General features: G+C 42.7%; 2 protein-coding genes and 1 long non-coding RNA gene across 3 annotated transcripts; 1 reads left to right on the forward strand and 2 right to left on the reverse strand.

The window, feature by feature from the left end:
• Positions 1 to 12,336: 12,336 nt before the first annotated feature.
• Positions 12,337 to 40,540, reverse strand: LOC116822446 (uncharacterized). Its single transcript, XR_004373155.2, has 3 exons — positions 40,263 to 40,540; positions 38,735 to 38,883; positions 12,337 to 14,402 (listed from the first exon to the last, which is right to left on the reverse strand). It is a non-coding gene; the product is annotated as an uncharacterized LOC116822446 (long non-coding RNA).
• Positions 40,541 to 40,762: 222 nt separating this feature from the next.
• ADO (2-aminoethanethiol dioxygenase) lies at positions 40,763 to 41,796 on the forward strand. The gene is given in 1 exon segment (XM_032776345.2): positions 40,763 to 41,796. A coding segment is annotated over 1 exon segment (708 nt). The 5' UTR covers positions 40,763 to 40,838; the 3' UTR covers positions 41,547 to 41,796.
• A 6,240-nt stretch (positions 41,797 to 48,036) lies between these two features.
• EGR2 (early growth response 2) lies at positions 48,037 to 51,127 on the reverse strand. The gene is made up of 2 exons (XM_032776344.2): positions 50,769 to 51,127; positions 48,037 to 50,207 (listed from the first exon to the last, which is right to left on the reverse strand). Exons 1-2 carry the CDS (start codon positions 50,944 to 50,946, stop codon positions 49,021 to 49,023), a joined length of 1,365 nt encoding a protein of 454 aa, XP_032632235.1. The 5' UTR covers positions 50,947 to 51,127; the 3' UTR covers positions 48,037 to 49,020.
• Positions 51,128 to 72,089: the final 20,962 nt, after the last annotated feature.

Raw genomic sequence — 72,089 nt, forward strand, 5'->3', positions numbered from 1 at the left:
ATGACCCCCAAGTGTGCGTTGCCTCCAGCATGTATTCTGCAATCATCAGCGTGCACTGTGGAAGGGGCATGCTATTCCTATTTGCAGCAGCAGCAAGGAGGACTCAGTTCAGCAAAGCACTTATGCACATGCCTAACTTTGATGAAAACTCCCACTTGCTTCAGTAGAACTTATGAGCCTAAAGTTAAGCACATGCTTAAGTGCTTTGCTAAATTGGGCCTTAACTCCTGTGGAAGGAGTCACCTCAGCCACCTGAGCCATCTTGCTCTGTGTAAAGTGGGCTGCCTCAGAGGCCCACTACACTATCCTCAGCACCACCACCTGCTTCCCCTGTTTTTGTGCCGCTCCGACTCATAAGGACCAGTATTTTACCATTAATATTGTGATTACAGGTAGTATTCTTTTCAGGCAGTCAGTTCAATAACATCTCATGTGTAACTGATTTGTGTTCACCTGAACAATCATGAACTAAAGCAGCCTGGAGTGGCTCTTTAAAGAAATCCTTGACTTTGCAAGGTGGGAAGAGAAACACAGTTATTCTTAGAAATTTCAACCTGGCATGGTAAGGGAAGTAGAGAAGTGTAAAAACGTTTATCCTTGGGTGCAAACAGGTGGGGCCCAGCCACAATGAATCACTATCAAATGCAAACAGTATTCTGCTCTGTCCTTATCTGCTCTGGCAGGTAAAAGAACTGTGAATGGCAGAAAACAGTTTGCTAGCAACTACAGAATGGAAAAAATTATTCAAATTTCAGAGCAGAGATCCTGGCATCAATGACATAAGGCTATTTTATCCTCTATATTTGTGTACTATTCTCATTGACATCAATGAGAGTTCTAGTCACAGAATGAAGATAGAGCATGGTCAAGCATTTAAGAACATAAGAACGGCCACACTAGGTCAGACCAATGGTCCATCAGGGCCAGTATCCTGTCTGCCGACAGTGGCCAGTGCCAGATGCTTCCAAGGGAATGAACAGAATAGGGCATGAGATCCATCCCCCAGCTGTCAAGTCCCAGCATCTGGCAGTCAGAGGCTTAGGAACACCCAGAGCATGGGGCTGCATCCCTGATCATCCTGGCTAATAGCCATTGACGGACCTATCCTCCATGAACTTAACCAATTCTTTTTTTAACCCAATTATACTTTTGGCCTTCATAACATCCTCTGGCAAGAAGTTCCACATGCTGGTTGTGCATTGTGTGAAGAAGGACTTTCTTTTGTTTTACACCTGCTGCCTATTAATTTCAGTGATCCATGATTCTTGTGTTGTGTGATGAGGTAAATAACACTTCCTTATTCACTTTCTACAAGCCAGTCATGATTTTATAGACCTCTAAAATGTCCTCCTTTTGTTATCTCCTTTCCAAGCTGAACAGTCCCAGCCTTTTTAATCACTCCTCATATGGAAGCTGTTTCTTAATTATTTTTGTTGCCTTTCTCTGTACCTTTTCCATTTCTAACATATCTTTTTGGAAATGGAGTGATCAGAACTGCATGCCGTCTTGAAGGTGTGGGCGTACCATGGATTTATGTAGTGGTATTATGATATTTGCTGTCTTATTATGTATCCTTTTCCTAATGGATCTGTGACGAGGGGAGCCGGGGCTCAACCCTCCCTGCGGAGGAGGGGAGCCACACCGGCCTCGTCCTGTCCTCGCGGGGTCCGCGGTCCACTGTCCGGGAGTTCGGTCCCTGTGGAGCGGACTGGGGTACAGCAAAGTCAGTAGGGCCCCACCTTGACTACAGGCGGGCACCAGACGACCGATCCGCTACACTCTGGCCCTTTGGGCGGGACAGAGCAGTGACAGAGTCTATGGGGGCCCAGCCCTTGGTTCGGGCGGGGCACCAAACACAGTACAATAGGCTCTGGCCCTTTGGGGCAGGGCAGAGCAGTAACAGAGTCAATGGGGCCCAGCCCTTGGTTCGGGCGGGGCACCAAACACAGTACAATAGGCTCTGGTTCTCTCTTGGGACAGGCAAGCAGCAGATTAGTTTCAGAGGGCTCGGCACTTTGGGACAGCCGCAACAGCAAACAGTCAATGGAGGGCCCAGCCCTTGGTTCGGGCGGGGCACCAAACACAGTACAACAGGCTCCGGCCCTTTGGGGCAGGGCAGAGCAATAGCCGAGTCAATAGGGGCCCAGCCCTTGGTTCGGGCGGGGCACCAAACGCAGTACAACAGGCTCCAGCCCTTTGGGGCAGGGCGGAGTAGTAGCAGAGTCAATAGGGCCCAGCCCTTGGTTCGGCGGGGCACCAAACGCAGTACAACAAGGCTCCGGCCTTTGGGGCAGGGCAAGAGCAGTAAATAGTTCCGAGGGCTCTGGCCCTTTGGGCAGGGCAGAGCAGCAAATAGTTCAGAGGGTGCTGGCTCTTTGGGGCAGGGCGAGCAGCACGTACACGGTAGCTTTGGGATGAAGGGGATACTGCCACCCGGTTACGGTGGCAGGGGAACGCAGGCCCACCCACTCCTCTGCGTTCAGCCCGGGGCCCAGTAGCGGCTGTCGCCGCTAGTGGCAGTCAGTGGGGATCCAGCCCGAAACGCACTGACAGAGTGATCAGGGGATCTGACCGAAATACACTGACAGCGCGATCAGTGGGACCCTGACCGAACACACCGGTCATAGGCGGCGCTTCTGTGGGTTGACTGTAGTCAGCCCTACTTCCATCCCCCTTCGCTCCTACCTGGTCCGCCGGGTCGTCTACCGTCATGGGCTCCTCCAGTCCGAGCTAGGTAGACCCGGTTCCCCTCTGGGTACCTGGCCAGGTCCGGTCCAAAGGTTATCCAGGCCATAGTTGGGGCTGGGCAGCTTTGGTAGTTCCCGCAGCTCAGGGTCGTGGTTGCTGCGGGTCGGTTCCCGCAAGGCCTGATCCCTGTCCCGGAGCTCGGCAGCCTCCCAGCGATGAGGGTTGCCCGGCACGTCTGCTCTGGCCGGCTGCTGGGCTCCAACTGAAGGCCGGCGCCCGGCTCTTATACTTCCGGGTCACCGCCTGACCCTTTGAGGGGCAGGGCTTCCGCCCAGAAGTTCCGCCCTGGGGGAAGATGGACGGGGCTCAACCCTCCCTGCGGAGGAGGGGAGCCACACCGGCCTCGCTACAGGATCTTAAAGTTCTGTTAGCTTATTTGACTGCTGTTGCACATTGAGCGGATGTTTTCAGAGAACCATCCATGATGATTCTCAGTAACTTTAAAAGCTAAGCAAAACTAAAGCTAAGTAAACAATTTTCTACCTTACATTTTGAATGAATTAGCTTTCGCCATCTTTGTTCCCTTTTCATTTACACTATCTACAAACATTTGTGCAATTGAGATGAAGCAGCATGAATGTTTGCAGAAAGCAAATTTCAAAGTTACACATTTGAGTTTTCAGGAAACTGTAGATTTCCTCATGAGTATTTGTTCTGGAGCGGCTGTATTTTCATACAATCAGGAAACAGAAACAATAGTATATTACATATATGACCATTCAAAACTAACCAAACAGTGTGAGTACTGATTGCTTGCAGAAAATAGTTCACAATCAATCAATTTTAAAAAATTACTTTTTTTGATTACTTTTGAGTAAGTAAATGTTGGGAAATTGTGATCTGTTCACAGATATTCTACAAGCAGAAAGAGAGGCTAGATTCAATGGATAAATTATTCATGTAATGTGAATTATTCACTCAGCTCAAATAATTACTCTTTTCTTTTCGTCTGACCCTATCAGCAAGGACAGAGAAGCTATATATGAAGGAAGAAATCGTGTAGAATTCTGAGGAAGCCGTTTGCTAAGGATGTAGGTTTTGGAGCAAATAAACAATTGATTATTGTTTGTTTAGTCTGAGATAACTGAAAAGTCCCTTAGGAGCTGCTTGGAAAAAGTAAGCCAATCCCATGTAATCTGGCACAGCAGTGAGAATCATATGCCACTATTAGGCGGATTTTTCAGAGAAACTAAATAGATGCCGGTGTTTTATAACTAGTCAAGTTGGGACAAGAGAATGAGAGTGAAGTGTGTACATTTTACAGGAATCTGGATTAAGCTGAACAACTAGGGTCTGATTTTCATTTATAGCAAAACGCCTTTACACCACTTAGACAGTGTAAATGGAAACTTAAAGTGGGTGTAAATGTAATTTCTCCTGCTATGTAAACTTTCAAATCCAATATAATGCACAGTATTTAGTTTACTGAGATGTTGTGACAGTTTGGGGAATATGTCTATGTAAACTGACAATTTCTTTCTTGCTTTATGAATAGCATTTATGTTTGCATCGTTCAGTGTGGATTAGAAGTTCCATATTATGGCAGGAACAGACCATGTCTGTGAATCTGAAACAGCTCCATCAAAGGGACCACCATTTTTCAATGACTCCCCTATGAGAACAATGGGTTTGCTAAAAAGGGGTCAGGCTAAAGGAGGCTGGTTCTACCAGTTTGCCTCCAGAGGACTGAGACTTTAGCCATTTGACAAGAGCTTTGAAGCCGGTTAGCAAATCACTTGACAGAGGGGTGTGAAACCAGAGTCTGCTCTAATGTCTTGCTTTCTCACTGGCTGAACATTGCCAGGAAGCAGAAGAACTGCAGGAAGAAGAGAGATGGAAGGGCCTACCCACTTCACACACGAATTGGGCCTAAGAACTCACAGAAGAGGTGAGCATAGGCTCAAGAGGAGACCAAATAGGTGTTTGTTGGTTTTATATAGATCTGCATATCTCCTCTATTGTCTAAGAATAAAGTGTAAGAGTGTGTGTGTGTTCCTTACTTTATCTGCTACATGTCTCTGAAGAGTTAAACTATACATGGGGTGCGCATGAGAGTAGCTCGAGTATGTGCATAAGCTATAGGAGGAGCCTTGGGAGATCAGCACTGCTCTTGGGGCCTAAGCAGCTAGCGCCCAGGATACTCCATAGAAAGGAGGGTTGCCAGAAAAGGAGAGTGCACCCCAGGAGTGTACCTAAGAGGCCAGACTCAGAGACAGTGTCTGGAAGCTACTCAGATCCAGTGGGCTTGCAAGTATGTAGGATCCAAAGGTTGGGTCCAATACAGCAGGCTGACGACCATCCACAAGGGGGACTTAGCCAAGGCTGGAACAGATGTAAGTTGAACTCTTCTTGTCTTCAATACTATAGTTCTTGTGTGGGGTTTCTGGACTTTTTGATTTCTTATCAAGACTTATTCAGATTCTTATTGCATTTTTGTAACAATGAAACAACAAATAACAAACCTCACCAAACACTGGGGCATTAACAAATTATTAAGCCAACTACAGTGCCCCAATCTACCAAAAGAACATCCAGTCCTGGGTAACCAAGTAATACACAGAATTACTTTTTGATGACCAGCAAGCCAGGAATGAACAAAAAGTTGACTAAAAAGTCAGTATCATTATAACCATTTTCACAGAAGGACTGAATCTCCAATAGATATGATTCAAGACACGGCTCAGCTATGAAAGGAATAATTGTCAGGATGGTCCCTAGAGAGCCCATCTTGAAGAATTCAAGTTCCAAATAAAAAGCGCAGCAAGGCAAATGGCAAAAGGCAAAAAATGTCTTCTTCTGAAATCATAACCAATCTATTTATCTATAGTCAGGTACCGAAAGAAATCTATATAAGCTACTTACGCAGTCACAGGTTTGTTGTCCCACAGAACATTTCAGACAGGGCATATTTCTCAAATAGAAATCAGACTACTCATTAAACCTCAGAGGAAATTCCACATAAAAATACAACTACAGTCTGAAAGCATGCAAACATTCTTTCTTAGCGTCAGTCAAAAATCTGTAATTTGTCCAAGATTCCTCTAAGAGCTTTATTTCATTCTTTAAGAAAATAAGAATGACCATACTGGGTCAGAACAATGGCCCATGTAACCCAGTATCCTGTCTTCCAATAGCGACTGGTGCCAGATGCTTCAGAGGGAGTGAACAGAACAGGGTAATTTAATGAGTGATCCACTAGCTGTCTTCCAGTCCCAGCCTCAGCAATCAGAAGTTTAGGGACATCCGGAGCATGAGGTTGCATCCCTGACCATTGATGGACCTATCCTCCATGAGCTTATCTAACTCCTTTTCTAACCCAGTTATACTTTTGGCCTTCACATCCCCTGCCAATGAGGTTGACCATGCCATTGTGTGAACAAGTACTTTCTTATGTTTCATTGGTTGACCCCTGGTTCTTGTGCTATCTGAATGTAAATAACTCTTTCTTATTCACTTTCTCCACATCATTCATGAACATATAGACCTCCATCGCATCTCTCCTCAATCATCTCTTTTCCAAGCTGAACAGTCGCATTCTTTTTAATCTCTTCTCATATGGAAGCCCTAATCATTTTTGTTCCCCTACTCTATACTTTTTCCTATTCTAAATTTTTTTTTTTTAGATGAGATGACCAGAACTGCACTCAGTATTCACAGCGGTAGGTGTATTATAGATTTATGTAGTGGCATTATGATATTTTCTGTCTTATTATCTATCCCTTTCCTAATGTTTCCTATTAGCTTTTTTTGACTGCTGCTGCACATGATGAGTGGAAGTTTTCAGAAAACTGTCTCTTTCTTGAGTGGTAACAGCTAATTTAGACCCCATCATTTTGTATGTATAGTTGGGTTTATGTTTTTCAGTGTGCATTATTTTGCATTTATCAACACTGAATTTAATTTTGTTGCCCTGTCACCCAGTTTTGTAAGATCCCTTTGGGCTCTTTGCAGTCTACTTTAGACTTAACTATCTTGAGTAATTTTGCATCATCTGCAGACTTTCCACCTCCCTGTTTACCTTGTTTTCCAGATCATTTATTAATATGTTGAACAGCACTGGGCCCTTTACTGATCCTTGGGTGAACCTACTTTTGCTTCTGTCTACTGTGAAAACTAACCAATTATGCCCACCCTTTGTTTTCTGTCTTTTAACCAGTCACTGATCCGTGAGAGGACCTGCCTTCTTATCCCATGACACCTTACTTTGTTTAAAAGCTTTTGGTGTGGGACTCTGTCAAAGGCTTTCTGAAAGTCCAAATACACTATATCCATAGGATCATCCTTCTCCATGTTTGTTGACCCCCCTCAAAGAATTCTAATAGATTGGTGAGGCACGATTTCCCTTAACAAAAGCCATGTTGACTCTTCTCCAACATCTCGTGTTCACCTATGTGTCTGATCATCTTTTTCTTTACTATAGTTTCAACCAATTTGCCTAGGTACTGGAATTAGGCTTCCAGGCTTGTAATTGCCAGAATCACCTCTGGAGCTATTTTTTTTTTAAAAATCAGCGTCACAATAGCTATTCACCAGATACAGAGGCTGATTTAAACAATAGGTTACATACCACAGCAGTAGTTCTGCAATTTCATATTTGAGTTCCTTCAGAACTCTTGGGTGAATATCATCTGGTCCTGGTGACTTACTACTGTTTAATTTATCAGTTTGTTCCAAAACCTCCTTCACTGACACCTCAATCTGAAAATTCCTTAGATTTGTCACCTAAAAAGAATGGCTCAGGTGTGGGAATCTGTGACATTCCCAGAAATGAGAATGTGAGGGAATTTAAGAAACATGGAATATTGTTGTTTGAGACAACTAACCAGTAAAAACAGCACAATTATATTCCTTAAGCTTCTACACATCGAGAAGGCCTATAAACACTTTTTAAAATAATTAAAAAACAAAACCAGAAAACAAGCTTGGATATGATCCACACAGTCCATGCCGGCTGAGTCATCATGGGGTAAAAACCACCATATCTACAGAAGGAGAGCCCAGAACTACCTAGTGTCTAAAAGAAAAAGCATATACCACTAATTTGGTTTTGACTTTTTCTGGTAAATTCCCCAACACATGAAACATGGGCAATATCTATGTATTAATTTTGTGCATCAAATTTTCTCCTGAACTATCTCAAAGCACATCTAGTCTATTTCACTTTCATCATGGCATTTTCTTTCTGGAGGGATCTTCTGAAGTTCTAGTCAGTGAGTCAATATGTTGAGAAAGTTGAGGAGCAGCGATGCTGGCAACTCCCTTCACAAACCTGCACCTTCTCTTACCCCCTCCAGACCATGTACGTTATTTATTCAAAATGCCCAATTTCCATCAAAAGCTTCCTTGAGTAGGCTCTGAGTTGTTTTTTGCTATGTGATTACTTCAGGGGAGCTACACCAGCTGAGAATATGGCCCACTGTTCTTGTATAAACAAGTATAACAAGCAGATCATCCAGCTGTGGCACACAATCATTTCAAAAGAAGCTAGGAATTTGATATTCTTGTTAAGATTTTATCTGAAAAAATGGTAATGAAATTTAGTAAAATACATTTGTATTCTGCTTATGCACTGTATGCTCGTGGCTTGTAGGAAAGGTAATAACTGCTATTGACAAGATCTGATTCTGCATAATTTTTTGCCATGATGATTTTCAAACTACGGTACACACACCCAAGCAAAAAATATTCTAGGAATGTAATCCCCCTTTTTACTGAATTAATCATTTTATATATACACTCATTATTTGATATATTACTGTCAACTATCATAGGAAGATTTCTGCTGACTCTTGCACTCAGCTGATCTCTATGTCTGCTATGGTTCATACTAATGCTTGAAGATACACTCCTTATTAAGGCACTCAGTGGTAACTTTTTTGCAGATACACTGGAGGAAAGGCAGGATGGTCCCATGATTAGAGTGCTAGCATAGGACTCAGGACACCCAGGTTCAGTTCCTTGCTCTGCCATAAATTTCCTGTGTGATCTTAGGCAAGTCATTTAATCTCTCTATGCCTCAGTTTCCTATCTGTAAAATGGAACTTCCCTACCTCACAGGGGTATTCTGAGATTAAAGAATAAATTAGCCAGACACTATGGTGATGGGGGCCATATAAAGACTGTAGATTCTCCCAGCTCCATTGTAAATTACCTATTAGAGGCCACAAATTGTTAATGTTCAATAAATATTTCTGTTCCATATTTGGGAGGGGAGAATGGATGATGTTATATCATAGGACAACACTCATTCCATTCCACTAGTATCTCAGGAGAATGTTAAACAGGAGCTTCTGAAGTTAGACATTTTAAAATCAGCAAGCCCGGATAACTTGCATCCAAGAATTTTAGAATAGCTGGCTGAGGAACTCACTGGACTGCTAATGTTGATTTTCAATAAGCCTTGGAACACAAGGGAAGTTCCAGAAGACTGGAAGAAAGTTCATGTTGTGCCAATATTTTAAAAGAATAAAGATGACGACCTGGGTAATTACAGGCCTCCCAATCTGACATCAATACTCAGCAAGATAATGGAGCTGATAAGGGTTTCAATTAATAAAGAATTAAAGAAGTAATATAATTAATACCAATCAACATGGGCTAATGGAAAATAGATACTGTCATACTAACTTTTTTCATGAGATTGTAAATTGGGTTTATAAAGGTAAAAGTGTTGATGCAGTATACTTAAATTTCTGACAGGCATTTGACTTGGTACCCGCATGACATTTTGATTAAAAAACTTGCAAGCTATAAAATTAACATAGCACATACTAAATGGATTAAAAGCTGGCTAACTAATAGGTCTCAAAATGTAACTGTAAATAGGGATTCATCATTAAATGAGTGTGTTTCTAATGGTATCCTGCAGGAACCAGTAATTGGCCCTACATCATTTGACATTTTTATCAATGTCCTGGAAATCACCAGACGACACAAAGATCAGGGGAACGATACATAAAAAAAGAGGACAGAGCAACCTGGTACAGGGTGACCTGGATCACCTGGTAAGCGGGTGCAAGCAAACAATATGCACTTTAATACATCAATGTATTGTGTTCCTATATGTACACATGAATATAGGTCATACTTACACAATAGGGATGCTGTCCTGGGAAGTAATGACTCTGAAAAAGATTTGGGGGTCGTGATATAATCAGCCGAGCATAAGCTCCCAGTCTGACACTGAGACCAAAAGGCTAATGTCATCCTTGAGTGCATAAACAGAGGAATCTCAAGTAGGAGCAGAGAGGTTATTTTATCTCTGTATTTGGAACCAGTGCAACTGCTGCTGAAATACTGTGTCCAGTTCTGGTGCCCACTATTCAAGAAGGATATTGATAAATGGGAGAGAGTTCAGAGAACAGCATGAGAATGATTAAAGGATCAGAATACGTGCTTTATAGAGACTGAACTCTAGGAGCTCAATCTATTTATCTTAACAAAGAGAAGATTAAGAGTCTATAAATCACAGCCTATACATACCTACATGGAGAACAAACACTTAATAATGAGCTCCTCAGTCTAGCAGAGAAAGGTATAACATGCTCCAATGGTTGGAAGATGAATCTAGACAAATTCAGACTGGAAGTAAGACATAGAAGTCTTATTTCCAGTGAAGTAAGTGAAAGTAATTAACCACTGGAATAACTTACCAAGCAAGGTGGTGGATTCTTCATCACTGACAATTTTTAAATCACAATTGGATGTTTTTCTAAAAAATAAGCTCTAGGAATTATTTTGGGGAAATTTTTTAGCCCGTGTTATGCAGAAGGTCAGACTAGATGACCACAATGATTCTTTCTGGCCTTGGACTCCATAAAACTCAACCTTTGACTCCTAAGATGGATGTTACAGTGAAGACTACTCACAAAGCTCTGAATGAGCAACAGAATTTCTTCATAAATCATATATCTGAATTGAGTTCAGCTTTATAAACATGAACTTTAAAGGCCTCATTTATTACGGAAACCTAATTTTCATGATATTCTTTCAAAACCATAATCAGTTATCTATTGAGTTAACTGACAACTGGCAATAGTGTTCTACCTTAACACTGAGCAGTACGAACTGAGGAGGCTCTTTAAAGTACTGTAACATCTTCCAGTTTTGTCTGATCTCTAAAGAAAAGGCTAGGAAATCACACAGGTTTGTCTTGTGTGCTTCTCAATAACTCTGAGCCTTTGGGCCACCAGCTTCAATGGGATTGCCTGGGCTGCATATCAGGACAGTATCGGGCCTTAAATAGTTAGTTACATTGACTTTTAGCCAGGAACCAACTTTTCGTGGGAGTTTTAATCCTTAGCGGACACTGCAGGTCATTAACTAGCTTAACTGCCATTGTGTCCTTCATTCAAAAAAGTATAAAAATCACATCTCCTTTATGTTCCCTGTTAAGCTAACCTATGTCACCTATAAGACAAAACCATCCCTTAATTGTCCTTATGAAGCTTCCTCCGCCCAAACGTTCTAAATCAGCCCTTGCTACCTCCCTCTTTAGTACTCTGGCTAGGCAAGGTGGCACTGACAAAAGCTACTAAAAAATCCCTGACCAACCATACGAGAAAAACAAAATTACTATATTGTCAGCTCTGCATAACCATCTCCACTTCTTGTAAGTCTTACTTCAACTATCTGCAGACCAGTTAGCTGCCAACAGCTGTTTGTTCCACTGCCACTTCTCAAATCCTCACCCTAAATCTGCCTTTGCTGCTAGAGACAAGGCAGCCAATATGCCAAAGCTATCCTCAGCTCAGTATTAACATTCACTGCTGCATTGTCAAATTTGTAAATTAAAGGGACAATGTCTGGTTACAAATCAGAAATTCTTCTTTTAAAAAAAAATTCCCTTACACAGCCTTGCCGCAAAAACATTAGTTATTCTCCTTCAGCCACAGTCAATGTGATGCTTTCTCTGCACCACTTCTCCTTATGACCTCTTTGCCCATGGCACTCCTTGTGGTTTCCACTTCTCTCAATTCTAAGGCCTGGTCTATGCTTGAAAATTAAGTCAGCTTGAATACGTTGTTCAGGGAGTGAAAAATCCACACCCAGAAGCAGTGTAGTTAACTCAACCTAATCCCAGGGTAGGCAGCAGTATGTCAAGACTGAAGGGCTACAATGGGGCAGCTGTGTAGACATACCCTAAGTGCTGCTTGCATCTAGGACTGAGTAAGACAATCTAGGTGAATTCCTAAATTCTAACCACTTCCCACCCAGGCTTCTTAGAGTCCCAGATGTTCGCTCTCTTAAAAGAAAGCTTACTGAACCCATCTTACTCAGCATTAGAGTCTGAAACCTTGTCTAGGGAGAAGCATTTTACAGGCTGAAAATTGTATATCTGAGATGAAAAAGTCTGTTCTGAGCCTCCTGCTGTCAGCTCCCAATCCAGCCAGAGACATTTATGATGTGAGCAGTATGGGACCCCAGCAAACCTACCATCATCTTCTTTAACAGACATACAAAGAACTTTCATATTCCTAAAGTTAAACCTTTCCTTCTAAAGCAGCGTGGGAACTGATTTTAAGACTCACTTGGGCACTCAGACTGCCAGCGTCACAAACATAACTTTTCAGTCCAAGTTCCAGACGCATGCATGTAATTTTGCTTCAAACACAACACAGTATGTTCATGGTAAGAAACACATTTGAAAATTTCAGACAGTTGTTATTTATTGAGTCTGTCAATAATCATTCAGATCTCTGCCTGCATTCTCACATTCTATTTAATTACACACTTCTTCCCTTTATTACTGCCTTTCTCCTCTCTCCATTCTCTTCCTTCTGTTCTTTTAAAGATTTTTGCTTTTATTTTGTGATTTAAATTATTAATAAACTTTGGGGGCACAGTGATCACCAAAATAATACTGGAGTAACTCCCCTGATTTCAGTGAGTTATTCTGGGTTTACACCGGTGTATCTGACAACAGCCTTTGACATTTAATATTGAAATAAAAGAGAAAATTATTTTATAATAAGCATCCAGTTGCAATACAGCTTGCCTTATTCTCTGTGAGCCCAACCCAAAATCCAGTGAAGTCAATGGAAAGACTCGCATTGACTTCAATGGGTACTGATTTAGGTGCTAAATTTGTTAATGAAATTGTTCATTTCATTAACTGATACTATTCACAGTCTACATTTTAATGTTAAACTTTGTGACTGTATTGCATTCACTATTAACTATGTAAGCACTCTATCGTTTGTGATTACATGTTTTTCAGTTATGCAACATGTAAAAATACTGGTTTGAGTTTAATACAATCCAAAGAATCAAATTTAAATATGAAACCTTTTAGAAAACCGAGACCCACCTCTAAATGCAAAGAACAAACATTTGCATTACCTATTTATATTAAAATATGCAGAAATTTCCTAAGTACTCAGCCAACTTATAAATTTTTATAACTTCTTCAAATTGTTAACATTTTTTAACACACAGCATTATTTCAGCTCTGTGAAGAGCTCAATAACAATCTTTCTGGTCTGGAAAAAAGGAAAGAACATTAAAATAAAGAATGCAGAATAAATAAAAACAAAACAGTACTAGCTGTACATCCACACATACAAAGACAACTTTCATAGTGAGCTCTAAGCAATTATAATAACACGATGTGCTGCATGTTGATTTCACCAGTGAAAAGAATTTCTCTAGTTATTGAAGACTTTCCTGGCAGAGTTTCAGAAAAAAATTCTGACATTCTCCAAACTGACTTCTGTGCAATGCAAGTCATGCACATTTTAAACACTGATGAATAATGCTTCCATTCTTCTATGAACTGTTAACAGCTGTAGAAACTATTATAGCCTGCTTAAAAACATGTCTCTGTAGTCAATAGTCTCCAGACACTTAGCAATACTAAAGCTATTCCTGTGGCTAAACTAGAATTGAAATGTGAATACAAAGTTTGATTTATGTTGGAAATGAAACAACAAACATCTGATCTTCCTTTTTTTAATAGCTATTCATACAAACATGAGCATCAGCTGCATAACTAGAAAGTGATGTACCAAATTTGCTGAAATTAGAAAAAAGGGAGACCACCCACAGTTACTTTCAAGAAGAAAAGATTTGTCAGGAATTAAAGGTCTCTGGAGATGATGGCTGGTACTGTCATGACTGCCTAGTATTCCACTCAGCCCATGGCGAGCATGCATCTCTGTAATGTGAGGTTGGCCAAATCAAATTTTCCAGTTGTATGAAGAATAGAAAAGTGATCATCAGTTTCACACCATAGCATGGAGCTGTTGATTTCTAACTGATCACAGAGTCAATGAATAAATTAGTTCAGACTCATCCAAGGGGAATGTGTGAATCTTGTGCAGTGTTCCTGTTTCCCCTCCATCCACCTCCCCCAAAGCAAAAGTGGGAGCAAAAGGGATGCTTGGGCTTTCTCTGACATTCTTGGATAATGACTTGGAAAAGGTAGGATGAGACCTGGATGGGGCAGGCAGAGGAAGTAAGACGTCTGAAGTTTCTAACACATTCTATCAATTCCCATACTTCATTAAACTAGTACAGAAACTGCATGCACAGAGTCCAGGCTCGATTCCTCACTCGGGTAAACTCCCACTGAAGTTCTTTCCTTTCTTCCTGTGTCCATGGCTGACTTCTGAAACTCAAGAAATTAAAATCATCATCATCATCATCTTGAATTTCTGAAAGATCTGGGGAAAAAATAATTAGATCTTTACCTGAGTAGTAACATAGCTAACAAATCACAGCTGCCCCGCTTCCTAAAGCAAAAATGCACACAACCCAAAAAACAGTTGGGGCCTCAAGTAATGAGCACCTGAAGCTCCTGGTGACTTTATTGTGGGTGCTTAGCAGTTCTGTTTAGAATGGAAGCTCTTCTGAGAAAGAACTTTTACTCTGTGTTTGTGCAGTGCCTACACGATGGGGTCCTGATCTCAACTGGGGCCTCCAGGTGCCACTGTAATGTAAACAAACATTAACAATGATGAGGCAAATCAGTCCCTTAGAACTGGTTTGGTGAGCCAAACAGAGAGCCCACTCCTGCAGTTGTGCTCACTCAGACAAAATGCCTAGCACATTATGAGACTAGTAACTGCTAAGTCCAAATCCCTCTGAGGCAGTTGGTCCAGCCAGCCATCTCTCCTATCACAAATGGAGTAGCTGTATTTAGCAGAGAGATCTGTCTTATGTCCTAATTCAGGAAAGAAGTTAATCACGTGCTTAAATCTAACCCTAATTGGGAATCTCTTAAGTACATGCTCAGTTGTTTTCCTGACTAGCGATGCTTTCCTGAATCCAGGCCACAGTGAGTCCCTGTGTTGGAACATCACTTGAGTATTTTAGTTTAAATGTTTTTATCAGCTAATGATTCTTTCAGGGTTGAAAGACTGATCCTCAAAATGCTCCCAATTATATTGGAAAGTGGCTTCTTCCTACACACTTTTTATTCCTCAGCAGCTAATTCTAATTAATTTCTGGAGCTGTGAATCTCTTTTTAACCAGTAGCTGTTTGAGTGATTGTAAGGCCATGTTCTAATTTCTGTCTGATTTTGGGAGGCCGCCATGGCTAGGAGAAGGAAAGGAGTTGTTGTTACTGCTGCTGCCAGTTCTAGGTTTGGTTTTGTAAATTAATTGTTTTAAAGCATCGTGCTGGAGTTTTCTAAGCTGGTGCTATTTGATTAATGAATTTCCAGTGTGTCTCTTTTTCCCCATATGTGCAAGGCGTTCCTCAAATTTCTCCGGCAGAGCTGCAAGCAGCTGAGTAATCTGTTTGTCTGCCTTCAGGACTGCTTAAATGTTGTCAAGCAGAGCTCTCTATACACATTCCTACTGCTTGGCTGGGGAAAAAGCTGTGATCTCGTCCCACCCATAGCAAACTCTGGGCAGGTCCACTGGGAGCCATCAAAATTAACCTTATACTGCCATTGGTGAAAGGTTAGGATGGGGATAAACTCTATCAGAAGGACTGAATATTTATTGTGTGCACCAGCTGACTTCAGGGAAAATCTTGCTCCCTTGATTGCCTCCCATTAAAACTGTGCAGGACTGGCAGCTGTCCAGCGTCGTGAGCTCTGGCTAACACTAACATTGCCAACAATTGCTCTCATGTGATCAGTTAGCTCCCTCAGAACACTGATGACCCATGGATCTGGTGGAACTTCAGGACCCTGAGACAAGGCAACTATTTAATATATGGGTCCAACTGGAGCACAGACATATCGTAGCTCCTATTCTTTATAGCATCAAATTCAACCTCTTACAGAGCTCACTGTGTCAATGGAAAAAGTTCCACTAACTTCAGTAGACATTGGAACAGTCATCTACGAGACTACACATCAGGGATTGGCAACCTTTGGCACGTGGCCCACCAGGGTAAGCACCCTAGTGGGCTGGACCAATTTATTTACCTGCTGCGTTCACAGGTTCAGCTGATCGCGGCTCCCACTGGCTGCGGTTCACCGTCCCAGGCCAATGGGGGCTGTGGGAAGCGGCAGCCAGCATATCCGTCAGCCCATGCCACTTCCCACCATCCCCATGGGCCCAGAGCGGCAAACTGTAGCCAATGGGACCCGCAATCGGCAGACCCTGCGGACGCGGCAGGTAAACAAACCAGCCCGGCCCGCCAGGGGGCTTACCCTGGTGGGCCACGTGCCAAAGGTTGCCGATCCCAGCCATATATAATTCTGCTCTTACCTACATCTTTGCTTTCATTTCCCCCTACTCACACTCCAGCTCCCTGTGCTCTTCCCTTCTACCAGCTGCTCCTTTTGTCTCTGTTTCCCATCATCAGCTATGTGCCATATATATATCATGCTGCTCTCGATGCCCAGTACACTATTCCTGGGGCTGATTCAGATCTCACATCACTGTAAATCTGGGATAATATCTCTGTCAGTGAAGCTATATGGATGTAAAACTGAATCAGGTCCTGCTCTTATTGACCAAGCATCCTTTCTCTTCTCCTCTCATCTCTTCGGGCAGCCTCTCCTTGCCTTTTGCTCATAATTAGTAACCACCAGGTTCCCAACTCCTTAGCCATTACTGGATATTTTATCGTGTGTTTGTTATTCTTGACTTATCTAGACTGTAAATTTTTCAGAGTATGGGGCTTTTATGTGTTTGTAAATGCTGTAATAAACTACTGTGCTATGTAAACTACTGGTGGTAATAACAGAAAGAGATGATGAGATGGAGATTAAAGCACTGACAGCAGGAAAAAGGGGGGGCATTAAATAGCAGATTTCTCCCCCAGGATTGTAGGAGTTGAGGCAGATAGAGAGCGAGAGTGAGTGTTTTTTGGAGGTGTGGGGGGGTGACACACTGGTTCTTGCAGCTTTAATGGACACCTGAAAATAGTGTAGATATTCAGAAACCATAACTACCTGCACATTAGAGAACCTTAGAGTTGGATTAACGTACAGAAAAGGCAAAGGAAAACAAAAAACAAAACAAAAACCAGCAAGCTTACTAGCAGCTTGGTCTGGGGGTTATTTAGTCAATTTCAGTTATGCTTCTGAGTACAGCACAAATATAATGCAATGTTGCTATTAAAATTCTCAGAGCATTTACAAGTGAAAAAGAAACAATCAACTCAACACATTTCCACAGTCACTCATTTGCAACTGGGATGTGGGGTACCAAATAACCCTACAGTAATTACAAAATAAAGGCAGTCAGTTCCAAACAATAAACTCTCACAGGCGTTTGTTCCCTCAACACCTACCTGATTTGAAGCTTGAATGCATGTACAGAATCTGAGCTGTAGTGTATCAGGTTAAACTAAGTGAGAAAAGAGATCAGTTTGTAGACTTGCAAAGTTTACAATGGGAGGCTGACCTTGGACCAAAGGAATTTTTAGCAGGTAAGGGACTGAACGTAAAACTTATGCTTAAAATGGGACTATCAAGAAGAGCAAGAGGGGTCCTATGTAAAATAAATAATATGGGTCATATAATCAATGCTGTATCATAATTCATACACACAAGGGGCACTGACATGGGCAATATTCATTCAGTCATTTCCTAATTGGAGAGTGTTTGACTATGCAACCTTTTAACCCTTAACTTTGTATTTCCTAATTTTTCATTGTTTAATTTATAGATGAGAGAAACCTTAACTAATGTTAAATTAAACTTGTTTGTGGCTTTCCTTAGTTTTTAAAAGAAATAAAATCTTTTTATATAATAAAGCACTTATACATTTGTTGTCTTCAATGTGTAATTTGTTGCCATTGTTATTTTTGTAAAGTTTCATATTTCACCACTCAGTGCCATGTTGACCAATATATTGAAAGCAATGAAACTAAATTCAGACAAAATATGTTGTTTAAAAATGTAACATCTGTTTTACCGCAACTTCTAAATGACATGTTGTTTTAACTCTGTGACAGAAAGTGGAGTAGGGACTCACAACTATGATACCCACCTTTAAAAAAGTGGGTATTTAGGAAGCTAGAGCCCCCAATTTGTAAGAAGCAGATAAGCTATATCCATGAAAAGGAGCTGGAATTTTGTATCTTATTTTTCCTGTAACTCTTCTGAGGAAAGTAACACACAATGACCCTTTTTATGGCGTTACTTACCCAGTACAAACCCAGAGCAGCCCAGCAGGTAATAAGCCAAACTCAGCCTGCTTTCCTTATAGTCCCTCCTGGGACCCTTTTTTGTAATCATGTTCTGGGCAGTCAGAGGTAAATCAGTTATCAAAGGCAGTCATTGCCAGGGCAACCAGGGCAATAGTGACTCTCCCCCAGTATACAAACAAAGTGATGGGAGTGAGTGCAGAGTGGCTGATTATCTCTGACATCACAGTAATACTGCTCAGGCAATAGCAGTGGGCAACAAATGTGCACTTTGTAGAAAAATCAGGCTTTTTCAGTGTTCCAGATTTCCCAAATGTCCTAAAAAACCAACACCACAAAATACACAGCGGAGCTCATTCATTACATGTATTAATTAGTGATTGAAATTTAGTTCAAATTCCCCATTGCATATTTACAAAAATGGGCTCTAAAAAAAAGGTGCAACACTGAGTTACAGACCCAGTTAAAAAAAATTGGATGCAATCTTAACTATGGTCTTGCTATACGAGACCATAATGTATCTGTGTAGGTATACATACTGCATTTATCACTGTATTAAAGAGTTATGCATATGCACATAAGGTTCATAACACTACCAACACTTCCCGGTCTGACTAGCAATCTTATATTATTACAGTCCTCTGTCTTCCATGAGCAGACCCTGCTATTTGTGACAAACTATCCAATAATTCTGGGAGCAATAATCTCTGAAAGCTTATATTGACAATGTTACACACTGTACATCACTCTCAGGGAACAGTTATTATAAGAAACCTAATTCTAAAATATCTACTTTCCAATGATCAATCTATTAACTAATAATATTTCACATTTTACTGTAAGCCTTAAAAAGAAAATATTAGTTACTAAAATCAAGATACACACATTATAGTTTAAAAACACTCCACATATCAGAGTTAAGGGTTGTTGTGTTTGATGAAATGTGTGTTTCTTTATGGTTGATAACAGTAGTGGCCTGGTTCCACAGCTGAGGAAGCAGATGGGCAAACTTCGTTCTAAGCCTCCTTTGTAGCTCCTTGACCCTGGAGCTGGCTAAAGGCTGATGACAGTGGAAAGAAACCTTGGGTTTTCTCTTGGGCCTGGTCTACAATGGGGGGTAGGGGGGTAGATCAATCTAAGTTACACAACTTCAGCTACATGAATAACATAGCTGAAGTCGACATACTTAGATCGACTTACCGTGGTGTCTTCACCACAGTGAGTCGACTGCTGCCACTCCCCCGTCAACTCCGCCTGTGCCTCTCGTGGCGGTGGAGTACAGGAGTCGACAAGAGAGCACTCGGGGATCGATTTATCGTGTCTAGAATAGACGTGATAAAAATCTGTCTGGAGATTGGCCCTGCTTTGAGCAGGGGGTTGGACTAGATGACCTCCTGAGGTTCCTTCCAACCCTAATCTTCTATGGGGGGAGGGATAGCTCAGTGGTTTGAGCATTGGCCTGCTAAACCCAGGGTTGTGAGTTCAATCCTTGAGGGGGCCATTTGGGGATTGGTCCTGCTTTGAGCAGGGGGTTGGATTAGATGATCTCTCGAGCTCCCTTCCAACCCTAATAATCTATGACCTCTGCTGGATCAATTGTTGCCAGCTGGTCCAGTGGGTAGTGTAGACATATCCTAAGTTACACCCTGCTGCCCACAAGAGATCAGTCCAGCTCTGGTCATCACCAGGGCATAAAGGTGCCCTGGCCACACAATACCCTCTCACCCCAAAAATGCCCTTTGTACTGGATTTCAATGACTCATTACACCAGCTCTATGCCACCTGAGGACTTCCCTTTACAGCATGGAAATCCTCCAGGAGCCAGTTAATCCAACTTTCTGGCTGCTGTGCGCTATTGGAATGCACATGCAGCTGGAGGAGAATTGAGCTCTGAATATTTATGTTCATGTTTATTATGTGGATAGTGTAAGATGTAGGTTGTCCTTAACTATTCACTTGCCTGCTTACTCAGTACTTGGGTTTAGTAAATTGTGTGACAGATGATCATATTGTTGTCTCTTAGCAATGTTAATGGGTTTCTGAAATAATAATTTTGGGTTTTAGTATTTGTACTAAGCCCTCTACAGAACTTAGTACCAAAGAAGTGATTCATGAACAGCAAAGAGGTGATTCATCCCAGTCTTCCTCCCTCCATCCCAGTTATGAAGCGATATCATCAGTTTGTATTTCCATAAGAACAGCAGAGGAAAACCCTTGTTTCACTGAACAGTATAATTTTGTACGCCACTTCCATCTCCAAATGAAAGTATTAGATTTACAGGAGGTCATTACAAGCTAAAGGGGAAAATTTTCAGCACTACAGGTAGTACATTGGATCTGCAGCATTCATGGACATGCCAGCTAGGAGAGTATAAAGACATTCTCATGTACTAATAAGCAGTGGTAGAGAAATCTCAAACATTACAGCATTGATTTAGGGATAAAACCCAAAGTCTGAATACTTACTACAACACCCAATCAGATTCTCCCTCCCTCACCCAATCCGTCCGTCTAGCCCAATATGATCCACAATTGCTTCTTCTCTTTCCCTCCAAATCAGGGGTCATGGGACGCAATTTAAAGTGGTGGGACTGTGGTGTGATGCACGGGATGCCTGGTCCTGCCCAAAGGTGGAGGGGTTGGAGAGTGAGCTAGCACTGCACTTATCCCACAGCAGTTCCTGTCCCTTAGGGCTGCCTGCTCCCTGCTCCGGCCCATTGGCTCTCACCGCAGCATGCAGGCAGGGCCGTTCCCTCATGACATTCTGCTCTCTTTCTGGCCCTGGTGCCACTGGATTGCTTGCCCTGACTTGGGCTGTGACAGGTCAAAAAGTGGTTGGGCCATGTCCTGGGTGACCCCTTCTTGCCCCGGCTCTGCAGCCTACTCTCCCAACTACAATCAGTAGATCATCCCACCATCCTAAGATCAGCAGAATCTATTGCTCAGCAACATCCATTGCTCAGTGTTGCCCGACTAACATACACCATTTTCCTAGGTTAGCCCTCTCATCTCCCTGATCCACAATAGTGTCCCCTCAGCCCAAAACAGGTCCTCAATCTTCCCAGAAATTGTTGATCACCAGGTTCTCAGCGGAATCTGGCAACCTCAGCTACACTCACAGCTGTTACTGTATTCACACTGTTTATGCTCCAGGGCTTCCCCAAGGCAGAAGTGCACAGGATGCCTTGCATCCCACTGACATGGGAAATCCTCACAGCACTTGAAATTTGAAAACGGCATTTAATTTAATATCAGAAATTAAATTAACCAAATGCTAAGTGTGTGTGTGAGAGACAGACAAAGAGAGAGAAGACTATTAGGTTTCCATGAACACATTTACTGCTTTCTTCGAGGTTGACATTTTGGGTAACAGTTCTTATCAGTTTTAAAAGCCGTATGTAGGGCTAGGCACCACACTGCTTCTGCAGTCATTCTGGATGATGTCAGCCTGCCATCACCCAGGAGCCCTAAGTATACTGCAGTTTGCCATGCCTTGTAATTAATTATCTGTCCTCTGCAGAGCAGTCAGCAATATATGTACTGCTGAATACAATATATGTACAGCAGCCAAGCACCCCTCACCCCCCCACCGCACCTCCTCCCCCTCCCCTTAGTGCACCATGTCTCTGTTCCTCCGCCTACCTCCCAGCGCTTCCCGCCACCAAACAGCTGTTTGGCAGCACTTAGGACTTTCCAGGAGGGAGGTGAGAGGAGTGGGGAGGTGTGCACTCAGGGGAGGAAGTGGAGAACAGGCGGGGCAGGGGCAGGGACTTGGGAGAAGGGTGCGGAATGGAGGCGGGGCGAGGGCAGTGCAGGGGCGGGGGTGCACCCACCAGGAACAGTGGAAGTCGGCACCTATGGAAACAGAGGCTGATGGATCTGCTGCTACACAAATCCAGTAGCCACTGTCCCAAAACTCTTGAAGCACAAGAGCAGGTGCTGTAAAGGTGGGTTTAATCTACCTCTTTTCCCACTGCTCCTGAGATGAGCTAAGATCTGGCCCATTTAGTGAAACTATTAATTTTATATTTGGCATCTAGATTTCTTGATAATGGGTGCTTTAGAAATATACAGATCAGAGTGATGAACAATGGATCTAGAGGTGGTGTTTAAGATGTTTCTGATATCTCAGGGTTTGGCTACACTTGCAGGTGTGCAGCGCTGGGAATTAAAGCTGTCTTCGTACAGCTGTGTAGGGAAAGCACTGCAGTGTGGCCACACTGACAGCTACCAGCACTGCAGTGTGACCACACCTGCAGCATTTGCAGCTGTGTTGGGAGTGGTGCATTATGGACAGCTATCCCACAGAGCACCTCTTCCCATTCTGGCATCGTGGGAAGGGGATGGAGCATGCGGGTCATTCTGCATCGCTTCACATCCCAGCAATCCCTGTGTTTCCCTCAACATTTGGTGCCATCTTGCATCTTTCAACGGTTTCTGTGCAGCGCGATTCTGAGTTCCGTTTCAGTTTGCGGGAAATGGAGCCTGAACTGCTGAGGAATACGCTGACGAGTCTCGCCAGCACATCACGTCTGGCAGTTGAGCTATTCCTTAAGATCCAAAGCGACAATAAGGAGTCCGAGGATGATAGCGAGTCGCGTAATGCGTATGACACGTATTTGCTTGTGGCATTCACAGACATGCTCAGCACTGTGGAACGCCGTTTTTGGGCTCGGGAAACAAGCACTGACTGGTGGGATCACATCATCATGCAAGTCTGGGATGACAAGCAGTGGCTGCAGAACTTTCAGATGAGAAAAGCCACTTTCATGGGACTGTGTGAGGAGCTCACCCCCACCCTGCGGTGCAGGGACACGAGATTGAGAGCTGCCCTGCCGGTGGAGAAGCAGGTTCAAAAGTTTCAGCCATGGAGCGTGGGCATGGCGCTTGTGCAAGTTTGATTGGTGGAAGCCACTGGGTTCTTGTCCAGTCAGGCTAACGCACTCGCCAGTGGCCGCGAGGGTGGGGAGACCATTGCAATGCAACACAGGCAAGCTGCCATATGGACAAGGTGGAATCTGCTTGCGGATAAGAAGACCTCCCGTGCTTTCCCAGGTGACCCGCACAGCACGATATCTTTCCAGTATACTCCTGTGAAAATGTTGGGATAGTGTTCATTGTAGGATGCCCCCTGCAGCTGTTTGTTTTCCCCACAACAGAAACCCAGTAACCCTTAACCAGTTCCCCCTTACTCCCCTTTCGGGACTCCTGTGGTTATGTGCACTTTTTGTTATGGGAAAGATTATGCTATTGTGAAGAGTTACTGTGGGGGGAATAACTCTGTCTGGTATACCAAACAATGCTGCCTCTGTATTAAAGTTATTGTTGCTTGTTGGCTTTACCAGTTGCATCTTGAGATCTCGGCTTGATCCGTGTATCATGGCTGAGAGACTACAAACACCTCTGAAGAAGCTGCGGAACAAGCAAAAAGACTACTGCAAAAAGTTATTGCAGCAATCTCTCACAGAGAATCAAAAAGCGCACGGAACATGGAGGGAAAAGGAAGCAGGATCGCGCCAGAAAAACGCAGTGCAGAGGAGAAAAGCACCAAGCAGCTTGATAGGCATCCTGGACGTGCCAAGCGGACTCTATCCCAGGCGCTCGGTAACCAGGCAGGTGGAAGCACCATACTGTGCCCGCCTCCCCCTACCCCCACCGCCCTAGTCCCAAAGTCTTTCCCTTTGTGCCCTCATGTCACTCAATAACCCCTTTCCCCAGCCATTCCATTCTTACACACAAACGCCTCCAACCTGTACGCGTTCACAAGACAGCCCCTGAGACTACGACCCTTACGCCACTGCCTCAACCCCCATCACCAATGCAGTAAGCATCCTTGAGGTGCAGCAAGTCATGCACAAGCACGCCAGAAACAGGACATATTCAAGCCTGTGATTGTACAGTTCCCCACCCACCCCCTCTGCCCTTTTAGGTTCCAATCGATGTTGTGGTCTGTCAATAAAGTAATTTGTCTTTTCAGTAAATGAATCTTGGCTTTGAAAAGAGCCTTTATTATGCAGAAAGATCAAACAGTACTTTAGCCCAGAAAAGAAAGGCACTGCAAATCAGCTTAGGAAACAGCAGATTCCTACTAACCTTGTAGCCATGGCACTCACCCCGTGTGCAAGGCACAAACATTACTGTTGGTTTCAACCTCAGATTCCTCCCTCAAGGCATCCTCTCATTCTTGCAGCCCTGCGGGCCCTCTCTAGAGCCCTGGCTCTCTGGCTGTGCAAATTCAGCCCCAGGCATTGAACCTCAGGAGGTCCATGCTGACTGAATCTTTCACCCTTCCCTTCACAAATATTATGAGGGTACAGACACGGATATACACTGCGGATTGCTGCTTTCCCCAAGTCCAGCTTCCCCATTGACAGAGATGCAGAGCCCCTTTAAACGAGCCAAAAAGCACACTCACCAGTCATTCGGCACTGAAAGGCTCAGCCTGTAGTGAACTGTTCCTTGCTGCTGTAAAGGCTCCCTGTGGTACGTGTTCATAGCCATGCATTAACGGGGAAGGCGGAGTCTCAACGGATCACAAGGGCATTCGACGATACCCTACTGTTGGATCTGGGGAAAAAGTCCCTGGCCTGCATCTTCCTGAACAGGCCAGTGTTAACCAAAAGATGCGTGCATCATGCACCTTTGCTGGCTAGCCTGTGTTAATGTCAATGAACGCCCAGTTTGATCCACAAAGCAACTGGAAAATGCATAGAGAAATACAACCTTTTTTCCTTATTAACGTATTCGATGCTAGTGGGGTGGTCCAGAATAGAATATGCGTCCATCTATCGCCCCCCATTTGTGCAAATGCCATCCACAATGTCCTGCAATGTTCCCCAAGCAAGTCCGGTCTTCTTAGCACGGATTTGATTAATGGCCCTGCAAACTTGCTAACGACGCGTTAGCCTGACTGGACAAGGACCACAGTGGCTCTCCTAATAAACTTGCGCAAGCGCATTGCCACGCTCTGGCTGAAACTTTTGAAGAGATTACCGAGGCTGATTACCGCGACATGATAGACCACATCAATGCGCTGTTCTGCATCTAGGCATGCATGCATGCAGCCCTAACCCTCCCTCCTCTCCCGGAAAATTTCAATCCTGAGAATAAAAGCCACTTACCAGGAACCCACTCCTCTGTTTGTCCTCCACCAAGTACCGGCTGCTGCGACTGGCTAGCTTCCTCCTGACTTGAGAAGAGCTCCTGGCTGCATGCCTCCTGGGACTCTGGGGGGTCTCCCCCCACCCCAGTACCCTCATTCTCGCTTTCCTCCTCCTCCTCCCACTCTGAAGTGTCCATCATGGTCCTCAGAGTGCAGGTGGGGTCACCCCCAAATATCGCGTTCAGCTCTTTGTAAAAATGGCAGGTCGTGGGGGCAATGCCAGAGAGGTGGTTTCCCTCGCGGGCTTTGCAGTAGGCACTCCGCAGCTCCTTCACTTTAACCCTGCACTGCAGCACGTCCCAGTCATGGCCCCTTTCCAGCATGGCCTTTGATACCTGCCCAAAGGTATCATAATTCCTACAGCTGGAGCGCAGCTGGGACTGCACAGCTTCCTCCCCCCAAACACTGATGAAGTCCAGCAACTCGCCATTGCTCCATCCTGGGGCTCATTTGCCGCGTGGAGGCATGGTCACCCGGAAAGATTCACTGATAGCACTCCACAACTGGCTGAGCGAACAGGAAGGGGATTTTTAAAGTTCCCTGGGCATTTAAAGGGTGGGTCTGACGGTTGATCACCTGAGGACAAGGCAGTAGAGTTCAAACTGATGAGCAGACTGTCTGAACAGGCATTCTGGGATACCTCTGAATACCTCTGGAGGCCAATAACAGCGCTTTTGGTGGCCACACTGGCAGAGCAGCACTGCATCAGCAGCACTATAGTCTTTATTCCTCAGGTCGAGGTGGAGCACAACCAGCGCTGTAGCCAGGGAGATACAGCGCCGTATGTGCCTTGCAAGTGCAGACGGTGAGTTGCAGCGCTGTAAAGCCACCACCAGCGCTGCAACTCTCCAGTGTAGCCAAGCCCTCTGTGTGTATGTCATCTGGTGTCAGACACAGGGAATTAGAACTTCTCATGAGAACTGTGCATTTTATCAATTTCACCTACTGACGCAAGTTTAGCCACTAGCTATCCTTTCAATTCAATACCTGACTACAGACCCCGAGAAAAGTCAGTAATTATTATTCGTATTGCAGTAGCACCTGGTGACCTGGCTGTGCTAAGTGCTATACAAACACATGGTAAGAGACACAGCCCATGACCCAAAAAGCTTATAATCTAAAAAGACAAGACCAACAAAGGGTAGGAACGACGAAGAACTGTGCTCCTCAAACACTCACTTGGGGAACTACGACACAGGCTGATTAAGAGACTTGCATAAGTCACATAGGAAGTCTCTGCAGCAGAACCAGGAACTGAAGCCAGGTCTCCTGAATTCCAGTGCAGTATCTTAACTACAAGATCAACCTTCTCCCTCATTCTTGTCATCACTACCTCTACAGATTGTATGTGATCAAAAAGGAACTCAGTCATAAGTGGAAAGTGAAACTGAACCTTACTTTGGCTACAATATCTATGTTCTCTCAATAAAAAGCTAAGAGCCTGAATTGCCACTCACTCACACCCATTTAACACCAATGTAATTCTGTTGAAGTCAACAGAGTTATTCTTGATGTACACTTCGAGAGGGTGCTGTTAGTTTCTATAAACTGAGCCCTTGGAAATCAGCAGCCTGGTCACTTAGAACACTCAGGGCCCTTGCTGTGGTTAGAGTAGGAGGGACTTGAGTAGTTTGGGTTTGGAAGAGGTGAAAGGATCACTTGTACCTCCAGGGAGCCTGATGAGCTAATGGAGGTAATCAGCGCACCAGCTGGATGCCCTGAGAAGACTGCAAGCAGTATAAAAGGCCACAAAACTGCTCCTATATGGTGATTTATCCCGAGCATAAACAACAATAAGGACACTTGAGGAAGGTTCTGTAGTGGACTGTTTATACTAGTTAACTCACTCAAGACTGCTTATCCAGGTTTCCAGAAGCTGAAGGGGGAACCCGTTCACATACACAAATACAGATGAGAGGAAAATCTCATCCATGGCTTGACTTGGAAAAAAGATAGTTGTGTCTCAAGTTGATAAAAATAGGTCTAGCAAGTAAGCAAAATTCAGAGAGAATATTTCATCCTGATGAAACAACTGCCCAGTACTTTTGCCCAAGTTATTTCTTTTATCTAATGCTGATTATGCTAGGCAGGCCTGGGTAGTAGCAACCATAGCACCTGTTTTTAAAAGGAATAACTGAACAATGCACTTTTCTGTGTAACTGACATTCTAGTATCCACCATACAGTATAATTGCCTGAAACCTCAGCTCCCACAGAAGCAGAAACCTAAAAGCCACATCCTACTCTTTTATATGTGCACTTTCCAGTGGTGCCAATAGGATTGGTGCTTCTGGCTTAAGGACAGAATATGTTCTACACATTTTCAAACATACCCCGTCAGTTTGGACTTGCATATCTGCGCAGGCAAAAATCTGGATCTGTCTGCACTAATACCATTTTGTCTAACTACTAGTTTTGCATGTAAAAATTCTGTTTGCAAAAGTAGAATATATCCTTGTCAAACTGTAGAAGAGAGTTCTTCCACAAAGTTCTCTTGAGAGCATTTTGAAAATTTGACCTCAAGTGCCAAATTCATCTCTGGTGTAACTCCCCTGTCCTCTAATTATTTAAGCCAGGGACGAATACATTTCTAATGTCTGCTAAACAAATCATCCATTTTTCTTCTGCAGTGATAGTCAAAAATGTTATGGAAAAAGATGGTCACAAAGTATTATGAAGGAAGAGAGTTTAATATAACTAGGCTTCTAATGAAATTTTCAGCTTCTGCCCATAAATTCTAAACAATTCTATAATTTTAGTTACATTAAAATATGTTTGTGACATAAATGAGCAATTTTTTCTTTTAGTCAACTCCTTTTTTCCTTTATGGTTACCACTCATCTCCATTGCGGTTAAATATCACTAGAATTCACACAAATTCAGACTGATATTAGATAATGGATAAAAGAACAAAATAATTAATCAAACATTTTTGTATAAAAAAATAAAAAATCCAGATTACAAAGTAGGTAACAGAGGCTGCTCTAACTCACCACACGGACTAAACTGGCCCCTGACCAGACTAGTGAATCTGTACCAAACAACATGTATTAACACCAATTAAATGTTAAATTTCACCTTTTATAAATCATACATATATATAAAAGCTGATTTCAGTCCCAATACACACAGGTCAAGAAGGAACTATTATCAACGGATTAGATTCTGATCTCATTTGTCCCGGTTTAAATACAAAGCAATCCCACTGAAGTCAACAAAGATACTTTGGATCTATACCAGTGCAATGAGAGCAGAATCTGGTCCAGTAAAAGTAAATAGTGTTGGCAGTTACTGGTTCTGTCAGTAACAAGTGTGGACTGAAGGGTTTGTTTGTTGATTTATATGCTGCCAGCTCTATTCACTTTTGTTATAACTCTTGCAAACACAGTTCCCCGGTATCCCTCCAAGGCCTTAATTTAAAATGGATCCTGTTTCAATGGCAGACCGGAACAGGTTACTTATCCCCATTAGTTCATTTTGCTAACAAGCATCACTCTGACTAGGGAAGACAGAAAATAGAAATGTGTTTATACCAGTATTTACACACAACAAAATGAAAAGAATCCAATATCAGACAAACAAAATGTACTGAATATGTCCTAGTACTAAAAACAAAGAAGATAATCCCTTTCTTCAGTCCTCTCAATGCTAATAGATAGAGGCTTGCGTAATAAACAAACAATCTGATCTCTCCAGCAGTTACTCCAGCCTCAAAACTTCAAGCCATGTTTTCTCCAAGATATTTACCTCAATGGCGCTCACATGATCTGTGGGATTCACAGATCCCTAATACTGTTTCTTCAGAGCTCACTCTCTGAGCTATAAGAAAAATCCACCTTTAGCTCCAGCAACTGGCCAATTTAACCTGCCACCAACCAGTTCCCAATTTTAGAACTCAAAGGCATATATGAATGCAACCAAAGAGTTTCCATGGCAACTCCCAATGTCACCTCTGTAAATATTACTGCCAGTGGACACGGACCCCACTCAGATGACAGGAATATTAACCTCTGTGATATTGGCCCAAGTCAAGTGATTGATGACAGAAAATAAAGATGGGTCTCTAACCAGCACTCCTGTGTGTCACTCATTTATTACAAATGTAATGACTACTGAGTGTAGCATTTATTACTGGGCACTGTGTTACCCTCCACATCATCCAGCTAGTAGAGGGTTTCTCTAATCCTCAGAGTCCAGGAAAAGGAAAGGTGTCTGGAGAGGGCTGACAGCGAGGTGAGAGCAGGAACAGCAGACTGCAGGTTGCTGCAGTAGCAAGAGAGCTAGTGGGCTAAGAAAGCACAGCAGGGGAATCCAGAGCACTGGCCTGCAGGCAGGAGGCCAGCATGAGACACATTACAAGAGACAAAACTCTTGCCTTGATACCCCAGTACTGAGCTGCCCACAGGGGCTGGGTTAGGAACAATTGTTTTGGTCATTGATTGTAATTGCACATAGGGTACGTGCACCTTTTATTTCTGCAACCCACTTACAGAAAAAAAAAATGGTGCAACTGTTTAAGGCAGTGGTTACCAAACTTGTTCCGACGCTTGTGCAGGGAAAGCCCTTGGCAGGCAGGGCTGGTTTGTTTACCTGCTGCGTCTGCAGGTTCGGCCAATAGCGGCTCCTAGTGGCCACATTTCACTGCTCCAGGCCAATGGGAGCTGCTGGAAGCGGCGGCCAGTACGTCCCTCAGCCCACACCGTTTCCCGCAGCCCCCATTGGCCTGGAGCAGCGAGCCACAGCCAGTGGGAGCCGAGATCAGCCAAACCTGTGGATATGGCAGGTAAGCAAACCAGCCTGGCCCACCAGGGGCTTTCCCTGCAGAAGCAGCGGGACAAGTTTGGGAAACACTGGTTTAAGGAAAGCCAGAGAGAGCTACAGTGAGTAGAGCTGAGTGCTTGAAGCAGCTACAGTGCTGGCTCCACATTCATGATGCAGCCAGTGTGCTAGCAGACTATCAACCCACAACACTCGCAGCAACCCCCTGCAGTGGAATCGGTTGCAGAACTTCCAGTGTCACATTCTGTATTACCTTGCACCTTATGTAGTCATCTTTACACCTGCACAAATGGAGAGTAAAATTTGACCTTACTGACTTAGCAGCATTTTACACTATATAATGTAAATTATGCAAATGATTCCACATGGTGCAAGGAAGTGGAGAATCCAGACCCTTGAATATTGCAGAGTACCAGCTCTCCTACAAAGGGCCCAACGGAACCATTCTTACACCAAGTAATACCTGATTTTCAGAGAAAAACTTGTCACATTGCAATGCAGTGCTTTCTGAAAAGAATTCATACCTCTTTCTACTAGAATTTGTGCCGGTATTTTCCCAAAATAGAAGATTCTGGTTCCTAAGAGACATATTTTCAAAGCTTAGAGTGAGAGATGTATGTACCAACTATTAATGCGGTCATGATACTCTGGGAAATGGGATAAATGAGGCCCAGGGCCTCTAGTGTCAATCACAAGTACCTCAAATGAAGTCCACAGAGTTTCACAAGCATGACTCTGGTGTGAGTAAGGAGAATCTGATCACCATTTTTAAAGCAGGGTATTCTCACTTGAATAAAGGGAATAGGACGATACCATTATTTAAATCCTACACCTAGTCGGTGACACAGAAGCAATGGTAGCCCTGTACTTAAAACTTTTCATGAACCAAGAACAAATGTAAAAACCTACAGGCCTGATCCTATGCCACTGAAATCCATTGCAAAACTACTGTCGACTTCAATGGGAGTAGAATCATGTCCTATAGTAACACAAATGTATTTCTATATTGCAGGTCTCTGAAAGCACGCAAAGTATACGCTCTCTTCCTGACGTGAGTGTTAATGGGAGTAACATACATGGACTGCAAATGTTGGCAGTTGATGAGAATTATGAAGCAAGTCCTAGTGAGTGCTCAATGGCGCCTTTCCTTGGATATTTAGAGCAAAATCTTGTCCTGTCATTTGAAGGTGAGTTGTGGGAGAGAGGGAAGAGACCTGCTTTTCCCCTAGCTCACTCGCCGGGCAATACTTTCTTATTAACACATCATTCTGCACCATCAAAGTCAACTGGAGTTTGTCAATTGATTTTAAAGGGAGCAAGATCGGGAACTAGATGAGGGGTCCACCAAATAAAGCTGCTGAATGAAATTGTCAGATCTAAGGAGGCATGGCTTAGAAAACTGCCGATGTGACCAGCCTCTCAGCCCACTTCTAGGGCTGCTGTTCACAGCAAGCGCTATGTGGTAAATCACACTGCTTCTTCCTTTTTAAAGCAGCAGTTAGCACTACTGCTGAACACATTATACTCAGTCAGCCTCACTGACCCATCCTACCTCCACAGCGTGTGTAAACCCCTGATGCTAAAAAAGTGTCATTGCTCTATGTATATCACTAGGATCTGAGTTAAGAGCTTTTGTACATAAAATCTATTTCTGTAAATGACTCCTATACATTATATTACTTCTGAATGCATCTACGTAAACTAAATATCATCTGGTTTAAATGCAGCCGGCAATAAAGAGGCACAAGGGAAAAATCAAAAGCAGACATAGTACTTTTTTTATTATTATTAATTGTGTCTTTACTACTGTCAATTACAAGACCAAAAAAGTGTCTCTCGTTATTATGGTGTGCAGCACACTGCAAGATGATCCAATTTAATTAGATGAATTCCCATTTGTTTCTAATTACATTCTTCATAAAACTGTATCTGGACACATTCCTGTTGATATATTTTTTATTTAGATGATTATGCAGCAGTAAGCAAGGAGGAGAATATAGCTTTTTATGGTCTCAAAGATTCATGCAAGTTTCTCTAGTTTTGATAGTATCTGAACACCCAGTAAAACTAACGTCAACTAAAAGAACACTTTACCAATTCCATGGATGCATGCCACAGGCTTAGGCTGCAAAATTCAAAATGAAACTTACTCAGTGATCATGGATCTTGGAAGAACTAATAAATCCTTAACTAAGCATCCAAACCTCTGACTAGTTACATATCTGCTTCCGGCTGTATCTTCGGGGCCATGTAAATCTCATAGCACATTTCTTTCCATATTTACCTAGCATTTGTTATTATGGCTTTCCCAGGTCACAGGACTTTTGGTGTTTGCCAGAGAAAACCTCTGCTAGCTTTGCATTAGTTCTGTTCTGCTCTCATTTCAACAGAACATCGATTCCTCATCAGGGTGATATATTGATATTAACAGTGAGAGATTAAAATCCATTAAATATTGAGTTTCTGGATGTGCAGACATCCATTTCTCATAAAATGGAACCATTACTTCTACCTTCATTTTAGATTTTTACTGTGCTGTAACAAGCTAACCATGTTGGGCCTGATTTTCAAAAGAGATCAGCTCCCATATAGGCACCTAAATAAGAGCCAGATTTTCAAGAATGCTCAGCTCTCAGCAGCTCCCACTGTGACACTTGCAGACAGATTTTCAAAAGAAATAAGGACCCAGTGTGCTGAGCACTCTTGAAAACATGGTTTATTTTGGTGCCTCAATGGGCTCTGAGCTCCTTTGAAAATATGGCCTATTGAGACTAACCCTCATGTGAGTAGTCCTGTTGAAATAAAGGTCCACTAAGTTACAAGGACACTCACGTGAGTAAAGATCAGAAAGTCTTTTCCCAGGAAGTAGTTCTTGGGCATATAATGGCAGTGCTGTGAAAGACTGTTGAACTACAGAACTGAGTTCATCTTTACAGCAGTGATGCAGGCAAAGCAACCCCTATTTCTAGAAGTCCTCTGAAATATCTTGTTGAACAATGCAATAGTATTCTCCAGGACCCACGTTTTATATCTAAACACCTCATATTTATGATCACCTATGTAATCTGCCCATCTTTAAATACAAAAAGGACACTGCACAACCTTTGGAAAGTGACAGAATTTCACCTGAAAGTTCTTTCCCTAAAGAAAGAGGGCTATTTTTCCCCTTTCTCCCATATATTTTCTCTATTCACTGTCTCATTCAAATAAGGTATTACCTGGTAAAGCTTAAGCATCAAATTGTGTCAGCATCACTGCAGTGCTGTGGGGCAGATCCCACACCTGCTTTTATGGCTGGCGACATTCTTCCTACAAGCAGAACACCTCCAGGATCTATGAGGCAGAACATGAAGGTGCAGCAATGGTTAAATACTTTTAAAGGAGCCTGCATTTCCCCCAGAACCAGTCCTCGACTGTCACAGTAAAGAATGGTGGGGCAGGACCTCGATTGCCTTATTGTATATCACAGCAGTCTAACACTCTTCTCTAATGTAATCAGAGATATTATGCCTGATTCTGATCTGACTTTCTCCAGTGAAATCAATGGAGCTAAGCTTATCTGAGATCAGAATGGGGCCCATTCTCTCTCTTAAGTCATGCACTAAGGACCATCCTTAATGAGCTACACTCACCTTCCTCCTCTAAATCACAAGTCCTGCTGTAGGCTGTTCTGTAACAAGCTGTCAACATAGCTCTCACTACTGATGTGTTTTATATAGAAGTTAATTGTGCCTTTAATTCAGAGGTCACAACAAATGATGAGCATAACAAAGTGTGAATTATGTGGCTGATGATATACAGGATGTACATGAGTGAAGCAGTGGAAGACATGTGGAAATCTTGATATATATGTAAGATCTGTCTGAAGTCTGATATATGAACTCAATTCATGCCTTTTGATTTCAGTGCAGTTACATAGGGGAGAATATGTCCTGCTTAATTTCCTCTGTTTCCCCAGTGCTATGTACATTTTCCTAAAAATAACTGATAACTGACTTTCTTTGACTTTGATACACAAATTGGGTGAGGTAATATATTTTATTGGCTCAACTTCTGTTGGTGAGAGAAACAAGCTTCAAGCTAAACAGATCTTCTTCTTCTCTGCAAACCATTACTAGAGAGACAGCAAATATTATGGAAATGTTGTTGGCTGTCTCTCTTTTTAGTCTTGATCTCCTAATCTGAAGCATATTTGGCTAGCGTCCATAGTCATCCATTCGACTGGCGGCTGCTTTTTTTAAAAAGTTGTGTTGCCTTACAAATTCATTGACAGGAATATTGCTAAAAAAAAACCTCAGCTTTCTAAACAGATATCACTTTGCTGTGCATAAAACACAGATCTGCAATCCTCAACAATGTGAAAAATTGTCTAAATTTTAAATCATTTATCCAATGATTTAATACCTTGTGAGATGGTCCAGTGTTGTGACATTTCATTAACCATAGGTAACAACTGACATTATACAATGAAATGTATGTTCATTCATGGTCATTGATCTACCTGACCATTACCCATATCTATAACTTCTATGAGCTGATCACACCTTTAGTAGTTAATCAGTGTCAGAACAAGTTAACAGGAACGGGAAAGAGGTCCTAGAAAACGGTAGCAGTCAGTGAGTGATACTTCAGGAACACGGGGGAAGTTCTAAAAGAGGGTGGCAGTATGGAAAAGAGAATTTGAGAGAGAGAAACTGGCAGTCTTTGTGAAGGGCTTTGAAAAAATAGAGGAGGAATGGCAGAAAGAGGATGGGAAAATTCAGAAGAAGGATGGTAACAGCTGTAAAAGCATGCAATGCACATCTAAGTAGGATCTATGTCTCATGGAGGAGGAACAGAGCAGGAAACCAAGACTGGAGCCTGATTCTGATGTGAACCACACTGGTTTTACAGATCCTGGCCATCACACTGACAATGCAAAGCAGTCAAGTGCCCTGGACATTCCCACTCCATGAAAGTAGGCTGCAAAGTCTCTCTCTTTTCCCCCTACATTCAAGGTGGGTGAGGACTGGTGAAGAAATCAGCTTTGAAGTAGAAAGTGGGATTTGTTTATTCTGTTGGTTTGGCTGAATGGCTTGATTCTATTATGGGTTGGACTTTTATATTAATGTTCTGAAAATATCTCTGTGATATATTTTATTTGATGTACATGCATCATAAACTATTGGAAAGACACTGTGTGTCTTTAATATATTTATTTCAGTTTCTAACAAATAAAAATATTAAGCATCAAGAGGTGACCAATTGTAGAAAGTAAAATTTATCATCAATATGGCCTGGGAATCCCATGCAACTGCTGCTGCAAAGATCAGGCATTATAAAATGGTAACAATAAACAAAGAATAATAATAATAATAATAATAATAATAATATACACTTTTGTAGCGCCTTTCATCCAAAGAGCTCACTGGAATTTACAAGTCTCACTTAAGGTTTACAACCTCTCTGTAAAGTAGGTGTCATCCAACGACCCCTTGATGCCATATTAATTTGGCAGAGGACACAGAAGGTGCATAGAGTTTTACAAGGATTCCATGGGTTGGATATCTGCATAATAGTTCACCAAAAGGAGGCACGTCAGGTCTCTACCAAGAGCCAATATCCCACTGGTCATCATAACCATAATGAAATGTATGCAGAGACAATATTTAAGAAGTATCTATATGTATATCTGTATTGAAAATTATGGTCTTACGGTCTTGGAGTTAAGGCAGGTCACCAGGAGGTGACGTATCTCTGAAATGTTCCTTTCACACAGAAGGTAACCAATACCCATGTCTTTGTCTGGACATTTGTGTACTGTGTGCCTCACACTGCAGCCCTATGTGTATAGGCAGCCAGGTGTGGACTGAGTGACTGTGAAATCTACAAGAAGAAATCTACAGGAAGAAACAAATAAGGAGGTGTCCTGTATGTTAATAAAGACAAAAGACATGTCTGCTGTTTCTTGGAGTGCAATGAGTCACAATGAGTTCTTCACTTAGAAGGCAAACCAACAGTGAGTTTGTCTCAGGAAAGGAGAATCACAGGCAGCCTGACCGAAAAGCACTGCAAGAATTTTCAGTGAGCAACATTCTACAAACCATGAGAGTATCTGGTTAATTAAGTATAAGCTCCAGAATGCATACGTCTACATAATACCACTTGATTCTCTATGCGCTGTTAAATAAACTGAGGCTTGATTTCACTATAAATAGATCTAAGTGCTGTTTGTTAAGTAGAGCAGTGATCTGAGGTCAAGTGGTAAGCTGAGGTGTACTGTTTATTTGGAAGCAGTGAATCTGTGAATACTGTGAGCGTCCAATGGACACTCCAGACGTTCAGAGGGCTTGAGGGTTGGAATATGCCCATCACTAACCTGTGGAGTGATAGTAGGGCCTCCAAGACCTAGATGAAAGTGCTTGTGTTGCCTGTGGACAGTGGCGTTGTGGAGCTGACCCATGGCAGACACAGGACAAGGCTTCCTTGTGCTAAGGACAGGTGGTAGCAAGGTGCCTCACAGCCTTGGGTACCCCAGGAAGCATCACAGTAGGCAAGTATTGGTAGGGTGACCAGACATCCCAATAAACTCAGGACTGTCCTGATTTTTAGGCATTCATCCCGCGTCCCAACCGATAGCTGATCGAGACACAATCTGTCCCGATATTTTGCGGCACACACAACCCCCCCTTTTTTTTTTTGGCTCCGCCGGCAGCATTCAATTTTGTTTGTTTGTTTTTTGCTCTGCTGGTGACCTCCCCCAGCCCCCATGTGTCCTGATATTTTCTTCCTCTTATCTGGTCACCCTAAGTATTATACACAGCTTTACAGACTGATAAAGTGAAGTACAGAAAGGTTATATCAGTAGCTGAGCTAACCAATTCCTTCCTTATACCAGACACATTACTCAGACTTCTTAAATGACTCTATGAACTTGGCATCTCTACTCCAGTGAAACTGTTTCACCTGGCAACACACAACAGGAACCGATGTGTAGAAGAGTAAGCAGTCAAGCAATTATCTATGAGCATAAAATGTGATCGCTGAGAGAGTAAATGTCCAAACAAATGTTTGTCCTGAGTTCGCATGTCTATGACTGAAGGGATCTGTCATTAATATTGTGCTCTTGGCTGGAGTAACTGCTAAAAAATCATTGCTTTTACACCTCAATAATTGTTTGGTCCTATAGAATAGAGCTGAGTAGAAGGGGAGCTTCAGTATGGCATGTACCAACCCTTTTGGCTTCTAGCAGAGTTCCACATGCCAACCAACTTTCTGATGAATGGATTGTCTGCTTAGTAACCCACGTACTATAAATACAGACAGAAAGGATCTAATGCCTGCCACCATGTATCTCCTAAACACAAAGAAAGAAAGATGCCTGTTCACAGGCTGTAGGGACTCTGGCAGATATCTAAACTCACAATCTATAACAGGTTTCAGAGTGGTAGCCGTGTTAGTCTGTATCAGCGAAAACAATACGGAGTCCTTGTGGCACCTTAGAAACTAACAAATCTATTTGGACACAAGCTTTTGTGGGAAGATGTGGTTTCCAACCCATGAAAGCCTATGCCCAAACAAATTTGTTAATCCATAACAGCAATTCAAACACCAACAAACTGGTGACCACTTTTCCCCCTCCCCAACAAAACAACCAATCAATCAGGCAGTCGCGAGATTTTTAGGGGGGGGGGGGGGGGCTGTCACCCTCCACCCCAAACCCCGCTTTGCCTCCAGCATTTATAATGGTGTTAAATATATTAAAAAGTGGTTTTAGTGTATAAGGGGGGTTGCACTCAGAGGCTTGCTGTGTGAAAAGCGTCATCAGTACAAGAGTCTGAGAACCCCTGCCATACACAATGCAATACCCCAGGCAGGACAGACACTATACAACTTATTGCTAAAATCATATCTCATTGAGTAAATGTATCACTTGTCCACAAAACATGTTCTTCATTTTTAAATTAAATTGTTAAATTTGACAAGCTGTATCCACTGGGTTCTTATTCAATGTAATAATGACTCTTAAAAACAAACTTTGTATTTGTGGATAATCTAAGCTTTATACCCAGATGCACAGACACTCTTTTCTCAACCTATGTATTATAGAATTTTTGTTAACATTAGCTTTAATAAAATTTTTACCATTCAGCCAATCTTTGCAGCAAATCAAAATCAGCTTGTCTTTATTATATTCTAAACATACAAATAATTGTTTTTTAATTTAAAAAAACTTTACAATATTCACTAGACAGAAGATATATTCTCCTGTTCACGTGTAATGCCAAGAAGGTAATGAAACAAATATTAGTACAAATGTGTTCACTGGAAACACATATACTTTATGCCTGTTACCAAGTTGTGCAATACAATTACAACAACTTTGTCAGGGGCTGAGCAAGAAAAGTGCTATCAACACAGGAGTTGTCTCTTATCTTATACGAGACTATATAGGCAGTAATTAATATTTCATGGAAAATAATATGTCATGTGCCACCAAAGGAGATGCAGTACCTTTTTTTACATCAGATTGTGAGACAGTCCCACTTCTGCACCACCATGCCATGACTGGGTAAAAAGACTGCCACTCATCCCCATTCGACAATATTCAGAATCTTCAAAGGTCATAATTTGGAACCGATGTTCTCGTTGATGATTAGCTTCTGTTAATGACAGGCAAACAATTTAATCAGATATAAAAAAAGAGAGTAGAGACACCCATGAACACAAAAGAAAGAAAATGCTTGCAGTCACCAGCTACCTGTACTAAGCAGACAATCAAATTCTCTGAAAGAAGACAAACAGTGTTAGATTTTTTAAAAAAGCAACAAACCTGCAGTTCTTAGCAATAAAGCTTATAGAATAAAATAGTTTCGTTATTACAAATGAATAGAGACTAACAATAATATCTACATAGTGGTTTGCAGAATCACAGCAATTTGCAAACATTAAACGACATATCAACTTTAAATCATTAAATTTCAAAAATGAATTAAAAAGTAATTTCAGGGACTGCACCCTCTCCTGAGTCCTTTGCCAATTTTTCTAAATTTACAATTACATTTTCTTATGTTTAAAAAGAAGAATCTCCCCCGCTATTTTGAGAACGTTACTTTTCCCTTTTGTTTATGTTGTTCGAAGGGACCAGTCCCGCAAATACTTATGCATATTTGTTTGTTTGGACTCTTGATCCTACATTGTGATCCACAAAGGGAGTCTGCTATTAGAAAAACTGATCACAATGCAGGACTAGTGACTAACTGACTACCCAGGGGAAACAGTGCAAGTGATTGTACACAAAGTGTTGTGCATTGCACAGGGTGTATAAACTGAAGAGAGAATATCTGTCAATGTAGGTAAAAAAAAAAGTTCAGACATAAGCGTGATTTTTAAGTTGTTGGTGTCTCTTTAATGAAATAGCTCCTGATCTTACACAACTGCACACAAGAAGACCTCTGACTTGAAGTCAGTAGGACTCTGCACAGGTACTGGGGTACAGCTGCACACAATAACTTGCAGGATTGAGAATTTAAGCCTCATAACACCACTGTGAAACAGATAGATAAATACTATTCCCCCATTTTAGATTGTGAAACTGAGAAAAAGTTTACTGGCAAAAGTTTTAAATAAATGATCACTAATTTTGGGTACCCATCTTGAGATATTTAGGGCCTGAACAATAAAAATCAGGCCCTTGGGTTTCTCAAATTGGACACCCAAATATTAAGACTGCAGCATTTGAAACAAATGCAGAATTCCTAAGTGGGAGAACAGAGAGCTGCTCACAGAAAAACACAGCTTTAATAATAACATGTATATGTTACTAGTCAGTATTGTAAATATTTATGCATATCCAATACTCCCTGATTTTGCCATCACCTGATTGAAAGAACAGGTCTAGACATCACAACTTTGGGACTGCAGCTACGCCCCACTCCCGGGGCTATTGAAAAAAATTGTACCACGGTCTCCCCCTGAGTTTCTGAAGGTATTTATGGCTGTATATATTTCAGGCTGCAACATATCAAGAGAAAGAGCGTACCGTGCACTCAGACAGCTTTAGAGTTTTTCGTTACGGGGGAACCTTTCCTGTGCTGTGTAGCACGTGTCCTGATCTGCACCCCCAGCCCTACAGTGTTCCGATTGCAACAGCAGGGAACACAGGTGGCCGCATTGCTCCCTAAGCGCTTGCATAGTTCTTTCAGCAATTCGGTGCCTGGTGCCTTTTAGGCCCTCGAGGACCACGAGCTCGAAGCCCTCTTCCTGCAGCAGGAAACACACCGGCCCAATCCCTTGGGAGATGTAGTTTTCTCTTTGACCCTGAAAGGCTCCTTACTCTGCAGTGCCTATGCCTGTGAACGCGGCAGCTCAGCAGAGCCAGGCAGTTCCCAGCCTACAGCCCCCCGGCGCTAGCCACGCGTTGCCCATCCGGCAGGGACAAGACTGGGCACTGGGCCGAGCCTACTGGGTAGAGTGGGGACGACTACAAGCCCCATGATGCAAGAGGACGTGCGCGCCGGCGCAGACGGGCGCGCCCTACCCTGGCGTGGGGGTGGGGAGCCCGGCGGAGAGCGGCGCCCGGGCGGGCAGTGACGAGTGCGCGAACCTAGAAGCGACCATGCCCCGGGACAACATGGCCTCCCTGATCCAGCGGGTGGCCAAACAGGCCCGCATCACCTTCCGGAGCCCGGCGCCGGAGCCGGGCTTCAGCGAGAACCTGCACCGGCTGCAGCAGCTGCTGAACGAGGTACGGGCCGATGACCTGCACCTGGTCCCGCGGGGCCCGGCGGCCGTGCGGGACGGGCTGCTCGCGGGCCGGCGGGGCCGGAGAACCGGGGCGGTGCCGCCGGTGAGCTACATGCCATCTGCGCAGACAGGAGTTCAGCTATTGGCGTTCCTGCTGCGGAGCGGGGCCTGCATCCCGCTGCATCGACCACCGGGCTGAACGCTGCTAAAGGTGCTTACGGCGCCTAGCGCATCCGTATGCCACTGGACCCGCTGCCCAACGGCCCGCCCGCGGTCCGCGCCGGCCCTGCTCCGCTCGCGCCAGCTCTGCACGCCCGCCTCGCCGCCCTGCCTGCTCTCGCCGCACACAGACAACCTGCACCAGATCGACGCCGTGGACGGCCCGGCCGCCTTCCTCGACATCCTGGCGCCCCCCTACGACCCAGAGAATGGCCGGGACTGCCACTACTACCGCCTGCTGGAGGCGCCCGCCGCCGAGCCCCACGCCCTGCCCCGCGAGGTGTGGCTGGTGGAGACCCCACAGGCAGCTGATTTCTGGTGTGGCGGAGAGCCCTACCCCGGGCCCAAAGTCTCCCCTTGAAGCCGGTGGAGGAGGGACCATTTCCCCCCACCCCTTCCCACCCACTACTTCTTCCCCGGCAGGGATCGTGTGGGGCCCTCTGGAATAGGGGGCCCCTCCTCCTCCGGCAGGAGGTCGAAGAGCCGCCGGCAGCGGCACGGGAGGATCTGCCTTGTGTCGTGGTTCACTTGAGATGTCGCAGCGGCTACGCTTGCTATACAAAAGCCATAGCCACGATTCCCTTCCCAGCCGCCTTTGAAGTAATGCTAGACACTACAGCAGGCCTGGCTCCTAGTCCTCGGGTGTGGAAAGCCATTACCCAGCCTCCCCGGGGCAGTTGGATGCCTTGGGAGAGTATTTGTGTGCATGTATTGGGCTATCATTTTCTCAGTTCAGCTCATCAGTTCCAACAATGAAGCATCCAGCTGCTGGGGCCATGGGCTGCACTCTTCTAGGGTACTGCTTCTCTACCGATGGATAATTGCAGTAGAAACAACTTTTTATACACAGACCATGCCCAGAGGAGCTGATTGCCACTAAATTAAGGGTGGAAAAATCTTGTGTGTTTCTGCCAATGGTGCACACAAGAGAACAGTTTCTGGGGCAGATTATGGTACCGTTTCCCTGTCCAAATCATCAGAAAAACACCAGCCAATTAACTCGCACAGGAAACCCAAATCATAACCCTGGGTGATTTGGTGTGCTTGATCAAGGCAATTATACAGACTTAGCTGCTTTGTGGTGGCTGAGCATCTCCTATTCCTGGCTAAAGAGAATAGCAATATCCAGCCAGAACTACCACTGATAATGAGAGACTGTATTCGCAGGAAAGCTACAAAACTAAAACCTCTTTGTGCTTATTGCCAAGCTTTTTGAGTGGAGAGCACTAAAGGATCCAGTGGATTTTTTTCTCCTTTTGACTGATGTGAAGACATGCAAAAGTAATGCTGTTTAAACTTCCACACAACTGAATGTTAAAGTAAATACCAGTATTTTGTTTAACCACTTAGGACCACTGTTTAGTTTTTGACACCCCTCTTTCATCTCCCTTACTTCCTAAAGTTAAGAGAATAAATACAATAAAACTTCACTCTTCTATAAGGCATGTTTGTAAGGACTCTGAAAACTCATGAGGTGGTATTTCCAGCCTGTCTAGTCCCACTAACAGTGTCCCCTCAAATGCAGCTTCCCTACTTTGTGGGTAGGAATAGGGAGTTTATCCCCACCACCCAAGGTAATAAACAAATGGGAAATCTTCAGTGTTTGTTGGGGATTGTCTCTGAAATGAGCATCAAGATGATCTATATGGAACTAGCAAGACATTGAACAACTCTTGGGCCAGGAAATGCTCTTAGAATTAACAGTAGCCATTTCTAAGGTTACAGTTCATTATAAATTAAGGTTTGTCACATTATAAAGGGATGTTGTCAGATAAACTACTTTAAATATTCTTTAAGTTACATAAAACATAAGATTAAAACTGAAAACTTGTAAAATTTGGGGTTTTTTGTACATTTCTTTGATTAATGAAAATAGAACAGTCAGCTTCTAATCAATTTCACTTTAAAGTGCTCATGCAGCCCTATGTTAGATAGAAACACTACACAGAAGCTTTTTTTTAAACTTCATTGCTATTTAAATGTTTTGTGGGAATTCTTCTAGCGGTCTTAAAGCTGTATATAAACACAATCCTTTAAATTTGGGACTAGATTTGACCTAAGGACGTCCCTTGAAAGTGAGGCCTACATTGTGATACATAACAGAACATTACAGGCTTTATAAGCCTTGTGTTTTCCCTCTTTATATTGTTTATAAAAATTGCTTTTTCATGATGCTTTTCATAAAGTGTGTAAAGAAAACAGTGAATTTTGCTTTGCTACAGTGTAAGCAGTCCTATAGTTTAGTTTGCCTGTGATAGAGAATATGATCTTTCTAATAATGGAGATACTTTTTCTATTAGTGAAATATTCTGTTTATACTGCAGGGAAAGATTTTATGTGCCTGCATATCTTAATACACACTTTCTACCAGAGACCCAAACTTGAGTAGCCTTGACTCTCCTGGTCTTGGAGTAGTGACTTGACTTAACCACTCCATAATTGATACACGAACCTGTTCTGGAAGTTCTCCCTTGGCTATTTTTTCTTTGCTTTGTGCATTTTAAAAGCAGATTTGTTTTTCCTGTACAGTTGCTTATGTGTGAGTTTTAAAATAATCCTTTTGTGGCTCTGTATTCAACAGTACTTCAAGGAGCTTGTTCTTGCCTGCAAAAGATTGGATATGAAATGCACTGAAACACACACTATATTTTCAAATTTCAGTTTTCTGAAAAACAAATGATGTTATTTTATGCAGTTTTCATTTATTTTTTGGCACTTCAGAGTGCCTGATTTCTACAGCTGCCATACTTGCTTCTCCTGGAATTCCATTGCAGCTCAGCTTTACATAATAAATACGCAGTGAGATCACATGTTCTCTTATATTTAGTGGTAATGCAGTTCTTCAGTATATTATGAGTCTAATTCTCTGTTCTGTAACATTAATGAAGACCTTTTTTTCAGAATTCCTTATGGAATACAGCACGTAGGGTGCAAGCCGCTCTACTGGAAATACCAACTCTTCCAAAGAGAATTTTTATCTCACCCATTTTAGTCTCTCTTGTCTTTCGGCTCTCTCGTTTTGCTGTCAATTTTACACAATATGTAAAAACTAGTCATGATGTTTAATGGGATGTGACTTTAATGCATCTTTAATGCTAGTGATCCCTTACATTGCAGGATGTTCTGGCAACAATCACAGCAGAAGCTTTATTAAAGTGGAGCTAAAAGGACCAGTATTAAAACAAGTCCTAGTCCTGTTGGTGTCCAGGAAGAAACAAACAACTAAGATGTATTAAAGAAAAGACTTTTTGTTTATCAGGTTTTGCAACCTTCATATACGAAGTAATTAGAATTTACTTCAAATGCTCTTATCTTTAAACAGAAGGCTCAAGTCTATATTGCTGTTCTTTCTCACTGCAGCCTGGGTATTGTGTTTTCATAACAGCAAAATTACTGCTGTTGATGATGAACTATAGAATAAATACAGGATATCTCACAGTTGGCCTCTGATTATTTTCCCTTGCAAGTGTAAAAGTCTTATGAACCCAACCCAGTGAAAAGAATTTTTTTTTGTCCTTTTGCAGTCACAAAGGTCTGTTATGAATTATTTTTAAATTAATTCCTGTATAGTTTATACATGAGTCTTTCCTGTTATGGAAGTGAAAATGCCAGGGCACTGTGACATTAATTTAGCTGTATCTATAGCTTCCTTTCATAAACCTTCTGCGCTCCCCCTATAGTCAAAGTGCTGTCTAGTCTCAATATTTTGACATTTGAGGACAGGTGTAAATCTGAGTTAAAGGCATGGACTTAAGAATGTAGTGTCAGCTGTCTTAAAAAGTTTCTGTTGTAGCCCCATTGATTCATCTGTAGTTTTCTTAAATCAACCTATTTATTATGCATCCTTTTTCTGTCAAGTTTATGTCTCTTTTAACTAGGAATGTAATCTTTTAACATGTTAAATTGTTCTTACTCAAGAGTATAATTTTGCACTAATCCAACTGCAGTTAGATCTGTGGTACATTTTGGACAAACTAGCCATTGCTGAGCTGCAGTCATAAGAGAGCTGCCCTGCCCTGACCATGAATCAATGGGGCTTTGGAACTTTAGTGCATTGAAAGAACCAGATCGCTGACCATTTTTAATACAGTGAGCTACTGATGCTAAACAAGAAAGCTTTGTTTCCCATATGGTGGCATTCAACATCCATACAGGTCTTGGAGCTCCCATGTTAAATCAGTCATTAAGCATTCAACTGGAAACCACCTGTATATGGCATGAGATAGCAATGCTGAAGTATACTGAAAGCCATGGCGCAATGAAAACTGAATTCCCTCTTGTGTACCTATTAATGCTGGCAGTTATGTTTTCTCACAGCTGTGTAGTTGTTCTCTGTTGTTAGCAAATAGAGAACTATTTGTAATTAGTCAAAGCTGAACAAAATCAAACTTATTTCATGTTCAGTTTCAAGTCACACACAATAAAAAGGTCCTGATCTTTCAGGTGCGTGGTGTGAGCTATTAAGGAAAAGACCAATCTTAGGAAAAAAGGAAACTTTCAATGTTCAACTCTGTTCTTGCGGTGATTGTCAGTCTTTTTATTCTGGGATGTGTTGAGCAGTTTACAGTGCCAAAAAGCTGCACTGTGCTGAAAGTTGCATACATCTGTATTGTGGTAGAGCCCTTTAAGCAAGGTTTTTAAAAAAACCAATTACATCTGTTCTGTTACACCAATAATTCAGAGGGTGGGTGGGTAAAGCAATTAGTGGTCCTATTTCTTCCCACCCACTCCTTAACCTCTTAATATACTTCAAGCAAATAAGTGAAGTTTGGTAGGCCTGGCTATAATGTGTTCTCTGCCATTTCCAGTCATGTTAACTTTTGCAGAACTACTGTATCTTTGGCAGCTTTTACAAATCTACATCAGAGAAAATACACAGCAGCAAAACATTTCATATAAAGACAAGCATTGTGTATTATGCATGTTACTTTAGTTTCTTGTTCACCTGAACCCAGTGCAGGTAGCGTACCCAGTTCAGCACCTCCCACTGTGGCTAACTCCTATATAAAATTAATGAGGGGTTTGCCAGCATAAAGAGCTAAATTAGGACCTTACAGTGTATGCCAAAAGATCTCAGTTCTAACTAAGTATGTACCACCTAAGGAGGCATTAACACAGAACCTTGTCTTAGAGAAATTAAAGATGGCAAAAGTAAATGGGAGATACGGGTAGGCAGCATCTCTTAAGATCAGCCTCAAAAATCATATAATATAACCTAGCATACCTGTATAATGGAAGAAGAAAAACTACATAGTAGCCTTAAATGTTATGTGATTTTCCTTCTGCAAAGGTCCACATCAAGATTTTCACTGTCATACATATACAGCTAAGAATTATTTTCAGGAGCAGTTTGCTGCCTCTGACAGTAAAAGGCTCAATTCTGACTGAACAATATCAGCTTGGTTTTGAAATTTGAGTCACCTGATTTAATTAAAGTAAGTACTAGACATGTTTTCAGGTAATCTAAAGAAAACACACACTTGTCTATAATAGCAGCTGTTTCACAAGAAGGGGTGTACACAGTGAATGTTCAAACAATCTGTACAGCATGAAAGAGTGCCAGATTTTCTGTACACTTGACCCAGGAAGAAACTCCAGTAATGTGAGAGAGATATTCACAGACTGAAATATAATGCAGGTCAGGTGAGCAATGTTGTTGCTACAGCCAGTAAAGCTTACCTTTAATTTTTGTTTTTAGGCTTGCTGGGTGTATGAAGTTGTGCGAGTCTGTGGCAATTATTTGAGTAAATACTGGGGAAAGCCATCATACTTCTTTGATTCTGTAGCCACAATCTACCCAGCAGCATGGCAAGAGAATTTAAGAAACACTTAGGTGACCCTTGGATAGGGACTTGCAGGTTGGCTGTGTAGCCCACAGATGGACTGTGCCAGTGAGGGGTGCCACAAACCCATGAAACAGGTGATCTCTAAGCCATCAGTATGTATAAACTCTGCCCTCTTGCAATTCCACTTTCAATGGCGTTACACTCAGGGTGAACTTGGCAAGTGTTTAACAGTTGTACTTACAGCTAATCTTTGCAGACCTTTCATAGAGGCTAATATGAGTGCACTTTGTTCTAAACAAATGCTACTCACTTGCAGCACTTGTTTGTGGAAACTGAAAGCTCTTTGCACCGTGACAGTTCTTGAGCACTTTCCACAAAGCCGCACACATCTTGACTGGTATCAGCTCTGAGACTAGCTTTCTCCGAGTGGGCACTGAGATGATGGTATTTATTTTCCAGAGCCCACTTTGGGAGTTTTAATTAGCCTGCTTTAAATCACGGAACAATAATGAGTCAAAATACAGTTCACCGGTTTAGATTAGCATTTCTACTTATTCCTAGGGGAAGTCCCCACTGTTCTACCAGTTGCTTGTTTGTACACTGGGGACGGGGGAGTGTTTGCATTTCCGTAGGGGGTAGTTTGCACAGTGCAGAAAAAAAAAGGGGGAGGGGGTTGTGCTGTCGAGTCTCCCTAATCGGAAATAGCGTCTCTTATTTGAACCAGGAAACTTATAATCAGTACAAAATCTACAAAGAGTCCCGTACTCTTTTGGAGACGGAAGGCTACAGATATACTGGGTGAAATCCTGGGTTCACTGAAATCACTGGGTGGGGGAGAGGGGTGTCATTAGCTTCGATTGGGGCAGTATTTCACTCAAAATCTAAAATACAGATGAGTGGTTGATGTATTTTACAGTAGAACTGTACTGTGAGTCACCTAGAATAAATGTTAGATACCTACTGGAGGTGACTAACCAGTGCCTTGGTCTGTATAAACCTAAAGGAACAGTTTTCAACTTTGCATCAAGATATGTCTTCTTTTATAAACGAGTTAAGCACCGAGCCTATTGTTGAAAAAGTATTTATTTACAGAATACTCATAAAGAAACCATCTCTCCTTTGAGTTCTGGTTAGTGGTTGTGCATTATTAGACTATACCATTTCTATTTCAGCTATTGTTCCGAGCGGAGAATTGATGTGCCAGCTCTAGCAAGATGATTTACATCCTCATCTGAAATCTGACTACAAATGTAACACTTTTAAGTCACAAAAAACAGTGCGTACAAAAATATAGTTTCTAAAAAATACAAATATTAATGGGTAGAAGTGTACAGCCATACTAAGATCAGGGACTGAACACGTTTCTGTCGTAATTAATAAGGCAACCCATCTACATGCAGACACTGAAACACTGTCTACATCACACAAGGCACCAAGGACACTTCAACACGTTTGCATGCATCCTAACAGCAGAGAATATACGTACATCCCGCCTTCAATAAATTAACTTCTCTGACGCTCATTTTGATAGATCACACAAATGCTTTGCCTCCCCCCTTCCCCAAAGGCTGAGAACTCAACAGTGCACATCAAAAAATACACAAAATCGGAGTGAATATACGCTGAAAAATAGCCATTTAAAACTCTGGAAACCACCTGTCCCTTGCCCCGTCCCCTCAGATTGCACTTCTGCGCTCCAAGTCAGTTGCACGGATGTTGCTGAAAGGATTTAGACTCACACGCAACCACCTGGAATACTAGTCAAGGGCCCCAGAGCGTGTGCCCGGCCCCGCTTCCTCCTCACTGCACATCGGCCCCAGGGCAGTCGACGAAGCTCTAAAGTGCACAGCGGTTGAGCCCGCCGCCAGCCAAGCATACACTGTGTCCCCTGGGCTGGCTAGGCCAGGCCAGGCCGCGCTCTGCAGAGTCAGTTCCCAGCCCCTCTGCCCCTCTCCGGCGGCCGGGGCTGGAAGTGCGAGGGCGGGCCGGGCTCGGCGCTAAGCCGTGGCACCCGGGGAGCAGGCGAGAGTGCGCGCGCCGGGGCCTGCCTCAGGGCGTCCTGATCCTGGAGGCGCAGACGGCCAGGCTCCCCGAGCCGGCGCGCCTGCTCCCGCTGCACACGGCGCCTGCCAGGGGCGCGGCCGGGGCGCTGGCCCCGCTGGAGGAGGAGGGGGCGGCCGCACCCTTCCTCTCCTTCTGGCGCAGGTGGATCTTGGTGTGGCGCTTCCTCTCGTCGCTGCGGGCGAACTTCCGGCCGCAGAAGTCGCAGGCGAAGGGCTTCTCGCCCGTGTGCGTGCGGATGTGGGTGGTGAGGTGGTCGCTGCGGCTGAAGTTGCGCATGCAGATGCGGCACTGGAAGGGCTTGTGGCCGGTGTGGATGCGGATGTGCCGCGTTAGCTCGTCCGAGCGGGAGAAGCGGCGGTCGCAGCCCTCGGCCGGGCACGGGTAGGGCCGCTCGTGCACCGGCGTCTTGCTGGGCCGGTTCGGGTACTTGCGGGGCCGCAGGATGGGCCGCAGGGGCAGGTTGTGCGGGCTGTAGGCGCTGGCGGGCAGCCGCCCACCTTCCCCGCCTCCCCCTGCAGCCCCGGCGCCCGGGCCGCCCAGGGTGAAGTTGCGGATGGTGGAGAGCGGCGTGAGCGGCGGCGGGACCCTGAGGGAGTCCAGGGGGCACGGGAAGGGCTTGCGCTCGGGCGGGGCATGCAACTCCCGCTGGCACTGGGCGGGCGGGAAGAAGCCTGGGTAATCCGGGATCATGGAGAAGATCCCGCCGTCCGCGGCCGCTTTGGGGGAAGGGTAGGACGGGGGCGGGTGGTAGGGCAGAGAGCCCCCGGCAGCGGCGGGCAGGAAAGCGGAGGAGGGGTCCTGCTGGTAGAGCTCCCCGCAGCCCGAGTAGGGAGGCGGAGGTGAATACAGGTGCTCCAGGTCTCCGGGCTGGTTCTGAGCCATGCTGCAGCTCAGAGCGCTGCTGGCCAGCGGGTTAGGGGAGGCAGAAGATGCCGTGGAGGAAGAAGTGGCCGATGAAGAGGGGGTGCTGACCCCTTGCAGGATCCCAGCGCTCACGATGTTAATGATCCCCTCCGGATAGCATCCGGCTCCTGGGTACGGAGGGTCGATGGAGAATTTGCCCATGTAGGTAAAAGTCTGATTGCGGGAAGCAGAAACTGCTGGGGCAAAGCTGCTGGCATAAGGCAGATCCAGGGATCTCTTGTCACTCATGTCAACATTGATCATTCCATCTGGGAATTAAAAAGAGGCGATCGGTCAGTGCACGGCCACCTTCCACTCCCAAGGACACCTGGCTGCTTTCAGGACTAGGGCTTCACCGTGTTCTTCGCCTTACTAAGAAGCATGTTATCAACACGGCCAAATACAGTCTTGTAATTCACTTCCCAGTGTCCACCTGCCTATATGGGGCGGGGGTTCTTTCTCCCTCTGGACGCTTTAATTTACTAGGGACATATAATGCACTAATTTCAATGCTCGCTAGTCCCAACTTTCTCTTAGTTTAATGCACACACGAAATCAATTACAGAATGCCTTAGAGTAGCCTAACCACATTGCACCGGACAACTTGCTGTAGTTCCTTTACACTTATTTCTCAGCATGCAGACGTTAATCGAATTAGAAACAAGCACTCAGATTTATGTATACATTAACACGTTGCCACTGACCTAATCAGCAAATTCTTTTCTAGTTTTCTTTCTGTTTCGCTTAAATGTGATCAGCAGCGTACAATGGGACCGCAAGTCAGACAAGTAAACACCCTGCACATGCACAGCTTAAAAAGTGATGCTTACCTCCTGTCACACTGCTCATCTGGTCAAACGGTCCTCCTAAGTCAGCATTGGGGAAGATTGTGACCGAAGTTGGCAATGTGGTAGCGATGTCATCCACAGGGTAAATGTTTTCGGATAGCTGATGCACAAAACCACTGAGAGTTACTGGAATTTTGTCTACTGTCTTGGCAGTCATCATTTGGTCAATAAACAACCTTGAAAACAACTTGCACCACTTGTAGTGTTAATACTGTGTAGGGTTATTTGTTTCTTCCACGCTAAAAAATAAATCACGTAAGTTTATACTTAAAGTCTGTGTTGCTCTGTAAAAGCCCAGTAGTTGCTGTAGTGTTATTGTAACAGTCAGTGTCCCTTGCAGAGCTGTTAATCACTTGCAGCTCTCAGTAGATGGAAAGTGTTGCCGTAAGTATTTATGGGGAGGCCCTGAATGCCCAGGACGTCACTGCCCATATAAGGACTGAGGAACAGGGAAGGGCGAGCCGGGCGGAATCATCACATGGGAGATTAGCATGCGGTGTCTCTGTAGTCGGATCCGCGCCCACTGCAGCTGCTCCTCTCACAGGCAGGCTGATGCTTGGCCGCGGATTTTCGGCAACGGACCGTAACTTTTTGTAAAGATAGTAATAGATCCAGTGCACGGAAATCGGGAAAGCCTGTGGGAGGTGCCTGTGTCGCTCGGCAGAGCACGAAGCACCGAGCGAGGGATATTCCGGTTTCTTAGGCTTTTACCTAAAAAGGCGAGGATCCGGTCCCTGAGGGCTCCGCCTCTCCATGCCTTTTTAGGAGTCGTTCCGGAAAATTAAACTTCGGAAAGAAAACGAGCGGAGCCGAGACAGTACAGTCAAACCCCTACTCACTTTCTTAGCAGCTTTTAACCGCAAGCGACGAATCAGAAAATAGCTACATTCACGGAATCTGACTTCTTTTTTCTGAAGTGCTGGTGGAAAGAGACACTGATAAGAGTGAATGTGGTGCTTTTTTGGAAAGTGTGTGATCTATTTATACTGTAGCGAAAACGGAACTTTTTCTTGTTGTTGTTGTTGTGGCTGCCACTGAAGGGGAGTAACAGAATAACAACAAGTCTGAGCTTAATGTAGTTTTGTCCTAGCAGAAAGAGCGGAGGCCTCTTAACCAAACCCTCCACCTATAGGTTCCCTGGATTTCTAATGAAGCTGGCTCGTGTCCTAGACGGGGGGGTTCCGTTTCTTTAGGAGATTGACCCAGAGTTGGAGTAGTTATGGTCTTTCTCCGGAATGATCTCCTCCAAACGTCCTCTGAAGTAACAGGTTTCTCTTAAGATGTAACTAATTGAAAAGCCTTCGCACTGTTATAAACCTGTATACTTCTCTGACCACTGCAGTTGCGAAACACATGCTACATAAGACACTTTTCTTGAATCTCTTGATGGAAAACCTAGTTTCTATCGTATTTTTAGAAATTAGTTATTGTACTGAATTATTTTGTAAATAAAACTGCCGATGGGGATAATTTTCCTTAATGATACATAATCAGTGATCATTTGACAGGGTTACTTCTACCACTGCAGTTTATTTTCATTAGATATAGAGGCATGGAAACTCTGCACTGCCTTACACAGCCCATTAATATCCACACAGGATGTAAAGTAGCACAGATTTGGGCCTATGATTTGGATAATGTCTGCTTCCTTAATCTAAACATAAAACAAACTTGATACCGGCAAGTTTGAAAGTAGAACATTCATCTGCAGCACTCTTACTCCTAGAGAAAAATATAGCTAGCAGGGACAAAACAAAGACACTTCTATGGGCCTGAGATGTATGTATGTTCCCAATTATTTTGCCAAACAGAAGGCACTAAACTATCTCCTCAACTTATTCTGAAGAGAAAACGTTTCTTTCCAATAACGGCATCTCACAACACAGTTAAACAGGACGAGCTGGATTTTTATTGGGAAAAAAAGGAGAACAAGTTAGATATTTCAGTTTTCAGCATGTGGTAACTAGCGTGTAAAAAACTTGCAACCGCACTGCTGACCGTCTCCACTGGAAAGATCTCCTATCTGTAAAACTTCCTGCTCAAGCGCCACGCTGTGGAAAAGGTGTCAACTGCAGGCTAGACTAACTATCACGCGCCTTGATAGCGCTACGGAAAACGAAGCACACCATAAAACCACTTTCTGATAACGTGCACGCACATAGAGCTCCCTAGTTCTCCTGAGAGATTTCAGATCAGTGCTTTACTTAGCTCGATTACTCTTTCTTAGCTATTAAATAATTATTCACGGTAGGGCTTTATTTGGTCCCTAGGTAAATGTTTATATAAAGAGTTATTGAAGAATTGTGGAGTTAATTTTCAAAGGCACAGCGGGAATTTAGGCAGCCACCTCCCATTGACTTTCAGTCGGAGTTGAGCATCTGAAAATGTCCCCTTTTGGGTCTTATAATAGGCTTGCAATCCCCTTAACGTTTTGAGTAGTGTTTGGTAAACGTCTATGCCCCTGTACAAGGAGAGAATCTTACCTGGCGCGATCAGCGTCAGGTGATGAGGCATCGTGTCAAGAAAGCATAGCCATCCTGTGCCGGCAGTTGCAGGAGACCCACACACCCAGTAGACACCAAAGGCAAGAGTGAGAATGGAGGCAGATTCCTATTTCCCTCCTTGATGAACATTTAAAATTATGCAAACACCCCTTAACAATGCTGGGCTCGTATTACTGCAGGGATATGGGAAAACCTGGACTGGTTAGCTTCCACAGAACCATATTCACATGGTTCCCCGCCCCCTCCCAAAGACTATTTACACAGGTTTTAGACCACTGCAGCATTTGTCGTGGCTTTTCCTCAACGCAGATCTCTTTGGGATTGTTTATAAAGTCAAGGATCATAGTAAAGGACTAACTTGCAAGATCTTCACTAACCATTTCAGGGTTACATTAGACTGTTTAGCGAGGACGTGACTATCCAATAAAATTAAATCTAATCTCCTTTTACCTTCTTTTAATATGTGGGCCGTTGAAAGAATATATTTCAGCTAACCAGCGTGGCAAGCAAGCGGTGGCTGAGGCAAGTCTACACGAGTACGGCATGCCACGGCTAGATGTGTGTTTTAAGAGTCACGAGATTACCATTAGGCATTTCGTCACGCACACCTCCCCTTCCCAGTAAATTAAACAATTCCTAAATGTGCCTCTTTGAACAAACACCGAGTGACCATGTAAATCCGGCTACAGAAGAGCAGCTGCCTCATGATGTTTAATACATTAAAATAACATTGGGAACACGTGTTGCTCATTTCCACTCGAATTGGAGTGCTTTCTGCGGCAGCCAGTGTTCACACACGTGGGCGGGCAGGTAGGTGCTTTGATTTTTGTTTTAGTTGGACCTGCATAGTTCTTTCCACAGCCTGAGGGCGGGAGGGGAGATTAGGTTTGGAACTAGACTGTAAATCAAGCAGGAGCTTTCGGCTTGCTATGAACTCCCAGCTCCCTCTACTCCGGAGTTAAGGGACTGGGAGGTGCCCCCTATGGCCGGGGGGACTCTGCGGGTGAAATCCTGGCCCCAGCAAAGTCCATGGCAAAATCTCCAGTGACTTCAATGAGGCCAGAATTTCACCCTGCCTAGTGTAAAGGGGCCCTGAGCCTGGGGCAGGGAGCTCAGCCTGCGCACTGCCCCTGGGGCCGCATTCGCCAGCGGACGCTGCAGCAAGGGGAGTCCCCTCCAGGCTTTAGGGGAGGGATGGAGACACAGCCATCCACACTCCCCCGCCCCCGAGGGCTACTGGGAAAGTTCCCCTAAAACTCGGCTGCTTCAATCCCGCATCTCATCCAAGGGCGGGGGAGCTAGTGCAGCAGCTGCCCCGTCCGGGCTCACCGCTTCAGAGAGCAGCTGTGCCCACTGCGAGCTGCAGTGCCCTTTGCCAGGTGACCCGAGCCTGTGTCGCCGGGAACGCTAGCGGGTTAGCGCTCTGCGGCAGCAGCTGCACAGAGACACCCCGGAGCCCAGCCTGGGGGAGCGAAGGAGGAGCTGCCACACAGACCTTACAAAAGTGACGCTTTAGGCACTGACTTGCTCTTTTACCTAGAAGTAGAAGTTTGCAGAGCTGGAAATGGGGGGGAGGGAAATGAGGAGGAGGAAGTGTCAAGGAACTCAAGAGTAGGGGTTCTCAAACTGGGTGTTGGGAGCCCTCAGGGGGTCGCAAGGTTATTACATGGGGGGGGGTCAGGAGCTGTTCACCTCCACCGCAAACAAACTTTGCTTCCAGCATTTATAGTGGTGTTAAATATATTTAAAAGTGTCTTTAATTTACAAAGGGGGTTGCACTCAGAGCCTGCTGTGTTAAAGGGGTCACCAGTACAAAAGTCTGAGAACCACTGTTCAAGATTATCATCTGAACCTTTTAACCTATGCTTCCAGGCCCAGACTGTCCTCTGCAGGATACTCAGATGAGGCCTTGTGGCAGCTGAGCAGAAATAGGGGTGGAGGTCCTTTGCGTAATGTACAAAAGAGTGTCCACTAGCTTTTGGGTAGAAATTCTCTCACTTTTGGAAATAGAGAAATGGATACCCATGCTCTTCTGCAGTAATAGAATCATGGACATAGAGGCCTGGAAGGAACTTTAAGAAGTCATCCCGTCAAGTCCCCTACTCTGAGGCAGGAACAAGTAAACCTAGATCATCCCTGACAGGGGTTTAGCCAACCTTTTCTTTTAAGCCTCCAATGATAGGGATTCCACAACCTTCCTTGGTACCCTATTCCAGTGCTTAACCGCCCTTAATAGTTGGAAAGTTTTTCCTTACATCCAACCTAAATCTCCCTTGCTACAGATTAGGTCAATTACTTTTTATCTTACCATCAGTGGGCATAGAGAACAATTGGTCACTATCCTCTCTGTAACCACCCTTAACATAGTTGAAGACTATCAGGTCCGCCCTCGCCCATTTTTTCTCAAGACTGAACATGCATAGGTTTTGTTTCATTTTTTTAAAACCTCCAATCATATTATTTTTGTTGCTTTATTTGGTGCTTTCTCCAATTTGTCCACATCTTTCTTAAAGGTGGCACCCAGAATTGGACACAGTACTCCAGCTGAGGCCTCACCGGGGGGAGTAGAGCAAGACAATTACCTTTTACAGATGACACTCCTGTTAGACCTGAGAATGACATTAGCCTTTTTTGTAACTGTATTACTTTGACGACTCATATTCAACTTGTGATCCTCTATAACCCTTAGATCCTTTTCAACAGTACTACTATCTAGCCAGTTATCCCCCGATGTGTGGTTGTACATTTGATTTTTTTTCTCCTTCAATGTAGTACTTTGCACTTGTCTTTACTGACTTTCTTCTTATTGATTTCAAACCAATTTGCCAAGATCATTTTGAATTCTAACCCTGTCCTCCAAAGTACTAATAAGCTCTCCCACCTTGATATCAACCACAAATTTTATAAGCATGCGCTGCATACCATTAAAATCCTTAATGAAAATATTCTATAGTAGTGGGCCCAGAACAGACCGCTGTGGGACCTCACTACATACAGCCTTCCAATTTGACAGCAAACCATTGACAACTTACTCTTTCAGTATGTGCAAAACTGATTGAAAGGCCACCACCCCATAATAATTTCATCTAGACCACATTTCCCTAGTTTGCTTATGAAGAGGTCATGTGGGACTATGCCAAAAAACTTACCAAAAATTAAGATATATCACTTCTACCACTCCCCCCGCCCCCACATCAACTAAGCCATGAATTCTGTCAAAGAAGGAAATTAGGTTGGTTTGGCATGATTGGTTCTTGACTAATCCATACTGGCTGCTCCTAGGTGCTTACAATTGACTAATTTGTTCCAGTATCTTTCCCAGTATCTAAATTGGGCTGACTGGTCTATAATTCCCTGGGTCTTCTTTGTTCCCCTTTCTGAAGATTGGTACTATGTTTGCCCTTCTCCAGTCTTCCAGGATCTCACCCATCTTTCAGGAATTCAGAAATCATTACTAACTGTTCCACAATTTCTTCATCTAGTTCCTTAAGTATTTTAGGATGATTTCATCAGGCCTTGCAGCATTGAATACATGTAATTTATCAAAATATTATTTAACCTATTCTTTCCCTAGTTTGCCTTGCATTCCTTCCACCTTGTTTAATATTAATGTGATGTGTCTATTCAGGACAACATGGCAATCCAAGTTTTATGAAGATACCCCCTTATTATTTATTTGGGAATTTCTGTGGATAATTATATGTCCCTTATTACGGTATCCATATATTTGTTGTCAAGAATTATTTGTTTATCCAGAATAAGAAACTAACAACAGTTAACTTCAGGCTTCCGTATAGCATATTAAATCTATCGTTCTGTTAAAACCCTGCTGTCACCTCTTCAATTCAGCAGAGAAGTCACCTCGCCTCTCCACAAACTAGATCCACTATCCAGCAGGAAGGAGGGTAATCAGAGGGACTGGAGAAGAGTCCGGCAACAGTAGCTTGACCAGGTTTGTCATCTTCTGAAGGGCCCAAGGAAGCATAGAAGGGGGAGCCACTGTGCAGCCAGTGCTGGGTGAGGCTCCTACAGACACAGCTCTGTCTAAGAGTATGTCTACAATGCAATTAGACATCCGCAGCTGGCCTGTGCCAGCTCACTCGGCCTCATTGGACTTGGCCTGTGGGGCTGTTGAATTGCAGTGTAGATCTGCAGGCTCGGACTGTATCCCAGGCTCTGAGATGGGAGGGTCCCAGAGCCTGGGCTGCAGCCTGAGCCCAAAGGCCACCACCAGAATTAAACAAGTCCACAACCCAAGCCTGAGGCAGCTGACACAGGCCAGCTAAGGGTTTTTCATGGCAACGTAGACATACCCTCAGAGCCCTAGGGTGACCAGATGAGAGGAAGAAAATATCAGGACACATGGTGTGGGGGGGATGGGAGGGGTTGCTGGCAGAGCAAAAAAAAAGAGGGAGTGCCACCAGTGGAGCAAAAAAAAAAAAAAAGGCGGAGTGCCACGAAATATCGGGACCAATTGCGTCCCGACCAAACATCAATCGGGATGTGGAACAAATGCCTAAATATAGGGATGTCTGGTCACCCTACAAAGCCCTGATCTGTGGAGTTGAGTTCCTGGCTGTAACTCCTTGCCCTTTGGCATTAGAAATAGTCCGGTTAGGTGTAGATGTAATGCTGCAGGGGATTCTCCAGTTATACAACAATATAGATTGATATTCCAAGTTTCATGGACTTTTACACTTAAAGGAAAAGAGGTAACAATTGGGTATAAAAATAATATTCCTATCTGACTGCTCCCTATGGGGTGGAAAATCTAGTTCACTGTCCCATGCATGTGAATTTGATAACCACTTTTAAGAAACCATGGACTGGCCCTCTGTTTACAAAGAAGGATACACTGACACGTAAAGAGCCTTTCCAGCCCCCTCACCTCCTCTCCCTATGGCTGAAACACTATGTTTTCTCTTGCTTTCTAGCTGTAATCCCTAAATGCCTTCCCTATTAGCTACTCACCTCACTGGCCTCTACTAAATAACTCCTCAGTCTTTCATTCCCCTTTGGCCTGTTCCCCTCAAAATATAGCCATGCCTTGGCCTTCTCCATCCTCTGAAACCCACTCTTGAACCCACTTGCCTTCTTCCCTTTACCTCTAAGCTCACAGAAACAGGCCCTGGACAGCCATTGCCTCCAATTGTATCTTTCCAACTCAACCCTGGACCTCTTCCAGTGCAGCTTTCACACAGCCCTACCGGACTGAACGCAACCAATATCATCTGATCTCAGAAGCTAAACTATCCTGGGCCAGGCTAGTACTTGGAGACCACTTGGGAATCCCAGCTTTCCCCACTCACCACACCCAGAAATTGCTCTCACTACGATTTGTATCAACCTTTTCCTGCTCAAATCTCAGAGCCCATATTCCATCATCATCCTCTTTGCTGCTTTTCATTGTCCATTACACACTCCTTGCAGCTCTGTTCTGTCCTGGTTCTCACCCTGCCTCATGGATCTTTCAGTGTCTATTTCAGTAGGTCCTTCTTCTCTCTCTCCATCAAGCATGGGGGATGGAGGGAGCTACTGAACTCCTTCCTTGGCCTTTCCTTTCAGACCCAATCTTTGGTGATCTCAGCTCCATGAATCTCTCCATCTGCCTTTCATTGTACATTCTCTCTCTCTCATAATAAGGTTATCAAAAGTGAGCTCATTATTCAAGTTCCAGTCCTTTTTATAGTACTAAAAATAACGTCACTTTACACTATAAATTAATCATTCATATACTACTCCTGCACACTCTGTCAAAGTTTACAGCTTCTATATCTTTCCATTGATGGGTGTTTCAGTAATGTATTATTTCTGAGAGCATGTTTTCCCATACTATGTTCTTGGCACTAATCTTACTGCTTTATAATTTTTTGCCCCATGAACTATCTGTATAGTCAGGTGCTACAAAAGCAACTCTCAAACCATGATTTGTAGTCCCTGGAGTCTATCCTAGTGGTCTGCAGAATGAAATGCTGAAAACCAAGGAGCAGATGATTTATCTGTGAGGCAGGGGAATGCTGCATATGAGTATATTCCTCTCCTAGAGTAGTCCTAGAATGTAAAGTAAAATTGACAAATCACTGTCCTCCATCTAATTTCTCTTCCTGCCCATTTATTTGACTGCAATCCAGTTTTTACATATATTGTAAAGCAATAAAATCTGTATCTTGTTTCAGGTTACTGATTTTTAAGAAGTAAACAAAAGTGAAAGCACCAGCAATCTTTGTGGCACTCCTTGTTAGATCTAGCCATCCAGAAATAATTGTACTCACTAGCATCATTCAGATTGTCTCCAAGCCAGTTCTTTATCCACATAGAACTTTAAACAGTCTGACTAAAAAAACTCTCTCTCAATTACTCAGCTTTCACTGTTCTTAGTTTTTGTGATGTCATAATTTCATTAGTTCTCCAGTCATCACAGAATCTTCTAGACTAAATGGATTTTAATAATGGATGATTAAAAGACCCTCCCCAAAATTCCAGGCATTCTTTATACCTCATAAGGAAGCATAAGACACAAGCCTCATTTTTTCTTTACTGACTGGTAGAATTACTATACAATAATTACATTTCCTGTAAACACGTAGTGCTTTGAAGTATGCTATGATCTTATCGGTTTTGTAAAGTACATACTATATAGTCAATATTGCTTTATATAAGAGACAGTTAAAAAGAAAATAACGTACAATTTTTTAGCAGAGGTTAGTTATTTTGATTTTAAAAATTCAGTTTGGTTTAAAAGTTAGTAAGTTATTGTAATGCTATAGAGAAAACATTGAGAAATTTGAATGAGAAGCAGATTTTCAGTTATATATAAAGTGTAACAAGATAAAGATAAGAGAAAGGTTAACTGCAATACTAATTATCATGTAGAGAAAAAATGACAATGAGTTGTATGTTTTTAAAGTTATTGGGAAAAATCATGTTACGGAAATTTGAGAAATAGCATGTGACTCTCTCTCTCATGCGTGGTATCACCCATTACAACACGATGCCACAACTGTGTACCTTAGATTTTAGAGAAATACTGTACAAAATTGTATCGTACTAGAGAAATAGTATGTGACCAGTAATAAAACACTGAGTGATAATGCACACACAAGAGGGTAAAATTAAAGGTTTGCATCCAGTAGTAACATCAGTAACTATTTCCTGCTTTGAGTGTTTTGATGACCTTTAATGTTCTTTTAACATAGTTTCATGTAGGAAATATTAACAATATCAAATTAAACCTCTCTAGGTGACTAATATAACTTATAAAAATAGATAATATCAGCTGAGTCCACAAGTTAGTCTAAAGACTCTTCTTAAAGATGGAGTAAATTCTATCTTCTGCCTTATAGCTCATAGAGAGCAATCTTTTCTCTGAGGGAGTTTTACCTAAATAAGGGATGCAGGGAAAGTTGTGCATAATTTACATATAATCTTCAGGAAGATTTTGATAGATGCAACCCAGAAGGCATTTAGTGTCATTATGGTAATTGCTGCTTCAGTGTTATGCTTGTGTTTCATGCTGTTAATTCCTGTTTTATTATATTAATTTGCAAGGGCTAGATTATACCTTTACTCACACAGTTGAACCATATACACCAATAGCTGCATCCACAGACAAGAGCCGCCTCTGGCGCCATGCATGCTGGCCCTCATTTCCAGAGGTGAGAGGTGCTGCTCGGACACCCCAGGGAGGCTGCTTGGTGTGCAGGGCGCTGATCCCTGCTGGCAGTGCCAGTACAAACAAACACCAAGGCAGAGCATCTTGCTGCCATTGGTAAAAGCTATTCAGGAGCAACTGCTGGGTGCTGCAGGGAGGGGCAGCTGCTTTGTCCCCCCAAAACTCCACCCATGCTTTGGAGGTTGTCATGGCCATACACAAAAATCTGCTGATGGCCACATGTGGCCACAGTGGCTATATTTGAGAAACACAGCCCTAGAGCATAGCAAATATTCCTAACTCCATGTGTATTGGGTAGTTTAACATTATCAGCTTCTCACAATTATAAAGAGGTTTTTACCTTTTATTTAAAAGGCTTTACCTGCTAACCATATGCTATCAAGTCTGAAAGGAATGCACCACTAGCTGAATAAGAGCAAAGACAATCACAAGAATCAATTCCTTTCCCCCCTCTTTTAAAATGGGCCCTTCATTTCTTGTTTCATATTCTAAGAGGTGATATCTAATGTTATACTGGGTTTCTTTTTATGCATCTGTACAACACCACAGCACTGGTCAAAAGCTATGAAAATAAGATAATTATTCTCATATCCATAATTCCATGCATAAGAGCAACTGAAGAAGAAAAGGTTGTCCAGGAGTTGGCAACACTGGGCCAATTTAGTGTCTCAGAAAGCAGCAGAATACTAAGTAGTCTTAGGTGGCAGAATTTTATTTCACACTTCGCCCCTCTGGAAAGGGTTGGAACCCTCTGCTATCATGGCATTATACAGACCAGTCTGTCTATGCTACTTCAGCACAATAGCCCCCCTAAAGTGTTACTGAAACAGGGGGATCTACCTGAAACATTCCCATTTCCTCTGGGTAAAAAGTAGGCTAGTCCCTGTCCTCAAGGAAGAGCAAATAAAGTCAATCACTGGGCGCTTTTGTTTAAAACATATCCTCACACCCACCCACCCCTCCCTTTCTGGTTGACTGCAGGTTTTGGCCCATTCCCAGCCAGACTAGAGGGAGGTTCTGCGTCTCCTCACTGGAAACAAAACCAAAACCCAACAACCCAGTTTACCAACCCCTTCTCTTTTACCCCTGCTCCCTCAGGACCACTAGCTATAGGGCCCTGTCTGTAGAACTGGCAGCTGAGCTAAGCAGCTTCTCATGGCAGGATAACCTGTCCTTCCCTCATGTTCCTCACCAGGATTTTAACCCTTTACTTGCCTACCGAGGTGCATGTTACTTATATCCTAATACACATCTAAGTAGATCTAAAATATACCCATTTCTAAAATAGAGTTGGTCAAATCTGTTCCCATACTAAAGGAAATGACATAGTTAAATAATGGGGGATGGAGAGGAAAGGAAAAAAAAAATCACATTCTGCCATTAATTATAGTACCTTAAAACCGCACACTGTTTTTCATCCAAGGCTGCATGTTGTCTTAGGATGAATGCCTCTAAATTTGAAATAAGTAAGACTTATTGCAAGGATTTGGCTCAGAAGAGCCATAATGGTATCCTGTGGGGTTATTTAAATGTCAATAACCTTTTCTAATTCAGGCTATAGAAATTAAACAGCCCCTTGTGCAATCAAGAAACTACTAATTTAAATTTGTATGTCTGTAGACAAAAGTATAATGAAGAAAACTTTCAGGAAAATGAATGCAGTCCGAAAATTATAACTCTTTACATTAAACCTGTTTTTTTGAATAAAAACACTTAATAGGTCATTATTAAATATATATAGCATACTTCCTTGATATTTTAGTACATTAGTTCCACCATAAATATTTAATTTGAAATCATGACACTTTTGCTTAGCTTCTGAAAATGAATTATCCTATGGAACACGTGTAAAAATATTTTCAGTAAGTCACCTCACCAGTACTGTAGTGAACTGGCTTGTCTGTATGTGTACTATTGCCCTCTGCTGGATGAAATCAGAATTGTGCCACACAGTGGCATAGTGGGACATATCGGGTTATTCATTACAGTGGAATCTTTTGTAGCTCAAATGGGTGGGGCATATAGAACCCAAAGGAAGGGTGGTTACGATTTTCTGCAAAATGGCAACCATGAAGCTGTAGGTGGTGACAAATTCATTACACTATTTGGAAAGCAGCAGGTTTTCCATACAAATAGCCTTAATGGACAGAAGAATCCATCCAATAGAGCAGGGGTGGCCAAACTGTAGCTCATGAGCCACACGCAGCTCTTTTACCATTAAAGTGCAGCTCACAGACCCCACACACACACACGTCCCTGCCCCATTCTCCACTTACTAGACTGGGGGGAGGGTGAGCTCAGGACCTCTGCCTTGCAGCATGTGGTAGGGTAGGGGCTTCTGACTAGCAGGAAAGGGGGTCTCAGGGTTTCTGACTAGCAGGGAGGGGGTTCTCAGGGCTTCATTCCTGTGGGGTGCACCTGCCAGGGATCAGGGCTTCAGCAGGAGCAGGGCTGAAGCCCTGAGCACTGGCTCCCAGCAGGTGTAACCTGGCTCTTGAACTTCTGAAGATTGTCGGATGTGGCCCAGAGGGCCAGTAAATTTGAACACTCCTGCAACAGAGTCTGAATTGGCTGATAAAAATCTGTACTGTAAGAAAATATAGACACATTTTTACCCTTCCTACAATGGGGGAAGATATAGAATTAAAAAACCTCACCAAAATTGCAACAATAATTCCAACATAAAGCAATAAAGGACCTTATCTCCAAACAGTGATACATTCACTATCCACATCTGGCTTGCAGTCCCCTCCACTGGTTCCCTCTCCTCTTCCACAAGGTTCCTGAGTCTCATGTGACTACCTGTTTGTCAGGTTGCTGCACCTGTGCCTTAAGCAGAGCTTTATTAATCTTCCCCCCCTTAAGATACAGACCATTCTGGCATCTCTTCTAATAATGCAAGTGGACATCTCCCTTGATGGCCTGAAGTTGTTTTAAAAATTAGTACCTATTTTCTGGCAGGTGCTCCTATTGCTCTCATCATTTAATATTTGAATACATAAGGTTGAAACACCTCCAAAGAGAGTTTCCTTAGAGGCCATCTGGAATGTCCATCCAGTGGGTTGCTAGGTGTCCAGTTTTCAGCTGGAACACCCAATCGAAAAGGGACCCTCCCTAGCCTGGTGAAAAAGAGTGAGCGAGGGTGGGGGAGACTGAGCAACAGAGGGAAGGGGGATGGAGTGAGTGGGGTGGGACCTTGGAGAAGGTGTTGAGTTTTGTGCAGTTAGAAAGTTGTCTATAATATCATGTTATTCAGTTTATAGGCAGTAAGCAAAGGTGGAGCCAGAAAAGCCCTTTCGTCTGGAATTGAGGTGGTGAGATGCACATATAACATCTCTTCCCCTAACAGATCCTTGATAAATCAGCATAGAAATCACATTGTTTTCCTTTGCACTCTTGGAAAACAGACACCTCGCTTTGGTGTTTCCCAGAAATTTTCATACCTTCAGGTGCATAGAAGTTCATCAGTAGGCTGTTTGAATTGCCAAGAATTCATTGTACTTGCTCCGGCCATCAGGTTTTACTCAGAATTTATTTCTCTTTATCACTTCCTCCCCATTGGGTTTAAACAGTTTGTCCTAGAATTTGAAAACTACAATCAAAGTGATCCTCTCTGATTTGCAGGCCGTGGTCAGTGCTGACCTTTCCACAGTTCTCATCAGAATCTGTTTTTCTGTTCTCTGTAGTATATGTGGAGATCCACATCGTAGCAAAAGTTCATTCTGCTTCTGGAGAACAGAAGCAGGGGGTGCTTAGTTTCTTTGTCAGAAGATTTACTCTATGAACTGGCATTTTTAGTTCAACATGCTGCTGCTTGACACTAGCAAACAGTTCTTAATACTGATAAAACAACTATCAAATCTGAAAGAGATAAAACACACCACATTACTAGTTTTAAAACCTCTGAGGCTAGATCCTCAGCTGGTATAAATTGGTGTGTTCCACTGAAGTCAATGGAGCTATGCTGATTCACAATAGCTGAGGTTCTAACTCCTCCTTTAATTTAATGTAAGTTAAACTTAGATATGGTCAGGTGGGTTTAATTTTACAAGGACAAAACTCAAATCACTCCTTTGTTTTGTTTAAGAATCCTGCCCTCCAAGAACATGGGAGTATTTTACATGTTTCTGATTTCTTACTCTCTACAACTATCCTCTCCTTTTCCTCCGTTAAGTAATAATCCTTGTCCTTTAAGGACTACAAAGGAAATAAAATAAGAGCATACATAGAACCATACATAAACCAATCCCCAATATTGCAAACATTTAAATAGAGCACTCAGGAAAAACTACCAAAATTCATATGATAGCATGCTAAAAGATGGATTTAATGTGCATTGTTGCTGTGATGGGGCCAACTGCATGCCTTTATGGCAAAAACACATACTAAACCAGATGTAATGTAGGAAAAATACACACAAGGGAATATCAGCTGCCCCAGGTTCTGCCCCCTATAAACAAGAAGGGAGCAATGGGGGTGGAAGCCCCCTCACGTTGGGCATACCTGGGCACAGGATTTTCCCTACCTGTATTTGGTAGGACTTTCCCTAGCCGCTGAAAAACCCTGCCCATTGAATTCAGATATCCTCTATCTGTAAACATGTTCCTTTTTTGATTTTGCATTTAAGTGGCTTTCATGTCTTCATTCTCTGCCAATTTAGCCTCTTTCCTTTATTTCTAGTTTTGCTTTATTTTTTCTGTGTCTATTGAATGTCTCTTTCTTTCCTCTCCCATCCCTTCCCATTCATCTCCCTATCTGCTCTCTCTCTTCTCTTCCGTGGTAATTTCCTTCCCTTTTCCTCTTATTTTTGCTGCTCCTGCCAGCTAGCTGCATTTGGAACAATGTGGGAACAAGCTGTCCCTGTGATTTTTCTTTGAAAACACTAGAGCAGAATCTCTCAAACTGTTTTCCACTAGCAAGTACAAATCAAGGAAAAGGTAGGCCTGTAAGACCAAAGGGTAGTATTCTCAGAATAGCCCATTTAACAAACATCATAGGTTCTTCTCTGTTCCAAGAATGAGTAAATTCTCAGGATGGCTTAATTAACTATTAGTTTTTGTTCATTTGTTTTTTAATTCTACTCGATTGTGGTCATTCCTGTCTACAACTTGGCAACCTATCTTTCTGGGGTTCCAGTCTGGCAGACTAGACCATTGCCAAAATGTGGGTTTGGTGCTCACATGCCATGAGGATGAGTGCAGTATAAAAACTAAGACTGTAGAATCATCCAAGACAGATGTGTATTTGTTCAGCACCATAAACTAAATATGGTTGCATCTTCTGGCTCAGTAGTAGGGTGCTGAAGGGACACCTCTTTTGTTGTTTGATATGGTTGTAAAGTCCACTAGTCTGGGCAAGTATAGAAAAAAGGTTGGGAAGAATAACCTGATTTCTCCAAGTCTTCTTATACCAACCTAGACATGCCACCACATGTTGTGGTGCTGTAAAGTTTCTATAGTGGATTTTTAGTTAGCTATACTTGATAGAGCTTTTTAAGTCAGGAAGCTAAAACTCTCCTAAATGATGTATTAGGCTGGAGCATTTAAAATGAGAGAGGACAAAATTCTAGTAAATGTACAGTAGAGACCAATGCTACATGGCAGGGAGATGGAGTGTAAATGGCCTTAGGAGGTCTTTTCCATCTCTTATTTCTAGGGTCATCTGATTAATTTCCAGCTTGATAAACCAACCAAGGAATGAGATCAAAGGGAAAAGACATCACGGCTTTGAATTTTTTCCACTTGCTATTAAAAGAACCAAACCTACTTGGCTGGTCCTATATAAGAAGGTTCTGTTGAAATCCTGTCTTTGATGCATGATCAAATATAAAATTGCATTTTATAAGACATTATGCTTGGAAGGATGTATGCAAAAAATACTACAGTTCCTATGCCAAAGACAACAAAAATTGAGATTGTTACAGTAAGACTGTACTGCTAACTTCCAAACAGGCGATAAAGACTAGTCACAATGCTGGACCATCATTACTGAATTTGTTACATATGCTAATGACTACATTCAGTTTTTATAAAGTAGCCCATACGAAGGGTCACTTTTTTATAGGGTTTCCTTTGTTGTGTCCACATTAGTTTGCAAAAGCAAAACTTCACATTTGTGTACAAACATCAGACACTTGTATGACTGCCCATCTACAGGCATGCACAAATATGAGGCTAATCTAAAAATAAATAGTACAGAAGCAAATAAGTCAAAACCAGAAATTTGCCAAAACCTTAGAGAGACTGCCAAATGTTTGTTTGGACCGCTTCCAGTCTGAATGCATGTCTGCTGGGGGAAACTGTGCATTCTGTAAATGCAAAATATATTAATTGTATGAATTATAAAGAATGAGCATATTTCATTATTAAAAGATTAGATGTCGCTATTTATTATCACCACAAAAACAGCTATTGCTTGGCTATGATAAGGGCCCATGTTTTGAAGACTGCTTGCAGTACCTGATAGCCATGTGTAAATCAAGGATTTTCACATGCACCTATTGTACCCATGCATATGCAGAACTCATTACTTGTGACTGTGTATCAGAGAAGTAAGTAAACAGAGTGCAAAGACGTGTAAATGTGAGCCTGAGTGTCAAAGATTCTTGCATTCTTGAACAAGTTTTTTAAAAATAATATTAACGTTTACATGACTGTTACGGTTTCTGTTCCTTAAATACTCTCAGATGTCTCCCTCTTGCTGTTAATGATTGTTTTCACTTACAGTCTGTCTTCTAATTCTGCTTAACCATATAGTGAAGTCATAATGCTGTACTTGCAACATCAGTGTGTTGTCACAGAAATTATTGTGATGTCACAAATTCGGCATTATAACTGCAAGTGCAGGATCAAACAGCAGGTGAACTGTGCATGTAAACAAGGGTTGCATGAGCTTTATTATCATCAATAGTAATTAATGTTTTCTATGCCGAATCCATGATGTTCTGGGAATTTTACAGACATTCAAAAAGAGATTAAACCTTGCACTGAAACTTCACAACTGAAGTAAAGAGGCAGAAGTAAGGCAGAGGAATAGCAAATCAGAATTTTATACAAATCTATTAGAAACACATTAATAATAATTATTGAACATTTTCATCTCCTGCTATTTTAAGTCCTCTCTTTAAAAATAACCTTTGTGTCACAAAATCTGTCAGAAAATTCAGGTTAATCAAAATACTAAAGTTTATAAGCGAAGCGGCAGAATGCCCAGTGAAATTGACCAGTGTTTAGAAATGTCAGCAGATAATATGGTTTTGATCAGCACTCTTTATAATGCAATTTAAAGTTGACAACTGCATATAAAATAAACTTAATGTTGCAGAAGGATTAAAATGTTGCTTTCTTCCCCACTCCCTCATCCTTATTACAGAGTAGGGGGAAATAATGCGTGGAGAATAATACTTTAGCATCTGAAGAGTTTTTTCTTGTTTCTAAATCTAGTAAGGAGTTATTGTGTGTTTTGACAGAAGAATGAATCAAAATAATAAAGTGAATACAAAATTATATTGCTGTCAATAATTTAATTTACACAAAATAGCACTGTGACAAGGTAATTGTTATATATGATGCAGTCAGTATAATATTTGCAGAACGCATTATAGAAAGTCAACATTTAACTACTAAAATCAACTTACATAATCAAAGCTGTCACAGAATCTTTATAGTTTTATATTAATTTGAATTTAATTTGCTATCAAGGTGTCATTCACAGAGCTACTTACAATAGCTAATGATCTCTGCTTTTCCGTTATAAAATTCTGTTTTCAGAGGTTTATAACTTGGCCTTAATAACTCTCAGGTCTGTTGCATATTTTGTTTTTCTTTAAAAACTTACTTTAAACATCTCTTAAACTTTTAAACTCTGCATAGAAAGTGTAGTTTCTCTTTACTGCTGATTTTGTGGATTTGCAATAGCTCTTGGGACAGGGTGACTTCAGTAAAAGAATAGAATTTTTAGTAAGTTAATCATGCCAATAGGAAGCCTCATTGTAATAAAGCAGCCAATTTTGATGCTGACTTTTCTCTCCTCTCCAGGGTGTTATACTGACCTCATCTCTGTTGTATCAATGGCAGATGCTCAGATACAACACCAACTGTCATACGTTGTGTTTGTTTCTCTCTCTCAACCTCCCCCCTTCCCACCCATAGGAAAATTGTGTGGAAAGCATAGCGTTATGCTTTGATAGGGTTGTGGTGTTTGTTTTTTAAATGTACATGCTACTCTGTGTTTATGTTAGAGAAAGCAGGGTCCAAGAAGTGTATCTTGTACATGGAGAGTAAGGTGGTGAGGTTTTGTGCTGGGCCCTAGTTCCTGATAGTTTGTTCTACTAGCCGTTGCTGGGCCCTGAGAAAACTGTTTTCTGCACAGATGAGCTCTACTCTTATGGCAGAAAATTCCCTGGTGTCTGAGCAGCAAAACTGTCAATCACAGTCTTCATACTGGAGCTTGGGCCAGGTCACTGAGTGCTTAGATATTCTTGGGCCAGACCACTTTGAAGATAAGGACTGAGACCTTGAACTTGACTTGATATTCTATGGAAAGGCAGTGTATAAAATGAAGAATGGGAGGGATGTACATACAGTAGCCTGTATTGCTAAGGAGACGCGCTGCAGCATTCTTCACTAGTTTGAAGGGCTGATAGCTTCATCTCCAGGTAGCCTACGTGAGAGTGGGAAATACATATATAACTGAGGTCAGGTAATCATTTATCAGGCTGGGATGGAGCCTCCTAGCCAACTGAAGATGGGACAAATTGTTACTTGCAGATGCTGCTACGTTAATATCAGCAAGAAATCCAGAAACATTCCTTAAACCTTCTTTTAGTTAATAGTCTACAGAATGACAAGATGACTGGCAGTTTTATCTAATGAAAACATTTACTGTAGGCTGAAATCCTTTTATCAGATAACTTTTTTTAGACAAGAAGTTTGCCATCTATGATATCAGACTTCTGGAAACGGAAGAGAAAACAACTATTTTGGAAGCATCTGCAAGGAGGCATGCTGTTCTGAGGATAGTTTATATACAAAAAGGTAATTAGATTTACAATGGATAGAACCATTGACAGACTTATTCAACCATATCAGATTTGTGGCACGACTAAACTATGTGTCCAAGACTGATAATACTAAGAAGGCTGTGATTGAGTCTCTACAGGAGACCTTCAGAAAGCTGTTTTTTTCCTGAGGCTATTCAGTTGGAATCAAGCAAGACTGATGTCTGAATAAATTATATTCTCGAAAAACATTCAACATACTTGTGAACACCTGCACCATTACAGCTTTTTTGTAGTTTTTTGCAAAACAAGACTGTGGCTGCAAAGAAAACTAAGTTCAAACTTTCAAAACATTTACATTTGTTTCATGACTGTACTATGTATAAGATATAAGAGAGTAGAAGATGAAGATGTAAAGACATTTAAAACTAATCTAGGAGTATACTCATCTTTTCCCCATTAGAATGAAAATGGTGTGGCCGGCAAACCTTTTCAAATGTTCTTTTGTACTGGGAGTCAATTCTTGTACTTTAGATTGTTCTCTCATGGAAAAATCAGTTAGACCAACTTATCTTTACTCAATATTTTCTTGCTTCTGTCTGACCTGATCAGTTTTGCCTCTCATACAGGTAACTCTACTACATGATCTCCAAGGTTCACACCCACTTCATTCAACAGCATTCCAAGCACTGCAGTGATGTCAATAGCTATTGGCTCACAGCCAGCATCCCACACATTTCCTCTGCACCAAAAAATGCCTTAATTCTTACCCATTGCCTTTCAAGTAGATAGTGAATAAATCAGTCACAAAGAGCTTAGTTTTTAACTTTATTTCTCCTTCAGAAAGATTTGAAACAGATGGGAACTCATTCTGACACTTTTTTTTTTGAGGGTCCACTACCAGCAATGAACAAGAATGAGGTCTTGTACTGCTGTAGGGTCCTGTAACACAAAGAGAAAATGCCGACTTTCAGATACCTTTTACATATTCATGTAAAGAACGTTTGTGTACATTATAACTGCAGATTGGGTGTGCCTCCTTTCCCTTTACTCATACAGGCAATTTTGTCAAACACTTCTTCTCTCTGTACTTAATTTGCTTTGAATCGTTTCACTTGTCACACATTTTTAAAACACTGCATTTTTCAGCATGTACATTGAAGCACGATCAGGAAGGCAAAAGATAACTCTGCTTCTGATGGAAGTTTGCCATCTGAAAAACTAACAATCAAAAAGAACACTTAGTGTAATGTTGATGTTACCTGATAAGCAGGTCAGTGTGTTCCACTCCTAATGTGGCGTGAACAAGAAGTGAGAGTTCCATTTTGGGAACCTGATAGTGGAATAGGGCCTGATTCGGCCACCCCTACTAAGCCTAAGTAGTACATTACTATGCAATACACATACATATTCATACCTACAAAACCCAAATACCAGTAAATGACACAAGGACCAACATATATTAAGACAATATGGACCAAATCCATCTCTTCCATTACTCCATTAGAGAACATTGGAGTTACACCATGGATGAACTTGACTCTATATCTGTTAATGTAGCAAAGCAGGAGCAAAAAGAAGTACAATGATCATGCATGAGCAAACTGGGGGTCTCAAGATTAGGATGTGATGTATCAAAGAGCCAATTATGTATAATAGGCCAGGGAGAAAAAAAATGGGTCTTAATATAGGATATGAAAAGGGTCAATAAGCCATTTAGACAGACTTTTTTCCCCAGATGGTGAGGTCAGCATGGAAGGAGGATAAACCATCCTCTGAAATATCAGATTAATGCAGAAGAGAGAGCAATATCTGAGGAGAATAGGGAACAGAACTAAGTGAACGATACACAGGAAACAAGACCTCAAAAGATACTAAAGACTTGGAGAGCAGTTTTGTGAGGAATTAGAGAATAAATGAGAAGCTTCTAAAGAATGGCTGTGGAGGGAGACTAATCCTGTCTCCCGGTGGAAAGATGAGGTAGTTTATCCTGAATAGAAGAGAGGTTTAAAAGGACTGGAAAGTCTGGAGGACTATAAATGATGATGACAGTAAAATGAGAGGAGATTCCATCTTGAATCAGAAATTCAGCAAAGAAGCAGTCAATAGCAACCTTGTACAGGTAAAAA

This window comes from Chelonoidis abingdonii, chromosome 15, assembly GCF_003597395.2.
Source record: "Chelonoidis abingdonii isolate Lonesome George chromosome 15, CheloAbing_2.0, whole genome shotgun sequence".
NCBI lineage: Eukaryota > Metazoa > Chordata > Testudines > Testudinidae > Chelonoidis > Chelonoidis abingdonii.

What these genes read in the sequence shown, in the direction of transcription:
- EGR2 (XM_032776344.2), bottom strand. Translation starts at nt 50,946, where the DNA reads ATGATGACTGCCAAGACAGTAGACAAAATTCCAGTAACTCTCAGTGGT. An exon ending in GATGAGCAGTGTGACAGGAG is followed by an intron (nt 50,208 to 50,768) that starts GTAAGCATCACT and finishes TTTAATTCCCAG; the next exon opens with ATGGAATGATCAATGTTGAC.